We start from the raw sequence: 63,629 nt of genomic DNA on the forward strand, positions 1-63,629 counted from the left end.
TGATCGCCTCTGGTCGTCTCATCTCTGGTCTGGTCGTCTCGTCTCTGCTCATCGCCTCTGGTCGTCTCATCCCTGCTCATCGCCTCTGGTCGTCTCATCCCTGCTCATCGCCTCTGGTCGTCTCGTCTCTGCTCATCGCTGGTCTGGTCGTCTGGTCTCTGCTCATCGCCTCTGGTCGTCTCATCTCTGCTCATCGCTCGTCTGGTCTCTGCTCATCGTCTCTGGCCGCCTGGTCTCTGCTCAGGTCATCGTCTCTGGTCTCTGCTGATCATCTCTGGTCGTCCAGTCTCTGGTCATCGTCTCTGCTCGTCGTCCCTGAACGTCTCGTCTCTGGTCGTCTCGTCTCTGCTCATCGCTGGTCTGGTCGTCTGGTCTCTGCTCATCGCTGGTCTGGTCGTCTCTTCTCTGCTCATCGCCTCTGGTTGTCTCATCCCTGCTCATCGCCTCTGGTCGTCTCGTCTCTGCTCATCGTCTCTGGTCGTCTCGTCTCTGCTCATCGCTGGTCTGGTCGTCTCGTCTCTGCTCATCGCCTCTGGTCGTCTCATCCCTGCTCATCGTCCCTGGTAGTCTCTTCTCTGCTCATCGCCTCTGGTTGTCTCATCCCTGCTCATCACCTCTGGTCGTCTCGTCTCTGCTCATCGCCTCTGGTCGTCTCGTCTCTGCTCATCGTCTCTGGTCGTCTCGTCTCTGCTCATCGCTGGTCTGGTCGTCTCGTCTCTGCTCAGAGCTGGTCTGGTCGTCTGGTCTCTGCTCATCGCCTCTGGTCGTCTCATCGTCTCTGGTCGTCTCATCTCTGCTCGTCTCGTCTCTGCTCATCGTCTCTGGCCGCCTGGGGTCTGCTCGTCGTCTCGTCTCGGGTCATCGTCTCTGGTCTCTGCTGATCATCTCTGGTCGTCCAGTCTCTGGTCATCGTCTCTGCTCGTCGTCCCTGAACGTCTCGTCTCTGGTCGTCTCATCCCTGCTCATCGTTTCTGGTCTCTGGTCGTCTTGTCTCTGGTCGTCTGGTCTCTGCTCATCGCTGGTCTGGTCATCTGGTCGTCTCGTCCCTGCTCATCGTCTCTGGTCGTCTCGTCCCTGCTCATCGCCGCTGGTTTGGTCTCTGGTCGTCTGGTCTCTGCTCATCGTCTCTGGTCGTCTCGTCCCTGCTCATCGCCGCTGGTTTGGTCTCAGGTCATCGTCTCTGGTCTCTGCTGATCATCTCTGGTCATCTCGTCTCTGCTCATCATCACTGGTCGTCTCGTCGCTGGGCCGCTGTATGGTCACCGAGTTGGATACAGTACTATAACGTAACCCTAAGAGTGACATATAAATCCAAATTGACTCTTAGTTGCTCCTTTAGGCCTCCTTTGGAGGGGGGTTTGAGGGTGGAGGGGTATCTATAAGGTTGGATATTGAAGCGTCTCTTGCCAGATGCAATATTAAGGCTGAGTGTGACACTTTTTCTCTAGAAAATAAAATAAAGTGATACCTCAGTTATTACATTATCAAAGGATTTTTTTAATGCAAGGCCAATAACGTAATAACTAACCAATAATTCAATAAGTTATTACGTTATTGGCTCAACAACTTTATTACATTGGCAATTTATTACGTTATCGGTTTTATTACATTTAAATTATTACGTTATTGGCCGTTATGTTAGCGGTTGCTACAAGGGTTAACAGAAAATGATTGTAACTGTATCTCCTTTAAACAAAGCCGTCTCTTTGTCTCCTCCATTTTGCACATCTCTAATTCATTATTGAGCTCCTCTTTGATATCCAAGTGACGCATTTCAATTTCCAGCTCCTTTAAACGAAGCACTTCATCTGCATTTGGCTTGCCCACAGGTGAACTGACTTTTCCTGTCCCTGGATCACTAGGCAAGACTGCTGGATGAGCCAGGGCAGACCACAGCTCTGATTTAATCCGCTTTTTAGCAGCGGCTTTAGAGGCAGCAATATGAAAATGATGGGCGATCAGGAGCAGGTGTTCTTTAGTACAGCGGCGGAATATATCAAGGCTCGGTTTAATAAGAAAGCCATGTTTCCGTTAAGGCCATGATTGAAAATGCATGTGTATATATAAGAAATGCATAAATTGATCATTATTCTGAGGAAGGCTGCGTATATTTCAGTGAATTGTAGAGAAGACATTGGAATTTCTGGTCAAGTTACCAGTGAACATATGACATTCATCTTCATTATAGTAGTTCCATGAGTTAGACTCTATTAGATCTGCTAAAGAAACTGACACCAGTGTCATGTGAATCAATGCAGTCCATATAATTATAATTATTTGATCAGTTAAGATGTTGAAATCAGCTCCAGCGCATACCGGCTGGGGTGAGATCTCCCTGCCGCTGCGGGGCTGTATAATCAGCTTGTATTGGCGGAGAAAAGCGACGTCCCCTCTGTCTCTAGCAGCTTTCAACTGAGGCATTAGGTCTTTTCTTTTCTGACAGACGGCATGTGTATAGTCCTCATTTATGTACATTTTGGAGCCTTTAAGGTATTTGGCCCTCTGGAGAATCATTAATCTGTCCTTGGACCTCACAAACTTCACTACAGTCGGCCTGGGTCTGACACTCCCTGACGCAGGTTTCCCTGCACGGTGAGCCCGCTCCACCTCAAATTATCCCCTGCAGTTGTAGTGTCTCTAGATGACTCTCTTGACCTTTTTCCTCCGAATCAGCCCATGTTTCTCCTGGTGTCTCCACGATTCCATCTATGACCAAGCATTTCTTTACAGTGATCAGTCTGTTTAATGTTAGCCGTTTTGATGTAGTCGACCTCTTTCTGTGTGAAATGAATACTGGCTTTAATTTCATCCAATCGTGTGTTTGTTGAGTCCAAGATTATTTTGAAAAAGCCTTTAAAAGTCTCTTGCTATTGTTGCAAGAGTGCTAAAACCATCTCTCTCTGTTGATGCATTAGATCATTCACCTGTGCGAGCGTAAGACACTCCTCCTCAGACTTCACGTTTTGCTTCTGCTCAGGTGGCATGTTGTCACTGAAGGAGGCCTGGGTCTAGTCTGGTCTGGTCTGGTGGATGGATAGATAGATGGGCTGCTGCTCAGGCCGCATCAGGAACAGGGCACATCAAAATGTCATCTCCTGGTTTGAAACTCTGGTGTTTAGCAGTTTTATCGACCCATGGCTTAATTTGCACGACGTAGCCTAGAATGGAATTTGCTGATGTAACTAGACATATCCCGTGACTTCCTTAATCACATAATGTTTGTTGGTTTGACTTAAATGTGTGTAGGTACAGGTGTGTTTACTGTATGTATGTATATATATATATGTATGTATGTATGTATGTGTGTATATGTATGTATGTATGTGTATATATGTATGTATGTATGTGTATATATATATATGTATGTATGTATGTGTATATATATATATGTATGTATGTATGTATGTGTATATATATATGTATGTATGTATGTATGTATATATGTGTGTATGTATGTGTTTATATATATGTATGTATGTATATATGTGTGTATATATATATGTTTGTGTGTATATATATGTATGTATGTATATATATATATATATATATATAATGGCTGTTTTCTTCAGGGGGGTGCTCAGCAGGTTTTGAATCCCACTCAAGGTACCAGTGCTGATTATTATATATGTGTGTATATATATATATATATACATATATATATATATATACAGTATGTGTGTGAAGATGTGGCCTGAGGCCAGTTCCAAACGTAGAAGTTCAATTGTTTAATTTTCCTATACATGAAACAAAGTTACATGTTGTTATTCACATTTGTACAACAAGAGAGTAGAGAATCTTACAACTCAAAGGTTGTGGGTTCAATTCTGGGCTCGATTAGTCTACACGCCAACTAATCCCACATTCTATGTAAATCATATCTTATTTGCCCATATTTTACACCCTGGTCCTTTTAACAGTGTAAGAAACCTCTTAAAACGGACATATTTTACTGGTTGTGTTTCAATAAAGACTCCCATAGGGTTCCTTTTGCCTGGGCCCGGCCCCCTGTATTCTCTTATAACGCCCCTCCTGGACCAGTAAGCTGTTGATACGTTCACCGTGTCAGATTTTGAAAATGCGAATTTCCCATTGATTAACGTACATTTAGCTCCATTAAACAGGCTCTCGGGGTGATGCAGTCAACAGTAACTGATATAATGTGAAGGGTGATGTCATAAACAACAGGTAAAATTGTGTTTTGGAGGCAGTTGTGAGCTCGTTCAGCTGACGGAGAGACGCCACCTTAAACCCCAGTCAGTTTAAACAACACACGATGACGCCGAATGATACAGGAAGAGCCACACAAACAAGATGGATGTCTCCTTCAGCCAATGAGTACGCGGCTGTTGAGCGAAAGCACCGCCCTTGTGAAAAATGGACCAATCCGGGGCCGGGATCGGAGCTTCCGGCACCGACGCGAAGCATGTCCCATTGTACGTGCTGTTCTCCGAGAGTGCTGCGATTGTTGCAGTTGCAGGTTGTTTAAATGTACGTTTTCTTCCAAAGTTGCGTCGTCTCTTGTCTCCGGTTGGTGTCTTACAGCTTAGAGCCGTGTCAGAGTGTTGTCACGCGCGGAGTCTGACCGAGAAGTCGACGCTTGTTGCCGGGACAAACAGCCGCGGACTCCCCACAGGAATTTCGATCGTTCGCGGCGGCTGAAGCCACCTTGCGGTTCTGCTAGTACCGGAGCTAGCTAGCGGTAGCAGCGGCTTACTGTTTTGTTTTTTTAGCGGTAATCTAACGAAGGTGTGCGTCCAACCGGAGACTTTATTCATAAGTTATCGCTGTGTGAATAATCGTTGTTAAACTACTGAAGCTGTTGTTCCGCTGCTCGCGACGCAAACAACTTAGCCGGGCTAGCCTAGCAGCGAGCTAGCACCACTAACGGATCGTCTCTCACAAAGAGACAGCGGCTGAACCGGTGACTCAAGAGTCTGCGTTTTTTGGGGAACCGATCGTGCACAGTGAGCCCCGCGACAGGATGAACGGGTTCAGCACGGAGGAGGACAGCCACGACGGGCCGCCGGCTCCGCCGTTTTACGGACAGAGCTGCTGTCTCATCGATGACGGGGAGCGCTGCGGCCGCTCCGCTGGAAACGCCTCCTTCAGCAAGAGGATCCAGAAGAGCATTTCCCAGAAGAAACTGAAACTGGATATCGACAAGAGCGTAAGTGAAACAACACACATCAATGTTTATTTTCACGGTAACACTGAGCAGGAAGTTCTACGTCTTGTTTCGGGGAAAGTGTCTCTCCGGCTGTCAGCTAATGCTAGTTAGCGCTGTTTGGTGAACGTGGATCAACAGAGGGACGTGTTGAGATGTTTCCCCCCTCCGCTGGAGACGAACTCTAGCGGCTGCCAGTGTTGTTGTTGCTCGGTGCAGCTCAATCCGGTTTTAAATGTCAGTAACATTAGCAGTGCGCGCTGCTAGCTGCCCGCGCGGAACAGCAGGAGATCAAAGTCAGGAGTTTGTAAAATGGCTGTTTTCTTCAGGGGGGAACTTTGAGGAGATGGAGCCCGTTCCATTCGTTCCACTGGTGGGACAAGAACCGAGACAGTTACCGTACCCTATTCACCGTTTGTTTTTTGCCCATTTAACTTGTTTATGTTCCCTCGGGTGGGCTTGTTTACGGTGCACGTGACCAACACAAGCAGGTAGCAAGTGTTTTGACTGTTAGCATGGGACGATTTTAAAAGTTCACGTCACGATTATCCTGGCTCAAATAATTAAAAACTTTATTATTGCGTTGTTATTGCAATGACTGAAAACATGTGTTTTTATTATATATATGTGTATATTAGGGCTGCAACGATTATTCGACTAATTGAATGGTTTCTTTGCTCCACTTGACAAAGATATCAGTAAAACTGAATACTTTTTAGTATTTTCCAAATCTAAAAATGTATCTCAAATGCCTTCTTTTGTCCACAAAACACTATTATATTGTTTTAATGGTTATTTTTGTTATACTGGAGGACAGAGTTTGTTGTTGTAATTTCAGCCGCAAGAGAAGTTTCTCTTCAGTTTATAAACAGACGAGTCCACCCTGAGTGTGTGTTTGTTCTTATTTGTTGTGATGAATTGTCACGTGCCAGCAAAGGTCCAGTTACGATTTATAAAGATGCTTTATTGGTTCTTAAAAAAACTGAGTACATTACAGCAAAACAGTACTTTATTTTTGTAGGCTTCTCCTTCAACGCTCATTATTTTGTTTTCCAGGTGCGACACCTCTACATCTGCGACTTCCATAAGAACTTCATTCAGAGCGTCCGCAACAAGAGGAAGAGGAAGACCAGTGACGACGGTGGGGAATCCCCGGATCACGATGTGGAGGTGCCCGAGGTAACGTGTGCCTGTTTCTCCAGAGATCTTTGAAAAGCTAAGGCAGAAGAAGTGACACAAAGATGGAGGTCGGATGAAAACAAACGGAGCTTTTGACTGAGTCTCCGCTTGTGTTTTCAGGTCGACCTTTTCCAACTGCAGGTGAACACGCTGAGACGCTACAAGCGACACTACAAGCTACAGACCAGACCCGGTCTCAACAAGGCTCAGCTGGCAGAGGTACGAGCAACACTTTTTACTGCCTCGTGTTTTTGTGCTTTCTGTCTGTGTGTGAATGACAGTGAGACGGGTAAGGAGTAGAGGATGAGTTTAAACACTTGGGGTTAATGGACAGAGGCACAAGAGAGGTGAAGAAGTGAGCGCAGGCAGGGTGGAGACGAGTATCAGGACTGATGTGAGACAGAAGGAGAGCAGCAAAAGTGGAAAAGAAGCCGGAGAAGATGATATGATGTTGAAGATGCCGGGCAGGAGGAAAACAGGAAGACGACAGAGACAGAGAAGATTCAGGTATGTTGAGAGCATGAGGACACTTGGCGTAAGAGACAAGGACACAAGGGAAGAGGACAGAGACAGAGAAGATTCAGGTATGTTGAGAGCATGAGGACACTTGGCGTAAGAGACGAGGACACAAGGGAAGAGGACAAGATTGAAGCAAATGATCGCAACGCCCAAGAAACCACCAGCAGCAGCAGCACACTGTCTGTCTGTGAGTGGTTCAAGGAAGTCCACTGCAGCTGGGATGCTCAGGAATGGGCTCCCAGGATCCACAGAGACTCACATGCACACAAGGAAAAAGCAGTCACGGCCCTGCGGTCGTAACAGTTCACTCAGCGTAACCACCGGGTCAGTAGATAGTGTTTGTTGAGCCCCAGTTCTTTTTTTAATGAACAACTATGAAATGATTACAAGACGTTTGGACGGCTGTTGTGTGTGTGTGTGTGTGTGTGTGTGTGTGTGTGTAGCCTGCTCTGATGGACCGTGATGCGATGTGTTCCTCTCGTCCTAAACGTCTCCAGTGTGCAAAGACCTCCTCAAATGTAGTAAAATGTATTGAACTTTGTGGGAAAAGGCGGCGACTAAAACCGAGGCCAGTAATGAGTTTAACAGCATCGTTCTGCCCGACACTCTGTGCCCCCGTGTTACTCATTTGTCTGTGATAAACGTGGTGTCGCGGCACCCGGTCCACAGGAGTGATTGTTAGTGTGAGGAGGTGAAGCGGGCAGGTGGACTCGTTACAGCTGGCTCCTCACAAACACCTCCTCTCTGTAGCTCTGTGTGTGTGTGGGGGGGGGGGGGGGGGGGCGGATGTGAGTGAAGGGAATGAATGGAACCGGGGCTGTAAGTTGAATGTTTCCCCAGGCTGTGCGTCGGGTTCAGACTCTCCCTTTAATGAGCTCCTCACGTCATTAATAACGGCCCAGTCAACAGCTTCCACAGCCACAGCTGCGGCCGAGCGGTGACAGGATGTTTGTTTTCTTCTCCCCAATGTTACGTTATAAATCCACGCAGGCATCACTCAACAGGCCTCACGTCAGTCCAGACTTTATTACAGACGATAATCCACCCAAATAGAGGCTGCAACTTCTCGATTAATCTGTGGATTATTCGCTCGATGCATTTATTAAATTGTTTGGTCGATAAATTGTCAGAAAATATCTACCTGTGGTTTTTCAAAGCTCAAAATCATGTTGCTTCTTTGTTATGTTGTGTTGGTACAGAGGCTTCCCACAGGTCCTTGAAATCCTTGAAGTTGTGGGGAAAAATAGACCTGGGTCATTGAAAGACATGTCGTTGATCTTTAGCTAAAATGTCTCCCGTGTTTGTTACGACGCCACCTACTGTTTCACGCCCTGCGTTGCTTCGTCTACGCAGAACACGGAGTCCTAATCACCGCGGTCTCTCTCGACGCCGCTGACGTGAGATTCCGTGCAATTCTGAGAGCTAATGACGCCGTGATGTCTGAGGAAATGAAATATTCCAAAGACAAATCAATAAAAGTGGACGCCATCGCGGGCGAACACGCGCTCTTACAAGTTGCCCCTCCCACCATGTCGGCACATCAGCAGTCCTTGAATTTGAGGGAATTGGTCCTGGAAAGTCCTTGGTGTGTGAGCCTTGTGTCCCGAGCCGAATCGTTCTTTTACCGCTGCAGACAAGTGGAAATGGAATCTGCACCAAATGTTTATGCTGTAAGGTTATATTTTATGGTCTGATTTAAGTCTTAGCTTTTTTCTATATTTCTGATCTCTGTTTTAATGATATTACACTAACTGGGCTTTATTTGTGTCTTTTAACATCTGAACTTCTCCCGGTGCAGACGGTGAGTCGTCACTTCAGGAACATCCCGGTGAACGAGAAGGAGACGCTGACCTACTTTATTTACATGGTGAAGAGCAGCAAGAGCCGCTTGGACCAGAAAAGCGACGTGGGCAAACCGTTGGACTAAACTCCGCCCACAACAACAACAACGACGACCACGACGACATCTTCAGCCAATCAACGACCGCGGTGACAAACGGCAAGCGAGCGCCGCACCGCGGTGACCAGCTCCTCCCACAAAACCCTGTGACCGTCCCACTCCTCTGCTGAACTCTAACGCTGAACTTTTAATATTAATAATTCAAAAAAGAAAAAGGAGAGGATGACTCGGGGTGGGACGAGTTCACTTTTGCTCATTTTCACACAAACAAGCAAGTCCGCGCACGTACCGTCACAACGGGTCGACCCTCCTCCAAAGAAAGGTATTTCCTGTTTCCTCCTGACTGACTGTTGAGGAGCAGGACTTTGTCTCTGTCTCTCTCTCGCTCTCTGTCTGTCTGTCTGTCTGCGCAGGGTTTTTACGTCATCGTGCTGCAACATGTCCATATGTACAAAAGAAAAAAAACGCGTCCCATTTAGAGAAACTTGCAATGTACAATAGAGCTGCCTTAAGTGTTAAAAAAAATCAATTTGGGGATTTTTTTTTTGTCGTTGCCGAGTTGACTGTTACCACATTCACCGTCTGTCTGTCTGTCTGTCTGTCTGTCAGTCTGTCTGTCTGTCAGGGACGTTTGTGCCAAACGGAGGCGTGTTGCTCTTTCTTTCCTCGCAGAAAATGAATGACTTGTAAGATAGTGAATGATAGTGGCGCCACCTGCACTGACTCAGGGTCAGAAAAAGAAAAGTTAAAGGATAGTTTAGTTTCTTTGGGACGTGTGGTGATGTGTGAGAAATCTAAAAACTCTACATCAGCATAAGTCTATGACGTCTGAAGACTATGTTTGCAACTTCATTTCACCGTTTCGCTGCCTTTTGTGTCGCCAAACCAAAGTTAGTGTTGCTCTGTAAAGCGCTTGGTTTCCCCACACCAAACCCCATAGAGAAAACCACCGATTTTAAGATCACAGCACACAGGAGTTGAAGATTCACTTCTTCCCCCTTCAGTAATTTCAAATGCGATGTGTTGTGACTTCAGTGGTGGATTTCCTCTATTCGGTTTCACCAAAGTAGCACAAAGTGACCACACGAGGCAGCGGTAGACCAGCGGCTCCCGTGTCCCCGGGTTCTTAAATCACTGGTTTTCTCTATGGATTTTGGTGTGGGAGAGTGCGAGGTGGACACGTCGAGTTTCAGTGAGATAAAGACGTGAACGTGTTTTTTTTTATATCATAGACTTAAGCTGGTGTACGTTTCCTCAATCAAGAAATGCTTTTTATAGGTAAATGGGGTCAGAACACTTGAAATGAACTTAAAATATGAGTTTAAAATCAAAAAGCCGTCCTTTTCCAAACACTTGGTGTCAAAGCGTATAAACACACACGTAATTTAATAATTTCTCTGTGCATTGCAGGTTATTTTTGGTCTATATTGGGGAAAATAGACATGTAGTTCTCTTTAGTTGAGTCTTAATTCTACAGGTTGTATAAAGTTTGTTTAGGGATATTGTTTTATTTTCTTGTCGTTGTTTTTCCCCCTCACTTGAACTACATCGTGTGTGTGTGTGTGTGTGTGTGTGTGCTCATACTTCCATCTTTTGTGAGGTTTATATCTTTCAGATTTTCAAACTCCAAATTTTTAGCCTCGTAACCAAGGACTTGCGTTATAAATTCTACGTCTGCTATATTTTAAGAATCCGTTTGTCTGTTTTTCTCGCTGTTAGAAGGAAACTGAAGATTTAGTCACTGAATGACCAGACTCCATTCACGAAAACAGCGATTTTTTTTACCACACCATAGAGGAGCCGTTGATCCCCTTTTGCCTTCCTTAGTAAGTTCAAATACGTTAGTTTACGACTTCTGTGTTTCAAATCCTTCTTTTGGATTGACCTAAATCACACAAATTCACCTGTAAAGGCAGCAGGAGGGACCGCCTCTTTGTGGAGCTCTGAACGGTCCCTTTAAAACTGTTGCGTCCTCACAAAAATGAGAGTACGTGTACGAGAGAGTGTGTGTGTGTGTGTGTGTGTGTTTGAGAGTAATTATTAGAAGCATTTTAATATTTAAGAAGACGCGTTTGACTTTTTTACCTGATCCATTTATTTAAAAACACAAAAAATGTCCCAATTTGTAGTGGAATTTTGACGCGACGCAACATTTTATACGCGACAGAAAGATCGTAAATGTGCGACTTGACTCTAACCTGGCACCGAACGTTCAAAAATAACTATTTTCTTCACCTTTTTTGTATTTTTTTTCCCACCTCCAAATGTCCAAACAGAAGTTGTCATGGTGAGAAACGACCAGTAGGTGGCGACATGTTCATTTCAATCCTCTGTCTCTCCTTTTCCTTTTTTTAAACGGTGAATGTGTACACGCAGTTTTTTCCCCATCATCCTCTTCTGTCTCAACATATTTACATTTTTGTAAAAACTAAACTGAGTTTTTTGTTTTGTTTTTGTTTGATTTTTCTGTCGTAGTTTCAGTTTTTGCTCGTAGGTTTCTTAGAGTCTCGTAGAAGGAGAAAAAAAATCAACACCCAACTTTATTAACACATAGGCCGCGAAACATTAACCCAATTATTGTATTAGAAATTAAATTTAAAAAAAGAAGACACATATTTAAATATGACTGCTTACTGCTCCTCATGGTGATAATTATAATAAAAATAAAGATAAATGTATTGTACAGAAGAAGAAGAACCTGTCTCATCTTTTCTTTATTCACAGATTCCCGGGGACCAGTGTGTGGGGTTTAGTGCCGTCTAGAGGTTAATATCTGCATGACATTGCTTTTATTTTGGCAAATATTGGTGATTTTTGCTTTTTAACTTTTGATTTTCACAAAAAAATCTCCTTTTTATGGTAAAACAAAGGTTTAGATGATACTTTTTAATAATTATGATAAATATTGTATTTGATTCAGTTCCACTCACTGGATATTTTTTATTTTTTGAATAATTTGCATTAAAATGACTGTTTTTGTGTCAATCCTTCAGTTTCTGTGCTGCGTCAGTGGCAGCCTTTGGCCACAGGGTGTCACTGTTGACTCTTCTTCGTGAGCTGCTGCTGCTCAAACTAAACCTCATTCACTTTTTAATGATTTTTTTCCTATTTCTTTCACAGAAACACCATCAGAGGTCATTTAATCCACAAGCAAACAACATGATTTTCTTATTTTATAATTAAATCAGCACTCGGACTTGTTGTGGTGTTTAAATGTGGGAATTTTGAATTATGTACAAATATGACACAGGTTATCGGGTATTTTTTGCACATGAAACGGATGAAAAGATTGTGAATTCAATTACGATTCTTTTCAAGTATAAAATGACCAAAAATTAAAACAAATTAGTGTCATTACTATTAAAAAAATAAAATAAAAATAGAAACTAGGACACAGAAATGAAGATACAAGGTGAAAGCACAGCTGCAGTGTCTTTAAAATAATTCATTTATTTACCGAACTATATATAACTTCACATCTAATGTACATTTCCGGCAACATGTCGCTGCAAATTACAATAAAAACTCATTTATTCACTTATTTATTATTTATTTACTGTAGTGATGAAGTGAAGCTGAACACACACACACACACACACACACACACAGAGACACGCGCGCACGGACAGTGACGTCATTCCTGAGGTAGATTCAGTGCAGTATCACCAGTCATGACGTCATCACTGATCATCTGACTGTTAACACCGGAGTCATTCACGATGATAATGTTGTATATGTTTGTTTTTTAATAGGAAACAAAAAAGTCACGAGCCTGAAAACGTCATGGAACATAAAGTCAGTGACGTCAGAGGTTGATCAGTTATTGATCAGTTAAATGGTTAAATAAAAAAGAAAAGGTGATATCAGCCTTTATAGAAGTTGTTTAATGTTTTTTTTAATATGTTGCACAGATTATTTTCTTTATTACTGATCGATTATTTATCAATCAACTTGTTTTTCAAGTTTTTCTTTCATTTAAAAGTAAAATTCCTTGTTTTTAGTTTCATTCTCTTAACGTGTTGTTTTTTGTTTTTGTTTAAAAAAAAGATATTACGTTTTTTACTTACGAAATACGAAAATCTGCAGAAACAAATCTTTCTAATAATTGTGAATTTATTTGTTGATGTTAATTTATTTAAAATGTTGGCTTTTCATTATTATTATTATCATTATTATTATTATCATTATTATGACATAATTAAGACTTAACATACCTGAGCGCGTGATTTCTGCTTGGACACAAATCTGCCGCGCGAGGCGACCGAAATGTATTATAAACATAACATAATATAATATAATAAAGTACAATCAAGTATTTTACTTTACAGGCTGGAATTATGTGAAATTAAATGTAATAATTATATAACTATTGATTACAATGACAATGACTTCATGTTTAAAATGTATCGATAATCAATGGTTGGTAAAACACGTTCTTTTTTTTAGGTGTGTGTGTGTGTGTGTGTGTGTGTGTGTCCACTCACAGAAACCACACCCACCAGGAGGGGAAAAAAACAAAATAAAAAGGGAAACAACAACAACAACAACAAGAGAAAAAGAGTCCGCGCGCTCGTCCTCTCATTTTTTCTCTTCGTGTCGCGCGTCGCGTCAGTGCACGCGCGCACAGCGGTGCGTCCACGCGCTCAGTCAGTGGTTTGTGTTTGTTTGTTTTTGTTGGTTTATCTGATTCTGAAGTCCGTGAAGAAGCTTCGATGGTGATGATGATAATGATGATGACGTCACTGGTTGAGCTCCAGCGCCCAAACCTGCTGCGGCCAACCGGTGCGACCTTTGACCTTCTTCTCTGCTCCTAAAGAATCCGGCAGACCGTCGGTCTACACACACACACACACACACACACACACACAAATGTTACACAATGTAGCAAATGTTGAATAATAATTCATAATTTACTTTAAATGTATTTGAATCCGACTAAAAAGACTGAATTAAAAATAATCACGTGAGATTTACATGCGTGCACGGGGCTCTGACTCATTTTAGTGTAAAGAAAATGGAAATAAACAAAAACAATTAGTTTATCCAAAGACCTCTAGATAGGAATTCATCTGATAATTAAAGATGATTAGCTATCACTAAATCTTCATTTTTTTAATGCAAAAACTTCATTTATTCAAACACATTTTAGGTTGTTTTTTTTAGTTATACATTATTTTCAGTTAAAATACATAAAGAGAATATTCTGGATTGTTTATTATGATAAAAAACTATTTTATTTGACCACATAAGAAAAGAAAAATCAACATAAAAAAGATCAATCTTTACCTTATTGTAGTTATAAATGTTATCACCTATTTAATTATTAATAAACACTTTATTGTCCAGTTGAGACTCTAAATGTGTGTTTTTATTGAACCGCAATAAATAAATGAAATAAAGATAGAAATACTTAATGCATATATTTGAACATATGGAGACATGATGTCATATAATGAAAACAGTGTGTTCTTGCTCGTGTGTGTACATATATATATGTATGTATATATATATAAAAAATGATGTATGAGTTGTTTTCAGCAGCTGGAAATACTTTATGCATGAGCTGTTTTTGTTGTTTGCTGTGTGTGTGTGTGTGTGTGTGTGTGTGTGTGTGTGTGTAAGTAAAGATTTAAGGGCCTTAAATGTTCAGAGCTGACTCTAAAAACACAGATTTTTTTTCCAGTGAGGTTTGGCTTTGGTTTCGCTGTGTGATTACAGCGCAGCACATAAATTACAAAAATAAGAGCGCATGTCACGCACAAACCCGCATAATCTGGATTACACGTGTGCCTGTTGATACATTTCAATTAGGTTCTGTTCAGAATCGTTAGTAATATACGATTATTCTTCCTTCTGCTGCTTTTTATTCACATTATGGGGTTTCCTTTGTTTTGAGGATTGGAATTATATTTTTACTACATTAATCTGGAAAATGAGCCAATGCCATGTGTGTTTGTGTTTACTGTTCCTATTTATAAAAAGAAATGAAGTACATTTCAAAATTAAATTAAAAAAAATAATCAAAATAACCCAGACAAAAATGGTTTTAATTTAATTTGCAAATAGATAAATAGATTCGGATTACAGGATTACGGTTTTTGCGCACGAATCCCTCGCGGTTCATGGTTTAAATTTGGTTTGAATAAAAACAAATCTTCTTTCTAATAAATGAAGTTTTGAGATCCTCAAACCTCCACCAACATTAAAGGTACAAATATAAGGGATTACGGATTATTAAGGATTATTGGTTCAGGAAAATGTGTTTGAACAAAACACATAGCCTACTTTGTTTTCACTTAATGACAATAAACATTGAGACATCATCAAACTTCCGTAACGTTACAAATGTAAGGGATTGAGGATTATACGGGATTATTTGGTTTATGAAATCATGATTTTAAAAATTAGTATAAATAAAAACACGTTGTTTTCAGTAAATGAGAATAAAAGTTATGAAATCCTCATATTTCCACCTACTATAAAATGACAAATGTACGGGATTAAGGATTATACGGGAGTATGTGGTTTATGAAGTTTGAATAAAAACAAACTTTGTTTCTAATAAATGACAATACACATTTTGAAATTATCATATTTCCACCGACATCGTCAAAATGTAAGGGATTAAGATTATGTTGGTTTATTTGGTTCATTAGATCACATCTGAATAATACTTAATTACAATAGAAATGTTTAAATCGTCAAATTTACTACCTACGTTGGTCACAAATGTAAAGGGGCTACAGGATTTATTTATTTTTTTACTCACCAGCTCTCGCTTCCTTTTCATATCCCGGTTTTCAAATTTTTTAATCTCGGCCTTAAATCCCTCCGTCTCGCCGGAGTCTTTGGCCAGCACGTCCATCAGGTAGGCGATGTAACTCGTCGCCAGCCGTAAAGTTTTGATTTTGGACAGTTTGGTGTCCGCGGGGACGTTGGGGATGCACTCCCGCAGCTCCGCGAAGGCCGTGTTGATGCTCTCCGTCCTGCGGCGCTCCTTCTTCGGCCCTGACGCCCTGCGCTTCCCCATCCCCGCCTGGAGCCCCTCCACCAGCCGCGGGTCGTGCGCGGCGGCTCCGGGCGCGCCGAGCTCCGCGGCCGCGTACGGCGCCTGGACGTGGTGGAAATCCTGCGGCACGTCCCCGTGGTGGTTCACCACCCAGCTCTGGAAGTACGGCGCGTCCTGGTGACACCGCTGGTGCACGAACGGGAAGGGCTCGTGCATGAGGTGGTGATGGTGCTGGTAACCCCCGATCAGGTTCATGTTGAGCGGGGGAGCGGATGCGGTGTTGTCCGTGGGCACGGGTCTCTCTCTTCTGCTGCTGCTGCTGCAAAACCACGTCGCATCCAAGACTTAAACGAACCTGTTTATTCCCTTTAAAAAAAAAGAAACCAACTCAACCATCGTCGCTTTTCAGCTGAGGCCAAACAGGCCGCGAAAAGTTCATAATTCCTGAGAAACCGACGACGAAAGTCCGCTCCACTCGTGTTTCAGTCTCGCGCTGTCGCTTCCTCGGCGAAGAAGAGGCTGCTCTGATTTTGCCCAAGAAATTTGACCCCGGCGAAGGTGTGAGATCCTCAGGTTTATATGGTCTGCATGTGCGCAGCGGAGAGGACGCAGCCAATGGAGAGGCGAGCGGCCGCGGAGTGGGAGGAGAAAGTCTGGAGAGTTTTGGAATAACATGCGCGCCATGGTGCCGCAGTCTGAGGGGCAGGCGCACGAGCACCAAACATCTGTGTGCGTGCGTGAGTGTGTGTGTGTGTGTGTGTGTGGTAACACAGATGTACACATATGAAAAAAAGAAAAAAGAAAAGAAAAAGTGGTTTAACTGTGTCAGGTTTTTGAAGCACTTCTGGTTTTCGTCGTTTAGTTTCGGTGAGGTTTTACGCACGGTTTTACGCACACGGGATTTCGGCGTGTATTAGGACACCGTTGCCTGCTAAATGATGTGTGTTGTTGGGGTTAAATGCAGTGAATGAAATAATAATCGCATTTATTAAATCCAAGTGATGATGATGATAATAATGTTTTTTTTTTATTTATTTCCCAGCATTACGCAGCAGGATTAAATGTTTGGAGAGGCTCGTGTGTGTGTGGGGGGGGGGGGGGGGGGGCGACGAGTACGCGTGTGTGTGTGTGTTGTACATATCTTATGAAAAAAACAAATATTTCATTTATTTAACTACGTTTTATTGTTGTCGTTAGTTTTGGAGATGTTTTGCGCACGGGATTTACGCGCCGTGTTTTGGGGACATACATCTGGTAGACTATGTGCGCTGCTGTGACCCGGTGCATGAAATAATCAGGACATTGATTAAATCAAGGTAAATTATGTGAGAAATGTAAAATGTTGCCAAACATTAGCTGGAGATTTAAAAGCAGAAAAATTACAAAAATGCGCACAGATTAATTTTCCAACGAGAACAAATATTCCAAAGATTCTTGATGTTGACAAATGACAATACAGTCAAATGTATAATATATTATAATATTAGATTAGACTTAAATATCGCCTCGTATATTTTGTCACAGTAAAAAAAATTGAAAATATTGATTTCAGTCTTTGTTTCCTTTAAAAGAACGAAATAAAAAAAGAGCAGAACACATGATTCTGTGCACAGATTAGGAAATATTACATTATTTTTCAGTTTCCTGTCCAACTCTCATGATATTATCGTTTTAATATATATTTATTTAATTCTCATATTTTCTGAAACGCGTCATGTTTTTTTCTCTTTTTTGTTGAAGGGACCTAATCAGAGTGGTTTTATCCACCTCTCCTTCACCAGAAACAACAACAATAATAAACATCGTTTATATGTCATACATTTATACATAAACATCATTTTTGTTGGGTTGTGCTAAAACAGAAACTCCGTTAACTGCATTAATTCCGCGCGCACACTAAACCACATCATCTTATCTCCATCAGCCGAAAAAAAACATTATCCCATTACATGCGTGACCTTGACGCTATTTAGAAACCATTTACGACCGCGTCTTATCTAAATACAGCCATAAATCAGGAGGTGTCACTTTACGGCAGCAGCAGCAGCAGAGTTCCATGTCCATGTTATTCCATAAAAAGCTGCTGCTCTGTTCACTGTTGTTTACACGCTGCGACACTTTTCACACTATCATTTTTCTTTAAGTCTCGTTATTTAACAAAAGAATATATCACTGTATTTTCATATAAACTGATATTCCTTCACATGAAATCAGTACTTTTTGTCTAATATTCTTCAGAATCTGGGTATATTTTTTATTTTTTACCAGGCGATAGTAATAAAGGCGTTTTTGCTGCTTTAAAAAACGAAGATTAAATCAAATGAAGGGAATTAAAATGTAATGTAATAATATTACATCAAAGTAATTCAATTAAATGTGTAACAGAAATAAATAAATAAATACATCTGTATTTTTCAACTTTATTTAAATCATTTTAACTTCTGTTATATATATAGACATATAAATATATATATGTCTATATATTTATATATAGATATATATACATATACACATATACATATATACACATATATATACATACATATCTCTCTGCTGATGTCATATTTCAAGTGTTTATTAAATATGTAACGCACAATTTTCACTTTATTACACATTCGTTTTTAAAAATGTATTTTACCTTTGAATCTGCTTTAAATGTTAAAGTAAAAAAGAAAAGAAAAGAAAAAGGTGACTGACTCATAAAATGCATGGTTGTAGTTTAAATTAGCCAAAGAGGTTTAACATGACCTGGTGCAGCTCCAACACTTAAAACTGCTGCTTTCACTTTAAACGCGTCATTAATTTAACAACCTCAAGAGAGAGAGAGAAAGAGACAGAGAGTGACAGAGAGAGAGAGAGAGAGAACGACTTTAATATTCTGCACAAACAATGTTTTTTAAATATAATTTTTTTTTTATGAAATATTTGTGCACTTTTCAAAATAAAGCGCCTCACAGGATATGCACTTTTTGACAAAAACACAGAAAAGTCAGATGAAATGAAGGAAATATAACTTTTAAAGTGACACCAAACTCTATTTATGAGAATGATCATGATTTATTAACACTCTATCTAGAGCTAATCAGATTGTTGTGATATTTGTGTGTCATCTGAAATAATAAAGATTTGGCACCTGAACATCACATGGCTCAGACTGGGGTTTTTTGTATATAGATTTTTTGAACAAGGGAAATCAGATTTTTGAATCCGTCACTAAAACAGCCTCACGCACCTTTCTTCCTTCTTAAACGCTGCAGTACATATGCCAGGTCTGTATGTGGCGCTGTAATGCTGCCACAGAAATACACGTAACACTGAGCAGAGGATGTAAAGCATTAGTATAAAACAAACAAAACATGACATGATATCATCGTTTTCCTGAGGTCGGTTGTTTACGCGAAATAAACCTGTGACCTGTTTTCCATTTTAGAGCTCTCAAAACATGTGGAGAAAGAGCTGATACGATACAAAACTTTAATGTTTCAGTTTTTGAGATGATGAGCTCTATGATGGTGATGAGTTCTACAATGACGAGCTCTACGATGATGACGAGCTCTACAATGACAAGCTCTACGATGATGATGAGCTCTGCAATGACAACGAGATGTACAATGACAAGATCTACAATAATGACAAGCTCTTTGATGATTACAAGCTCTACGACAATATAAGCTCTTCAATGTCGAGCTCTTTGATGAGCTCCACAATGGTAACGAGCTCTACAATATTGACGAGCTCTACAATGAGCTGTATGATGATGATGAGCTCTACAATAATGGCAAACTCTACGATGACAAGCTCTTTGATGATTACAAGCTCTACGACAATATAAGCTCAACGATGACAAGCTCTATCATAATGAGGTCTACAATAAGGACGAGATCTACGATGAGCTGTATGATGATGATGAGCTCTACAATAATGACAAGCTCTACGATGACGAGCTCTTTGATGATTGCAAGCTCTACGACAATATAAGCTCAACGATGGATGACAAGCTCTAAACTGATGACGAGCTCTTCGATGACGAGCTCTACGATGACGAGCTCTATCATAACAAGCTCTACAATAATGACAAGCTCTATGATGACAAGCTCTAAACTGATGACGAGCTCTTCGATGACGTGCTCTACAATGATGATAATATGAAAGCCACTGTCGTTTACTGACATGTTACATTCTGCAGTCTCACCAACAGATGTCACTAATTCTTACACTCTGGACCTTTAATTTAATTGAAGTTTTCATCTTTGTTCTTCAGCGTTTATTTAATCTCACAAAGACAGAAACGTCTCTGCCGCTTCAAACCCCAGCTTTATTTGTTTACAGGACGCTGCAGCAGGTGATTGACTTTGCCTGTGTATTTCAAAACGTTATGTTGCTGCTGCTGCTTCAGACCGAAGACACTTCTTCCTCCTCCTCCTCCTCCTCTTCATCGTCATCTCAGTTCTGTTTGCCACTCACACGTTACCTTCGCTGTCAGCGTGAAAAACACCATGCGGCCTCCAGAAAGAAAACCTGACACTGTTGATTAAGACGTCCACTACGCAGAGATGAAATACAATACGCGTCATTCTCCTCCTCCACCTCCCTCCATCTCCTTACTCCATTTCTCCCTCTGTCACTTTCTCCTCCACTTCGTTCCTTCAATTTCCTCAGACCTTTAACCAAAACCTTCCCTCTTTTTGATCTCTTTCCCTTTTCCCAGGTTTTTTTTTTGTCTTCCCCGCTCACTTGCTATCGCTGGAGGTGCTGAAAGACCTGGGCAGCCATAATAGTCTCTTCATATTTTGCTTTCAACCCCAATAAACTCCAGTCATCTCTCACTCTCTTCTCCTTACCTCCTCCTCCTCCTATTCCTCCTGTTCCTGCTTTGCCAGGGGAAACATCCAAAATAGGTCATACGGAGCCATCTTGGCCGTGTTATGAATTCTCCTCATAATTGTTTGTGTCATCATGTAGATTTTTCAATAGATGTGCCGCTTCCCTTCTCTTCAGAGTGCATGCCCTCTACTCCACGTTTCCAAACAAATATTCAAAGCCGCGGGGCCGTGAGCTCACTCACTCGCCCCCCCCAAGTGTTTATCATACGGAGAAAAACGTACACGTACGAGTGGATGTATACCCTCATCACGCACCGGCTAATTAAAGCCCCATCACTTAGACTGAAACGTGCTAGCTCCTCCTCCTCATTCTGGGAAATGTGGACGAAATGTGTTCGCGTCGATGCTAAACATGACGTGAACCTTCGCCGTACGTTGTGATGTCGCCCAAGAGAATCTCAACTCCCGCTTGATGACGATGATGATGAGCTCTATGATCATCACTAGTTATACAAAGATGTGCTGAAGATCTCTGCGATGAGCTCTACAATAATGAAAAGCTCTATGGTGACGAGCTCTACGATGGTGACAAGCTCTGCGATGATGACAAACTCTATGATAATAATGAGCTCTGCGATGGTGACGAGCTCTACGATGATGACGGACTCTATGTTGGTGACAAGCTCTATGATAATGATGAGCTCTACGATAATGATGAGCTCTACGATAATCATGAGCTCTGCGATGGTGACGAGCTCTACGATGATGACGGACTCTATGTTGGTGACGAGCTCTACAATAATGACAAGCTCTATGATGGTGACGAGTTCTATGATGATGAGTTCTACAATGGTGACAAGCTCTACGATGGTGATGAGCTCTACGATAATGACGAGCTCTACGATAGCGATGACATCTACGGTGGTGGATGATCATGAGCTCTATGATCAGACGTGCTGAAGAGCTCTACGATGAACTCTACAATGATGCCACTCACTCTGCCCCTGAGTGTTTATCATACGGAGAATACATAGATGTACACGTGTGTGTAGTTTGTAAAATAACTTTCTTTAAATTCACTTCATTCACGATCAACATAGACTGGTTAGAATTGTTTACAAAGCAAATTTCAACATTTCATGATTTAAGAAGAAAATACTTTCGAAAAATTTTATTTATCACATGCAAAAAAAGTTTTCTTAAAATTGTATTTTTTCTTATAGTGCAAAGATTTTTTTCATATCTTTTTTCGGCAAAACAAATAAGAAAAAATCCCAGAAACAAAGCTTATTTTCCTTCTACTTTTAAATCACAATTTTGCAGTTGATGAGTAAAGTTGTGGTAAAAACGTTTAATTTGAGTTGATGTTTGCCTTGTTTTAGATTCAGCGATTAAACTTACACCAATTCCCTTAACTCTAAAACACTAAAATAGTTTAAGTTTAAGTGTGTATGTTTCTCTCTTAGTGTTACTTTATTACTAAAAGAGTGTAGGATTTAATCTGAATTCATCCATTAATCCCTGCAGATTTGACTGTGTACAGTTTGGGATGATTTTAATCTAAAGAATTGTCAGAAACAGACTCTCAGAGCGTTTATTGTGTTTTTAAGCACATCATTGACTTTTACTGCAGCCTCGTTTCTCTTTCTTCTTTCTTTTGATTCTCCTCTGCGTCCACGTCTTCTGTCTTATTGTCCTCTCTCCTCTCATCTGTCCGTTGATAAGCGACGGTCGTCGACGTCTGCTCTCTGGGCCTTTTCTTTTTTTTCCTCTCCTCGCTCCTCAGATGTGCGTCTCAGAGCTCCAGAAAGCGTCCTGGAACTCCGGCCGTTCCTCAGCCCATAAAGATAAGAGCGAGGCGGCTGGAATGTGGAGAGGCGAGGTGACAGTGACAAGGCCCCAAAACAAAGAAAACACATAAACTCCAACACTTTCTCTCAGCGTCTCCCTTTTTTTTCTTTTGTTTATTTGACAAATCATCTGGACACAGTTTAACAGTTTAACAGTACAAATCAGACACTGTTTATATGTGTATATACATATATATATATATATATATACATGTAATCCTGCTCTTCCCTAAGAAGGAAATCTCCCTTTTGTATAGTTATATAGATCAACAGCAGTCAGATAAAAACTAAAAATCAGAGATTTAAACACGATAAAGATGCAAAAAGTGGATGTCAGATTGTATAAAATTAGATTTTTGGAGCAAAAGTACAACATTTATCACTGAGACCCAGGGGAAGGGGAATAATGATCATAAAAACCCAACTTTTTATTCAGTAAAATGACATAATATGTTTTTCATAACCCCTGGATGAGCCTTACATATGTATATATATAAATATATATATACATGTATATATATATATGTATATATATATATATATATATATATATATGTATATATATATATATATATATATATATACACAAATCCTCCTGTGGCCTGTGAAAACCCTAAATTATATATTCATTATTTTTATAAAAAGGCCAAAAATAACATTTGACATTAAACTTTCTTGATTTCTACAATGTCAAGTAATAGTCTTAAAGCCACATTTATTGTTGAAAGTTCTGAGTGTTGAAAACTGCGAAGCCTTGAGTTTTTGCATTAAAACTTTAAAAATAAAGGTCCGGCTGTGTTGCCATAGAGACGCAACCAAGTCAACACATTCTAAAATATTCTGATGATAGAATTCTATAATAATAATGATAATAGAAGCTCTTTTCTTCTCATAAGCGGCATACTTTAGTTTAAATGAACCCAATTCATTTTTTTCGTGTCACTAAATTATATTTTTGATGAAATCAAAATCACCTCAGAATTAGTGAATTTGTGTCCATATTACATGTCATTTAGCATATAACTTGATAACATTCGTTTAAATGAACTGAAATAATTAGTCTTAACTAATTTTTTTTAACTAATAACAGTATTTTATTTACATTTCCTTTATTTAGTCTCTATACATGAATAAATAACAACAAAATGTATTATTTTATGATTATAAACTTTTAATTTTAAAATTATATTTCTATTATTATTATTATTATTATTATTTCATTTTCAGTTTTAATAATAAGTTTGAAATCATTTTAAATATTTAGGTATGTTTTTGTAAACTGTTACAGCAGATTTGAACAGTTTTTAGTTTTTTCTTTAAGGATCCTGAAAATGTAAATATTAACTTTGACAGAAACAATATATGGATTGTAGAAAGCATCTGAACAAAGAAATAGCTTTTCTTACTTGTCCATGTTGACCCTCTACTTTATACTTAAGCATGGACCATACCTCCCACTTACACACACACACACACACACACACACACACACACACTGCGGGCAGGACCACCGGCAGGTTCGGCCTCTAATGATTTCACAGCAGCAGATTTAACAGAGGGTGGCTGCTCAGTGTCAGACACTCGCCCCAGAGGCTTTAGAGAGGCTGACAGTCAAAACATGGGCATAAAGGTTTGACCCTGAGAAACAGTTCCACTTCTCTAAAAGCATTTTTAACACTTTTAATACCAAACAGAGGCCGCGTTACCATTACGGCTCAGATTTGTAAACAGAATTTATCGCCAGGGAGGCAACAGCATCTTGACTTATCTTATCTTATCTTATCTTATCTTATCTTATCTTATCTTATCTTATCTTATCTTACCTTATCTTATCTTTGAATAATGCTCTATGAATTAAGATTATTAAATTTCTAAAAGTATGTAAGTTCAAGTTTTATAATGATAAATTATATAACTATAGTATTAAGTATTAATTCTAAAGTATATGTATAATTGTGTTTGGGAAAAACTGAGATTTGTGTCATATTGTAACTCCAGCGCTCTCCCGAACCAAAGTCCATAGAGAAAATCATCGATTTTAACATCACAGCACACAGGAGACGTCGATCCACTGTTGCCTCCATCAGAAAATTCAAATGTGTTATTTTGTAAAATTCGGCTTTTCAAATCTTTCGTTCAGATTTCCCTCAGTGACACAAAGTGACCACACGAGGCAGCAGTAAACCAGCAGCTCCTGTGTCCCTGTGAGCTTAAATCACTGATTTTCTCTATGAGGTTTGGTGTGGGAGAGCGAGTGGTTGACAAACTTCAGTTTCCTTTTTTAAGTTTTAAGTTTGGATGTGTCTTATTTATGCCTGATTTTTAATAAAACGGTGTCAGTGTGGAAGCTGCTGTGTATAGAGACACAGTGTCGTGGTACTGAGGCCATTGTGTTTGGTAACATAGTTGCCCCTCGGGTCTTTAATGGCAGAGGCAGCTAGTTAAAGTCGCCGCTTGTCCATTCATACTCCGCTCTCCTGCTCATTAAAACCCCCGAATGGCCCACAGATGTGGACGTCAGCCATTATCGTCCTTCTTTTTTTTTTTTTTTGTACCTGGAGGGAGGTGAAGTTAGGAAGCGCGGTGAAACGCTGCACGGTCGACGCCGCAGCCAGACCCACGGCGTCTGTGATCCTGTGACGCTGTTCGTCCACTGACAGAGATTCAAAGACGAGCTTAGGGTCTTTTTTTTTTTAACGATACACACTCGAGTGAATTTGATAAATCTGGTTCTAATAACTTGAATAATAACGCTGTGATAACACGTAAACAAAGGGTCTCAAATTTAAAAACTGATCTGGCCAAAGAACATCTAGTTCCAGTAGGGGGCAGTCAAGTGGGGGGGAAATGATGAATTATATCATGATATTCCATCATGATCTTGCAATAAAATTATGTGATGATAGATATTTCACAAAATCTCAAAATAAAAGTGTCTGTGTTCATTTGACATGATTTATAGCTCAAAATAACTCCAAAGAGGTTAGTGTGTAGTGGTTACCTCTCTTGTCTTTGCAGTAAGAAGACCCAGGTTCACGACCCGGTCGGAATAAAGGGCCTTTCTGCGTGAAGTTTGCATGTTGTCCCCGAGGACCAGGACTGACAATTAAACCGTGTTCTAAAATGTTCTATTATGTTTTAAAATAATGTTCCTTTCACTTTATTTGTGTTTTTCTTGTATATTTATTTCTATATATATATATACTCTTATTTTTACCACAGACGGACAAGGAACCATATGTGGTACTTTCACGTGCGCTGGCTCTTTAAGAGAGTGGACAGAGCTGACATGTTGCATCACTTCCTGTTTCCTGGTTTTTGGTGAGTAGTGTTTGCTACAACTGCACAACAAAACAAATTCACTGGAAATACGTTTGTTGTTTTGTTAAATTGATCCCGTGCAGCTGTCACTCTCCGTCAGTGACACTGTCGCTAACTCACAGTTTTACTGTCTGCCTTAGCTTAGCAGTTAGCTTAGCTGCTACCTCCTCTTCCTCTCACGCCCATAATTTCCACTAAAGCCAAAAAGCTAGTTGTGCTTACTTTATCTTATATTATGTCATCTGTAATGTGAGTTAAATCTAACTAATAAATCTAACTAAAATCAGCGATTTTAACATCACAGCACACAGCACTTGTCGAGCCTCCATCACTAAGTTCAAACTTGTTATTTAGTTAAATTCGGGGTTTGAAATCCTTCGTTCAGATTGACCTTAGTGACACAAAGTGACCACACACCCGTGAGCTTAAAACACTGATTTTCTCTCCGAACTTTGGTGTGGGAGAGTGAGTGCTTATCTTATCTTACATGTAATGCTAGTTAAATCTAATAATCGTTTTTATGTGTTTTTGCCTTGGGTCAGTGCTCAACATTAAATGCACAGTATGTGATTTCAACAGCTATAGGGCTCTCTCTCTCTCTCTCTCTCTCTCTCTCTCTCTCTCAAAACAAAAAAACCCAACAGCAAACAAACAAAAAACTACTTTGATGATGTCATGAGCTTCTGCTAACTCTTCTGATTAAGTGACTGATCCTTTATTTTTTTCTTTTTTTTAATTTTTAATCCTCCTTAATCCTCATTTTTTATATTTATTTCTAGCAACTTTTCCTCCACTCCTGAGGTATTTCAACAGGTAAAAGGGGGTTGCGTGTGTGCTCCCACGGACCAAATCAGTTTCTGGCAGAGATTTACTTTTTGGCACGACACCAGCTCAACTCTTTCCTATCTGTAAAGGCCCTAAAATAGTCTTGGCAGCTCTGTGGCCCAGCTGACATCAGGCCTCATGATAGTGTCAGATCAGCCTGTGGAATGCCACGGCAAGCTCTGCGACTCAGATTTGGATGCTTATCGCGGGCAGCGCCGGCTCCGATTGGATGCTTATCATAACCGTATCTCGTTGTCGGCTCATGCGGTGACCTTTAACGGTATCAGCGTGGGACGCCATGGCGGGGCGAGGCGACCGCCCACTGGACTTTCGCTGATATTTATTTTGGTTCACACCTTTGGGCTCCGTCGCCGGGCCTGTGAGGCCGACGCGGCGTTATCAGTGAGGTTGTGCAGCTGCGTCGCGTCATGGATGCTGAGGCAGGAGGCAAAAAAATGAAAAAATAAACGCTGATGTCATGTTTCGTCGTCATGTATCAGTTACAGCGACGTAGAGAAAGTCTGCTGGCTGCTGATTGTATGATAAATGTGAGTGGAACGGCACAGGGCAGAACAACCACTGGCAACAGGAGCGATCTTAATCGCCTGTATTGAAGAACTCTTAAGTGAAGGATAAACCAGTTAAAACGCAGCAGAGTGAGTGCTGCGGCTCTGAGGCCGGGACATAAATCTGACCACGAGCACTTTGTGGCTCTTCAGGTCAGTTCTCCTGTGGGAAAAGAGAGATGAGAGACTTGGGGTCAATCTGGGCTAAGCCTCGCTGGTGCCAGTGGACCTCCTGGTCCCCCCCCCCCCCCCAGACCCAGGTCAAACACGGTCTGAAGACTCTGGGTTTGGTTGAGGCTGTGTGTGCAGCAGCAGCAGCACTCGAGGTCACGACACCAGGTGAGGTTTTGTACTGAAAGAGAGAAGGTGAAGACGTCGCTGTTGCTTTCAAATGTTTGTGATTTCACAATAAGACTCCATCTCCGTTTCAACACCCGTAGCCTGTCTCATCGCTGTTGTTTTGTAAAGTTGCTCCAGCTGTTCTGTGTAAATTGCATCATCGCCACGTGAGCCACGAAGAAAACCGCATCACAGAAGCTAAAGCATATTTATTCACGTAGAACAGGAACATTTCTCCTTAATTACACAGGTCTAGCACGACTCGGATCGGCTCAACTCTGTGATAGTACCTGGTACCTTTAAGGTTTTTCACCTTAAAAGTACCGGATACATTTCCTGAATGCAGTTTCCTGCATCCAGCTAATTGGAGCTGCATGGTGAAGGGAACAGCAGCAGCTGTTGTCAGAGTATATATCTTGGAATTATCCTAGATTCCAATATAACCTTTAAAAACAGGTCAAAATGGTGGCCAATACCATTTACTTTAAACTTAAGACACATGAGACAATATTACAAGTTGGTCTCAAGCAAGTTACAATATTACAAGTTGGTCTCAAATGCGGTTCTAAATTAGCTGTGAGGCTTTAGCGTAGCTGAACGTGCAGCGACACAACTACTCTCGTTTGTGATTTCCTGGATTCCAGTTCCCAGCTCATTGCTGCTACAATGATTGATAACGCGGACACAAACAAATGTGAATTTGACTTCATTACCGATGTCACGACCGCGTCAGATGAGTCGGAGTTAAACGCTGCAAACGGCGGATCAGATTTAGCCGACTGTGGTGCTCCTCGCCGAGCTGCGTCTTGTAAAACTGAGTGCAGAGGTTTGGAGTTTGAGGCGCGATCCCGAAGCTCCCTGCACCATTTTCCCATTTCCCGGCTTTTCCATGTCGTCTTCGCTCTGCGGCCTCGCTCCTGAGGAAAAACAGACGCCTCCTCTGTTGCCGGCCTCCCCCTCCCCCCCCCCCCCCCGTCTCTCGGCTTTCTTCTCTCCTTGCCCCCTGGGCTTTTTGGTTTTTATGGCAGGCCTTCTAACACATGACCTCTGCCAGGCATTAGGCTGCGTGTACACATCCATACACAACAAAATAAAGTGAGAGCAGCCATGTGATGAAGTATGAACCGAGCTCATGGCGTTAACAGTCACTCGGGAACGTTGTGTGAGGCGAGGCCCGGCGCTGCAGAAGTCTCCTCGGCCGCCAGGTTCCAGGGGCGATAACGGCGTCTCTGATTTATTCGCTGCAAAACACATTTGTACTTTAATCCGATCACACGGCAGCCTCGGAGAGTAAGAAATCATCCTCGCCTCGTTCAGGCTTCTTCTTCCCCCCCCCGCTCTGCCCTGTCTGGACCTGTCGCTCCTGCGCTTCGTCCGAGTCGCTGCTGCGCTGATGCAGGACGACAAGCTGTAATTTGGTGTACACATTTACCTCATTTGCATGAGAAGCATTTGTGCTGCGAGCCGCCGAGGTGAACGAATTACCGCGGCGGTTATTCTCAGTCTAAATAACGGAGGCGAAATTACGAGCGATGCTGGGAAGTCGGGGAGTCGCTCATTACAACAGAGGAGCTTTTTTTTTTTTTCTTTTTTAATGGCACCCGATGTCTCCCGATGTCTCTTTTATCCAAGACTCGCAGGTGAGTGAGAGTTTTCTCGACGCTGAAGAAAATATAAAATCACTTTACTGAAGAAAAAGGGAAACATTTTCAAAAAGAAAGTCTATTTTAAATTGTTCTACCAACCAATATTGGAATTTAAAAAATGTGCTTTAAAAAAGTCTGTGGCAGATATTTTACTCAGAACTTTCAAAGTAGAAAACACTAAATCATGAGGTCCTGAAAGGGCTCCCCCTTGTGTCACTTAATAAATCATTAGGACTGTATGTTGGTGAGCTAAAAAGTATTTTTCAGTTAAATGAGACTTGCCGATCTCAACTACGGTGAGAACTTTTTATGTTTTTATCTCTTTTTCCACAAATCTAAACTGCTTCTGCGATTACGTTTCTTAAAGAACGCATTTGCTGCCAAATTACATCTCATTCTTCTTCGTCAATAGTTCATATGTGTTTGAGGCAAAGTTCTCTTTAGAAGGAGGAGGAAGCAGAAGGTAGCAGTGGTGGCGAGTTCCTTTCCTCAAACTAGCACACTACGGTTTAGTTTGTTAAACTGACTAATATGAGGTACAACGTATGAAATATGTACATTTCAGAGTCAGAAAAAAATGCTTTGTTAGAGATTTAGTTTCCAGTGAACTTTCATTGAACTTCAAGAGCAAACGACACCAAATTTTTACAGTGTTAAGAAGAAAATCTGATGTATTTGTGACACAGGACGACAGTTTGTGAGTTTTTCACTGTCTCATGAGGACATTCAGATGCACAAAGTCCTGGGCAGGTGAATTTCAAGGTAAAACATTGGAGAATTTCTTTTTTTTTTGTTCACCGTTAGAGACCAAACAGATTTGTTGCAGATTTTCACAGGCGATGAGACGTCCACCATGGACCGGACCAGATTTAGCTCCCAGGTGAATTTCAAGACCATACGTCGGAGAATCTACTGCAAACGTTTCATACACTAGAAACACATGATCGGGAAGTTTCTGTCATGTGTTTCTAGTGTGTTTTCACAAAGTTGTACGGCATTTTGAGGACACGTCTACCAGACCCAACCAGATTCAGCCTCAGGCTAACTTCAATCCACTGTCTGAAGGTTAATTTTGAGACCAGATGTCGGAAGATTTTTTGGGATTTCTGTTTTTACGGACCACAGGTCAAGACCAAACAGATTTGTCACAAAGTTTTACAGTGTTCTGAGGACACGTCTACTGGACCGGACCAAATTTAGCTTTTGAAGCTAACTTCCATCCATATTTCATCGGGCAGATGAACTTGAGGACAAATCAGCAGAGAATTTTACATTTTGACAAATTTTTATGGAAAGCTAGACATTTACGACACAGTTTTTACGAAGTCGGCATAACAGCCGACTACATTAAAGGCCCAAACAGATTTGTTGCAAAGTTTTATGGCGTTATGAGGACACGTCTACTTCTGGCTAACTTCCACCCATTGTCTCTCTGCAGGTCAAATTTGGGACCAGATGTCAGAAGACCTGTTGAGGACCACAGTTTAAGGCCAAACAGATTTGTTTTACAGCGTTCTGAGGACACGTCTACTGGACCAGGTCCCAAACCAGGTTTGGGACTTTGTGGTATGTTTTAACGAAGACAGCATAACAGATTTCTTTCAGACATCTTTTATCAAACACTACCCAGGTGCCTTTTGTGCTTTGTGGTTATCGTCATTCTTCCGTCGTCTGTAGACACGTAAAGTAACGTCACTCTGCTTCAGATCAAAGAAGCAAGAACCTTTTAAGGTGAGAAAGGTCAACTTTTGTGTCCTTAGCGTACAAATAAAACATCCACAGACTCACATTTAACTGTTTCTTTTTCCATGTTTGTGTTTATATTGCAGTTGTCCTACACATCTTCAAAGTCTCTCTGATACACTGAGCCAGAAATCTCCGCTTCTGGAGCGTTTTACCTTCACCAAAACTTCTCTTTTATTCCCCCGGAGGCTCTTTTTTTACACGGGGACTTGTTTCTATATCATTCAGAGGCTGATTTATATAAAACTCCAACCCTAAAAACACAGTAGAAATTGATCCCTTTATGGCTGTTGACAGCATTATCTGATTTATTGAGTGGTTTGAAAAAAAAAGTAACCTAGAGAGAATTTAGAACCTGGCTCAGATTTCCTGTAAATCACGTTCAAACACATGATGCAATCATCTTTAAAGACTGTTTTCATATGATTTTATGGTAAAATCTGCAATAAAAACCACGTAATCCTGAGTCAGGAGGTTGGGGTCATGTGACATGCACGGAAATTGTGACTTTTCTTGAGATATTGAACGAAAATGAGAATGCACTGCAATAAATCTAAAGACCTGGTTATAGCAAATCCAATTTTTGATTAACTGTATAAAAAGAAAAAGACGTTTCGTGTTGTCTTGTCTCACATGAGGAAAATAATCGAAAACACCAAAATATATGACACGCAAAAACAAGACAATGTCAGGTTTGTGACATGCTGAGATCCCGCCCCAGTCGTCTTCATCATGTGAAGCAGGTCCAGAACAGAAGGGAAGCGAAAATGGAAACTGATTTTCTTTTAATTACAAAAAGAGCAGAACAAATTTGAATCCTAAATCATTAATGCCTGTTTCTATAACCACATTTCCTCGCTTCACTTCCTCCAGACTGGAAGACCTCGACGTCGTCACCGTGACTACAAACACTCGCAAGCACGACTCGCTTTGTTTGTTTGTGCCGCTGTCGTCCCGCAGCTGAGGGGGGAGCGGTGCCACAGCGGATCACCGCCCATAGGTTTGATGTGGACTGGAGTTGTTTGGTGGCTTCAATGACGCAACGTGCGAGGTGCAGCAGCCAAACACTCCCCCGCCCCCTCAATTTCTTTTCCACCACAAACTCAGTGTTGAGTCACGACAGACGACAGGACGCTGAGGAGAGCAACGTCCTCCACTTTGGAACGTCCTGGATTTGAGAAACGGTGAAGTTCCTCCATTTTGACCATTTTGTGCCAAAATAAATGTTCTGTTGTCTGGAACACGAAAAACACCTCATATATACTGTTTATATTGATGTCGCGTATCCTCCCATTTATCCAACACTGGATGTGGCCACCCTGTGGCTCGAGGTCAATTTAGAGTGTCCATTGAACAAGGAGCAATGGGGATTGGGTACCCGGCAACTCTTCAGTCGCATAATAATAATAAATGATATGTATTGAGAGAGTCCCAAAGTCTGGGTCATTCTCCCCCAACCTTTACTTTAGAGTTATATATTTATTACTGTATATGTATATGCTTAAAACAACATGACGTTTTAATGACTTTATCAAAGATTTTACAGATAAGTGCTTAAATTTGTAATTTGGGTTGCGATACTTTGCTTTGTTTTCTTTAAATTAAGTGTTTCCCAATACATAGAAAGTATTGGCAAACACTTTAACATACAGTAGAGCAACACAACAATATACTATTATATTACTTATTTCAGCTTCCTTCTTTCTAGGGGGCGCCACTGCAGATGATCCACATATTAAGATTCCCCTCCTGACGCAAAAACCTCCCATTTATCTGAGCTGTGGCTGGAGGTCAATTTAACACAGTAAGTTTTTGCCAATAATTGAATATCTGGCCAAAACGTCATGTCTTCATCAGGTAAAAACCTATATATTTATTTCTTCTAATCTAAACTATCCAACCTTGACATGACTAAGTAGTACTTAGTTATTTAACCAGTCTTTAAACGTCTTCAGTCAGAGACAAAAACTCAGGTTTGCTGCCTGAAGCCAACAGGGAGTCAAATGTGTGTGAGATTTGTCATCGGCAGAAACATTGATTTTGATGCACTGTTGATGTTTTTGCAGTGCCAGATTTTTTTTTTTTTTTTTTTAAACTTTACTAATTTGATCCTAGAGGCAGAAAATGTCACCTTCCCAAAAACTGCTGTAAAAATATTATGTATAAATATTTTCTCCACTTTAAATGAGTCAGTCTTTTATAGCTGCTTCAGCCTGAAATATCCATATCAAATATAAATATCTTTAAAATTTTAATCCTTTAAAGCGCCAGTATGTTTACACAACTCCACAGTTTTTTTTATTAGAAAAATTGATTGATTGATTTTGATGCATTTTTATTTTTATTTTGCAGTGTCAGATTTAAAAAAACAAACAAAAAAAAACAACTTACTAATTTGTTCCTAACGGCAGAAAATATAACTTCCCAAAAACTGGTGTAAAAACATTATATATTAATATTTTTTTCACTTTAAATAGTCAATATTTTAAAGCTACTTCAACCTGGAATATACATATCAAATAATAATAATATTTAAAAAAATATAAAAATATATTTTTCTTGCAGTGTCAGATTTAAAGAAAAAAAAACCTTACTCATTTGTTCCTAGTGGCAGAAAATGTCAAACATATCAAATACTAATAATTTACAGAATATTGGTCACTGACCACTGATTTAGAGACTCCGATTAACAATGAGCAATACAGGTTGGGTATGTTGCTCAGGGGAACCCCAGCCCTTGAACCTGGCAGGGATATGAACCGTCTAGTTAGACTTAAAACAATGTATGAAGAGTGAGCGAGAGAGAGAGAGAGTCACATGATAAATGCTCCAGTCCTGACATGTTTGAACCTGAAACGTGCACATGCCTGGTTTCACTTTAAAAATATAAACTAAACTTTGCCCTTGTCAGTTTGTCTAATTTCAGCCTTTTTTTTTTCTTTCTCTCTCTCCCTTTTCTCTTTTTTCTAAATGTAACTATTTGTGTCTGGAGGCTTCTCTAATCAAAATAAATCCTACCGTAAGACACTCGTGAGCGTAAGTAGACACTTGTTGGGAGGACGGTTTTCCATGACGATCACTTCTGCTGATTTATTGTGATTGTTTTTCATCATTTCATTTGAAGCGAAACAGTCACACACAACCACGCACGCACTCATAGGTCACAATCAGAATATTACAAAATAATGGGTTTTTTAATTTTTTTTTTTACATACTGTACATAAAAAAAAAATGAACAAGAAAATTAGGCTGAAAAAGGCTCAGGGTGAATAAAAGTCAAGTCGGTTTTTATTTAAAAGCAAACAACGTGCAAAAAATATAATAAAGATTGGAATTTAAAAAGAACTGTATTAAAATAAAAGTGGAAATATATGCAAAGTTTAAAGGTACAGGCTTATTGTGCAATTATGAAAAATAGCAATATACTGTATATTTATAAATATATATACTGTATGTATACACTGAAAATATATATGTATGTGTATATATATATATATATGTATACACATATATTCAATTAAATCAAATTTCGACTAAGGATTAAAAATAAGACTTATTAAATACTTATTTAGAGCATAAATAATCCCTGACATGAATAAAGTGTGAGAATCTTGTTGGAAGTGGTGTTTTTTTCTGTTGTTGTGAAAACCGTGTCTGAAGAATCCACTTTAAGTGGAGAGGAATCAAACCTCCGGGTGGTGGTGGGGTGGGGGGGGAAGATAAATAACTCGCCTCCTGAACTTTCTGGGACTGCTCTGCTTCAAAAACTCACAAACGCATGCACGTGATTTCAGGGGAGGACCTCGTATTCTCGTGCGAGTTTTTTTCAGGTTTTCACGCTGAGCCCGCTGACGTCTCCGCGTTTGTTTCGGATTCTGTTTTGGCGTCTAATCCGTTAACATGTCGAGAGCAAGCGTTGGAGACTCCTTACATGTCAAAGACGCTCCGGGGTTTGTGCAGCGCTGTTTGCTTTAGGATTAAGGTTAAGTCATTGTTTCTTAAACATCGAAACAGTGATCTGTGCTCCGTGTCTGCTCCTGACTCAGCCTCTGCCTCTGTTTGAGATAAATATCTACATTTGAAATCAGTCGCTTTGTTCTTTTCCAGAACCAGAACCCACTTCAGCGTCTTTGAAGGATTCTGGAAAGATAGCGGACGTGAGTGGACGGAAACGTTGACCATGCACCAAAGCGCTCATTTTATGGTTATAATCCCAATTATCCCATAAAAAACAAGAAGCTTTGTTACAAATTTTGAATGTTTTAATCCTGAGGAAGCACAGACGAGACGATCCGGTCGCAGACCGAGGACCACACACCAAACCATTTTAAGGGAGGAGATTCCAGGGATCTGGGAATCTCACAGAAACTCGCGTGATTTAACGTGACTTCAGAATGTAAACGGACCAAATATCACACACGTTTAAAGCTTAGAGTTTGAAATCGGGAAGACTGATGACGTTAAAATCGCGTCTGTTAATCCCTCACACCCAGATAATCTCTTCATTCATTAGTCAATTTGAAATGAAACTAAATTAAGACTAAATGGATTTCATGATGCTTTGGTTCCTTTAACATGGTCTAGTTCACCTCTTGTCACTTCTCCGCCCAAATAAATCTTAATCAGCAGCCGCAAAAAACAAAACAATTTGACCCTTTACAATAAAGATAATATCATGTATGTAAGTTTTTTTTACACATATACGATAATTAAAGAATGACCGTTTGTCGTATTTATGAAATTTAAGAGCTACATTTATACTTTAGTGTAGAAAAGAAATGACTTTGGAATGAAATAAAAAACATTTTATGTAGTTTCTGTAAGTCCATGGATCCAAAAATGGACAGGACTCCACGTGTGTGTACTTCTTCGACACTGGATGTGACGCACAAAATATCACAACACTTTATCTCGTCAAAGAAGTGTGGGAAAACATGGAGATGAAATGAAAAAGAACTCATTGTTTTTTTCTTTTTTTTCTTCAAAGCTACAAGGAGCCACTGCAGAGGGGTCGGAGAGCCGCATGAAGCTCGGGAGCCGCAGGTTGCAGACCCCTGGTCCATGTGAGTTGTGCCCATATGATGACGATGCATAAAAATATGAAAATGCATTCTAATCACAAGAGGGCGAGTCATGGAAGTCAGTAAAGTTCATTTCATCACAGAAATAAAGAAATAAAGCTGGTCCCATCGTCTCGGGGCCACGGCTGGAAAATACTCGATCCCCTCTCGTTTTGAAGCGGACACTGTTTACATTCAGGGAACGAGGTCCCGCCCCCTACGCGTGGGTCTAAAAAGTGCGTAATTAGCGCCGCGGTGTCACTGGAGGGCGCGTGACAAAGAAGAGAATGAAGATGTTTCCCTGTTCTCGTCATACGAGTATAATACAAGTATTCCTTTAATGCTCTAATAGTGAGAACTAACGGTGTGATGTGAAAATCAGTGATCCTGTGAACCGGGCATCCGTCTTTGCTGACCCTCCCTCCCCACCACCACCACCTCGCCAGCCCCCCTCGTGAGAGTTTAATGTTATATATGGTTTATTTGTGGGGAGGATTACTGCGTTCAGGAGCCCGTAATCCATTCTTGGTTTCAAACACGCACGCCTCCCTAACTCCTCAAATCTACAACCTGTCGTCAAAAGGCCCAAACTGAACCTGCGGGCTTCCCTCCTCTCTCTCCCCCCCGCCCCCCCCCCCAGCCCCCACCAGGCTGCGTTGTTTTACGGCGTGATCTGTCTTGTACGTCTCAGGCCAAATCCTATTTTTACAGCTTGCTTATACATTCCTGCTGCAAATGGTTTACATACCGAGGCGGGGAGCCGTCCTAAATCAGCTGGCAACTCCGTGCAGCTGGGACAAGGTGGAAACCTTGTCATCAGCCCGCTCCGAGCGCCGATTAATAAACCCCCAAATTAAGATGATAGCGCCTCGGGGCTGACCCCGGGGTCCGGCAGGATTACATCACATGCACGGAAATTCAATTTCAACTCTTGTCGCTCTCAGTCACCGTCGGGAGCCGCGGTGTTGACCCACCTCGTGTGGTTAGACCCCTCCACCCCCCCCCCCCCCCCGTCAGTCAGTGCCCATTCATGAAATTGCCGGGTTCCCAAATGGCGCTGAGTGAAAGTGGAGAGGCCGTGTAACGAGCGGAGGAGTTAGAGGGTGATGACTCGGCCATTCAGGGGCCGCAGCACAATCCGTGCCAGTGTTTGAGCAGCGAGGCGCTCGGGTGCAGCCACACAAATCCTCCTGTTACCGTCCGCGCTTTTTAAAACCTTGTTTCGTTCATGTTAGCAGCTCATAAATGGCCGCCCACCGTCTCGGCAAAAGAACAAGCCTCAGTTTTATGTGACGCAGTCTGCTGCTGCAGGTCCCTCATCACAGCCCTTTTTATAGGCCCAGCTTTGATAAGAGGTGACACTGAGCGCGGGGGTTTGTTGTTGAACCAAACACCTGGACTTTACTGCCAGAGAAACCAGATCAAACAGCAACTAATATTAAATCCTGCAATTAAAAGTGTGATTTTCCCCTTTTTTTTTTTTATGTATATTGTGCAAGTGTCGTTTAATGAAACGGGGTCAACCAGTCACAAAGTCAGGGGCCCAAGAGGATCAGGCTGGACATGAGCGTTAGAGCAGATGAGCTGAAGTTTGGTGAAATAATACAAAAATAAAACCTGAATGAAAAGTCAGAATTCTGAGTAAAAAACGTCAGTATATTGAGATTAAAGAAAATGTCAGAATTCTGACTTTTTTTCTGAGAATTCTAAAAAATTGAACACCTGCTGTTTTATTTTTTGTGGCCCTAATTTGTCGCTACGTCTCATCGCGTCCATCGCACTGCGGGATCGTTTTGTACATTTTCACTTAAAATCTCTGATTTAAAATCCCAGACATTTCCTTTGCTAGATGTTGCAGATTAACACTTAATGTTTTACAGTTTTCGGACGTCGCGCTCACGACGCTCTCTGTCCAGTCAGTGTCTGCGGTCTGTCGACGGCACATCGCGCGGAACCTCGTCAGAGCAGCTTTTCCATTATTTATCATCGTTTGAACGCACAAATCATCCGCGTACAGTAAGACAATAAGACATTGTAAATCCCGTAACACGGTTTATGTTGCTGTGAACATATTATCTGTGTTTTCATCCTCCCCTCTCACTCCTGAAACTCCCTTCAGCAAACTTCCCTTCGATGATGTAAGGCAACAAAAAAGAAAAAGCCCCCACCTCGCCTCGCCTCGCCTCGCCTCGCTTCCCGAGAAATTGCTTTTTTCTTGCATGTGGTAGAAGAAGGAAAAAAAAAAAAAGTTCTTAAAAGTCTTATGAGTGAAAAGGATGTTACCTCATTAAAGAAGAGGCCATAAATCTGTCTCCCTCCTCAGCAGCACCACTCCACATCTGGCCGCTCGCTCCAGCCGCTCATTGTTGCTGGTTCTCTCTGAGCCCTGGACACGATTTATGGTCCATTCCGCTCGTGTCACATGTTGTTTGGTGCTGCTGCTCTGTCAGCGATCTCACGCTGGTGCCGTCTCCTCTGATGTTCGGCATTTTTGTGAGTATAAAAATCGGGGGCGGAATGTGTTTACGGTGCAGCCGCGGAGGCGTTGGCGGCTGAATGTGGACAAAACGATGCTAAACGCACTGATGCTAAATATAACTCGTAACACAACTGTTTGTGTGAAAAATGTGCGACGAAAAGTGATGATTCTGCCGATGAAATGACACTATCTAACTCACCTTTTGACAACTTTTCAGCTCATTCACGTGGGGAGCAAATCCCCAAAATGGACGACCAAGTTTCCTCAAAGGTCGACTTCCTGTTGAGTTTAGGCCATCGTTATGGTCGACCTTTTTAGTTCGTCTTGTCTATAACATCTCCCCACCAAGTTTCGGGAATTTCGGTTGAACAAAATTTTGCCTCTGTTTTCACCTTAGGGGGCGCTATAGAGCCCTTGGGCAACACACGGTTCCAGGAACTATGCCAATATCGCATTTTCACCAGACCATGCCGAGTTTTTTGGCACGTTAACGCCCTCAAAAATGACCGCAAATCCACGAATATTAACAGTAATATTCACAGGTTTTGGTTGAAAGCTGAGAAGTTGCACGTCACAGTCAACGCGTTGTGGTTATTACGGTAATTTCAGGAAGCCGGCGAATCAGCGTCTTTGTCACCAGAGAGGAGAGCGTTAGAAAAACGCCTGAACATAAGTTTCCAATTTTTTTGGGCTGTTTTTGTACAAAAACTTAAACAAATGTTATTTTAAATATGTTTTATATTGTTCACATTTCAAATTTAACACAGAAAATCTGGTGTTCGTTTACAACTACAATGTTTTTTCATACACTATTTTAACATGCAGTAAATATGGGCAAAAGTAACAAAAGTTACAGGACATTTTCTATCCCTGTTATGGTTAAAATAAGCAGACGGACATTATGAGACTTGGTGTTAAAGGGTTAAAGAAACCATACACATCACTGCCTGGTTTAACAGAATTTACATAAGTGACACTCCCACAATCCTGCCGAAAAGTTGCTATTTGCTTTTTTAATTCATCTGCTTTCTGAAAAAATGCTTAATTTCGGTTTTGAGTTTACGACAGATGGTACAGAAGATTCAAACTTAAATACTGGACTGGACGAATTTGGACAAGTCTGCAGCCTCTGAAGGAGACATTTTCTGATGTGTTAGAACATACCGCGACGTGAAATGGCTTTAATTCCATTTAAATTCATTCAAATTACAAATACTAAACATTTCTGACTTACACTAAAGCTACAGTAAGTTTTGGTGATTTTATTGTTGATGTTTTTGTCACTGCTTGGTACTTGTTTGCCGCGTCCTTCCTCTGAAAACTATCAGCTCTGACTCAGGGAGCGTTTGTGTGTGCACAGCAGCAGAGCAGGGGGGCGGGCGGAGACGAGAAGTGTCCCACAATCGGGTTTTTGGGCAGCAGAATTCACGCGTCTTTGTGTTTTTGTTCGCGGTCGCTGCTGCTGCAACGTCGCACAGGGATAGAGTCGCGTCGGACTTAAGTCAGTGTTGCGTAAACTTGTTTGAATCTTGTTTTCATGTAAATGTCACGTGCCATTTAGTGTCTTTTTTTTCCAAAATTCCAAACGCAGTAAGATTCTGATATACTGATGTATATAAATGACTTTAACATGTATAGTTTTTTTTATAGTTAAAACTTGAAGTACTAAATCTGTTGTGACCTAAACAAATAAAAAATCCCGACTAGAAATCAACCAAATATTCTCAAAGTTTATTTAAATTGACTTGTTTTCAGAAAATGAATCTACCAAAGAGGGATAAAGCAAAATGAGCTTGTACATCCAGACTTAACGTGTCTTAAAAAGAGGCGTTATTACAAGCAACTAAATGTAAGAAAGACTTACTTAAAATGTACCTTTTAAGTAAGTCTTATTTTCCGTCTGTATTTAACAAGTTGTAATTAGTAAGATTAGTGCAATTTCTCAGAAATTGGGCTTATTTTAGTTTCTTGAAAATCTGTTTGTTGTTTTTTTGCAGTGTATGCCATGTTACACAGTGTTTTACCTAATCATGTGTGTGTGTGTGTGTGTGTGTGTGTGTGTGTGTGTGTGTTTCCCTCACCACTTCATAACCAAATGGGGACGAGCCTTCTGTGCAGACTTTTGCATCCACTCCCTTCTCCCACGGTCTCTCACAGCCAATACATCAGTGTAAAAGCAAACCTGTGACGTCGGGGTCATGATATACTGTGACTCGACTTTAAGTGTGTGTGCGTGTGTGTGTGTGTGTGTGTGTGTGTACAGGTTTGGAATCTGTGTGTACGTGTAGACAGAAGCACTGAGGGCTGTGGGCTGACGCGCAGCGCCAGACGCTTCCAATTATGTCCGTGTAACTCTCGGGCCTGCGAGGTTTTCACACTCGGGTTGTTTTTGGGAGGACGATCGTGCGTCTGTTCTGCTTTAAATGAATGCACAGAATCATCACATATGTATATATATATATATATATATATATACATACATATCATCACAACTACAACAAATATGTATATATATACATATATATATATATATATATATATATACATATTTGTTGTAGTTGTGATGATTTTGTATTTAGTGTGGCTCAAAGCAGGAGCTCAAAGAATGGTAATACAATATGGTGATGATAGGGTCTATAGTGAATATAGTGAAGTTAATGAGTGAGATAATACCCCTTTATTATCAGGTAATACCATGTTGTTCCTTTTGATTCATTCATTTACGGCGAAAATAACATGTTAAAATAAAAATGAACACCTTTAATCCTTAGAACACAGAGCATGTAGGCTTCTTTTTTTCCCCATTACTATGTAAAAATGTATACACAGAGGCTATAATGTGCAAAATTAAGCACATTTGTGAAATTTGGAAATACGTCACAGATCAACGTTCGCTTTTCTCGTTTTTCTGAACATTAATTAAAGAAAAACGGTCTATTTTGTGACAATTATTGCTACTTTATATCACTACAAAAAATGCCATGTGAAATGAATTTTGCATTTTACCAAAACAATTCAAGTATGGAATTAGATTTGTAAATAATATATCGATGTAATCATTCTAAAAGATTGTATTTTATTGTTTGAGTTGCTCTCCCTGGTTTGTTCTTTGCGCCATGGTTTTTTGTTTGCGATTGTGACCGCGGGCGTCGCTGTCCGGAACTCGCTCCCCGTCGAGTATCTGTAGATATTTGCAATTAAAGGTTCCAGACAGACAACAACTCCAAGACGGGAAAAACAAAACAAGAGAGAATAAAATGAAGTGGTGAATTCAGCTCTCTCAATTCAAATATTTAGTTTCTTCAACATTTAATCCACAAATGAATCCATAACCACACGTTGAGCCGTGATGTCAAGAGTATTTCAGTGCCGACACGATGCAGATGACGTTCAGGAATTTCTGAAAGAGACGAGTCTGTTTCTGTGTCTATGCATTTATATTATTTTTTTCTTCAGAGAGGGGTCAGAGATGACACAACCACGACCATGAATCAACTCAAATTTCATTCTCTTTCCTCGTCAGAGAACAGGCCCAAATGTTGCTCTTTTTCTACCTAAATTGTCCGTCATTAAAGCTGTCGTCAATTTCACGACATCTCACAGTCAAATCACATCACATTTAATCCAGCTGTGACTGCAGTTTGGTTTCTTCATCATCTTCTGATTTCAATTTTGTAATGAAACGACGCGAGATTGTCTTTTAACATCAAAGTGTTTGTGGTGCCGGCAGCGATCAGAGGTTCGGACATGATTTTAGGTTATTAATTGGTTCAGGAAAAGGAAAGGATGTGTTGTTTTTTTTTCTGGCATTTGTTCTTGTTTGGACTGAGATGACACCGCGGAGAGAGAGACAGAGAGAGAGAGAGACAGGAAACGCTGGGAGAGATAAAGCGAGGTCACATGGCTCGTTTCCCAGAAGCAGAAATGTCGTGAAAGACGTTTTTAACCAGTAAAAGTAAAAGTGGCGACCACAACGACGGTGCGTTCAGGTGCCGGAAATAAAGTTGTGCGTTTGTACGCGATGACTCAAATACGAGTGAAATAAAATCCAGATTGTGTCAGATTGCTTTTGCAACTCGCCAACTATTCAGTGGCAGATGTTTCTTTCACAACGCTGGACTTAAAAAAAACAAAAAACAACAAAAATCCATCATGAAGAGTCTTGTGTCTGCTTTTATGTTTGATCAGTTTGTGCTAAGAGGGATTTGAGGCGTCTGCACAGCGTCAGCGCGGAAAAGAGAAGCGTGACCTCCAGTAGGACTGCTTCTTCTTCTTCTTCTTCTTCTTCTTCTTCTTCTTCTTCTTCTTCTTCTTTGTCACGTGGAGCAAAGAAAGACGAACACATTCACATTTAAGAAGCTGAAACAGCAGAAAACCTCAATTAATCCATTATCAAAGTCTTTGAGGATTCATTTAGTCATCGATTAATAATCGATTAATTGAGTAATTGCTTCAGCCCTCGTGGCATCCGTCTTGTATTTCTAACGGGGTTTGTGAGGTTTCGAGTTCAGGTTTCTGTGTGAGGAAGTCATAAATTCCAAGTTACAAATGAAACGCAGCATTACTGTAAGAACACCCATCCATCCATAATCTGTATTATCTGTATCACACCAGTGACTAAGACCATGAATAAGATGTTAAATATCAGGTTAGATGGTCAGAGAGTGTCGTCACTGAAGAGTCATGAGCGCGACGCCCGACACAAGAATCAAAGCGAACAATGCCCAACTGTAGATCAGTTAAAAAGACATGAATGTTATTCTCCAACATTTAGCAAAGGAAATGTCTAAAATGTCAATATTTTGGAGGAGGAGTCTGGTGTACTGATGTGCACTGATGAGACACCGTTCAGTACTAAACCATTCTGTGAACAAATCTTTTTTGTCGTTGCTATGGCGACTTCCGGAAACGGAAAACAACGTGAGCTGAGTCGTGCGAGAACTGTCGCGTCACCTCCCGATGGTCATTCTAGAGAATGCAGGTTTCAGACACTTCCACATTGGCTTCCCTTTAGGATCGTTTCAATGTGTAAACACGCTTGATACTCTGGTTTAAATACCCCCCCCCTCCCGTAATCCAGTCTTCCCGCGTTAATCGCGGCACCTCCAGAAAACAGGCCTCGCTCGTCCTGTCGCGCGCCGCGGCTCCGCGATGGCTGCGACGCTTCGCCGCCGCTTCAAAGCCGCTGCTCGTCTGGCTCACGCCAAAAGCAGTTAGCGTGGCGCAGAGCAGACCGCCGCCACACAAAGGAAGCTTTTGCTTTAATGTTATCAGGGACCGATCCACGGTCTGTAATGACGCTGTGTTTCCCCGCCTGTCTGACAATAACCTCATGGGCCCTAATACAACTATCCTCCATTAGGGAGCAACTTTTATTACGTTTGCAGCCTCAGAGAAGCTCATTCATCTGCAGCTGAGATGGATGTTTCCCTCTGGCAGTGACGCTGCGGGTGGAGGAGGAGACGCTATCTCTGCACACGATCACAAATGGCACAAAACAGAGATGATAGTTCATTCATTGGGTTAAAAATAAGGCACAGATTCACTTTAGTCCTTCGACCGCAGGCTCACAGATTCATGTCTGTTTTTGTCTCTTATTCCTGATGTTGAAGCTGTTGTAAATCTAAATAGTGTGCAATTTAAGGCTCAGCTATTGTTTTATGATTTTGGTTCATTTCACATTTTAATTGCGGTTTTACCAAAAATGAACTCTTTAAAAGAATGATTTTGACTTCAATGTAAATTATTGTAATATCTATATTTTAGATGGCAGCCGAAGCACAAAGGGTTTATATGTACAGTATATTTGACTTTTCTTATGTATTTGGCCTTTATTTAATGTGACTGACTTTTAAAAGAAGCCGAACAAAATGACATGAACTCACAAAGAAAAGGGAAATAAACCTCCAGAGAAACAACCACGTGCCTCTAAACTCAATTCGTACATTAAATTTGTGAATAGCTGTGATTTTGTGGCACGCAATATTATTTATTATATTATTATATTCTATTACATTTGTTTATATTACTATTACATCATTATCAAGGCAGGTTTAGTATAATATATATATATATATATATATATATATATATATATATATGTGTATATATCATACATACAAATCTTTTAAATAAAATTGTAAAAGTTAAGAATTAAAAAATCTATAGTTTTCTATTATACTGAACTACACTGTACAATTATTTAAAAAAAAACAAAACAAATGGAAACATTGGCGTTGTGATTTATTTTGACATGTTTACAGAGAACCTTTCCAAAAGACAAAGAAAAAGATTGTTTACATTTGGTTCCATTTCCTGTGTGGATATGATAAACGTGTTCACTTTAACAAGGTACAAAAATAGACACGTGAAATAACTGGCAAACTGTTTTTGATTGTGTAGACTGAGTCCACGAGCGGGACATCGACGAAGACTGTCCTCGTCTTCAGTCTCTGAGACAGAATGTCCTGCTGAGACTGTGCAGCGTTTCCTCGGACATGCGAAGAAACACTGACACTTTTACTCAGCAGCAGCAGTTATGGTGACAGTAACGGCAGCGTCTGTTCTCAACCATAAACTCTTTATCAGCAGTGTGTGCGTGCGCGTGTGTGTGTGCACGTGTGCGTGCACGTGTGTGTGCGTGTGTGTGTGTGCGTGCGTGCGTGCGTGCAGACATTCCTCCTCTGTGTTTCTGTTTGTTTATTTCAAACCAGGCTGTAAAACATGATGTGGAGTCTGACTGCAGCTGAGGCTTTGATGAGCAACCAGCACTTCTTCACCTCCACCTCTGATCATCCACATATGGAAAAGAACAGAATAGAATAGAAAAGAAGAGAAGAGAAGAGAATAGAATAGAATAGAAGAGAAAGCCTTTATTGTCCAGATATACAACATAAACAAGTGTGCTGCAGCTGATATAAAACAAAACGATTACTGCTGTACATTAATGGTGCACGCAGTATTCAACAGGCCCTCGCAACTGCCGCTCTGCCAGCAGGTGGCGCTCTGCCTCTGAATCAGTTTTAATATGCCAATGTTTTCTGGCCAAGGTCTCTTATATCACATGTGAAGTTTTGCGCAGATCGGTCGATGTACGGCAAAGTGACGTGCCACTTCCTGTTCCTTGGTGAATGGTCGAAATTGGCCAAAGTTATGATGGTTGCCGTGACCACGCCCCTTTTGAATCTGCGAGACCTTTTGAGAGCTTTTTATCTTTCATTCGTCAATACAAATTGACTCTTTTTTTTTTTAGCCATATCACCCTAACATTTACCCCAATAATGCGATCTTTAAAAAAAGGTTATTCCAGGAATTCCTGGAATCAGAATTCACTGTCACTTTAAATCCACGGGGATCGACCAATATATATTGCACAATGTGATGCTCATAATGTCCCTGGCATGCTTTATTACGGGTTTATAAACAGGTGTCGAGGATATTTTTCACTGAATGTTCACAAGAGCCTAGAGAGAAACAAAATCTGGGTAAATCTAGTCTGAGTCCGTGATTTAAAAATTAACCATGAAATCCGGTACTCGTGTTTGTTCCCATGGCTCCGCCTTCACACGCTTCATCACAGTGATTCACCTCATCTGCCGGAGGAGAGACCATTTATTCACTTTTCATACCAAGTACCACCGGAGAAAATCGCCAGCGTTACAATACCGTGGTGTACATAGACCAAGCAAAGTCACACGAGGCAGATTTACTCATTTAATAAATAAACTCAATCTGGAGCCGCTAAACCCATTTGACCCATTAAAGCAAGATAATATACAAAATAATGACAGTTTGTTGTTAGCATTGCTATTTACAGCCAACGTTTAATAAAGTGGAGAAAAAAAACTTCTATGTACAATAGTACTTCTATTGTTTGTGGGAATGAATGAAATTAAAAGTGTCCCACTTTGAAATAAATAAAGCAATATTTGGATTGTGTGCAGCTCATGCTTGAGAAAACCTAAATTCAGTAAATATGTGGACACGTATTTATTTCTCACCTTGATCTCTGAATAAGGGGCGTCCACGTGCACCAGAGGAAGCTCGCGCACCACAGTTTGAGAACCACTGCTCTCGTTTCCCTCGGTCGTGTGACGTCAGCTGTGATGTAAAGGTGTTAAACCTAAAATCATTATGAGATACGTTTTATAACATATACATTTACACTCTCTCTCTCTCTCTCTGTTAGCGAGTCACCGTTTTAACAGGAGATCGAGTTTTTGCTTTTACCCCCCCCCCCCCCCCCCACACACACACACACACACACACACCGCCCCTCCTTGTTATTTCATCTAATAAAAATAAAGACTCTGTCTTTTAAAGTCCAAAGCTGATCTTCATCCTCTCCTCTCCTCTCCTCTCCTCAGTGTAGCCAGACTCTCCCTGATAAGGATGATGGATGGGGCAGAACTCTGGCTCCAGCCGAGCCCCGGCAGCTTCCTGGGAGCTGAGAGATACTGAGGAGGAGGAGGAGGAGGAGGAGGAGGAGGTGGAGGAGGTGGGTGATGGAAGGGGTTGCTCACTTGTGCCGTACAGTAGGACGGCCCACCTTAAATAAATAATACCGCCAAGGGTCGCCGTGGAGACCATGTTGTTATTGTTCATGTGTGTAAAGAAACAATAGAAATCACCTGATTTGAAGGAATTAGATAGAATTACATTAAGGGTTGTTTTTGTTTTTTCTATCTATCTATCTATCTATCTATCTATCTATCTATCTATCTATCCATCTAAACACAAGATGAATTGGGTAAAACAATAGAATTGAAATGGTCCTAAAATAGAATAGAATGTGATCGTTCTCCTGAAAACGTCTTTCTTCGCTACATGAATCGCACGTCTGTTTTAAAATGTGTCCGATGTTCCGCGACCTGTGACCTGTGACCTGTGACCTTCAGGAGCACCCGCAGGTCAAATAAAGAAACATACATATGTATATAGAATAAACACAGAGCATCTGTGTGCGACTGTAAGCGCTCGCCGCGATTACGTTAATGATTTGTTTTGGTTTGAGGACGACAGCGGGACGGTGGACAGAGGGCGCTGTTGAAATTAAAGGTCTAATCCGTGTTTACATCCGCGCCAAAGGCAGCCATTTGTTTTCATTAGCAAATCGGGAGACTGATAATGTTTCCCACACAAACTTTCCACCAGTGTTTCCACACGCTCCATCACTGTGTGTGTGTGTGTGTGTGTGTCCTCTGCTCTGTCACACTCAGAGACGCAGCCAAAGGACAACTTTTATTTCCCAGAATCCCCCCCCCCCCCCGCAAGGTGCGCACGCTCTCCGCGACAATGATTTAGGTGGTGTTTATCGCAGCTCGCTTAAACATTTACTTTTCAGCACAAGGTGCAGCTTCGGGAAGAGAGATGTGTCTCCGCGGGGTTTCGACCTCTGGAGGATTTAACGCCGCCTTCTGCGCCTGCTGACATTTACAAGAGCGAGTGATGGGACACAAAGAATCATGGGAGACGCGGCGGAGCTTGGCCCCCGGTGTCAGGATGATCCGCGTGCATGCGTGTCACGGAAGTGCGACGGCTTGATCGTGTCTGCGAGGCGTCCACATCTCTCATCGCGGCACATTGTTTTGATCCAGTTCCTGTCTTTAATGAGTCGTAATCCTTTACTGTAAAACGGCTGGACGCACATCCAACGCTCCCCTGACGCGGGCTGACTTATGACAGTTTATGCTGCGCCATGAAGAGTAAATAAACGAACATTTCTCCACACGGCCTGAACCTTCACCTTTTTATGCTTGTCTTTGGAGATTCTTCACTCCTCTCCCTCCCTCCCTCCCTCCCTCTCTCCTCTCCACCTCCTGTGTCAGACCTTGACAACGTGCAACACCGTGAGTTTTTATCAGATGCTGCAGAGTCTACGGTCCTTTTACCAAAGTGACCACACGGGGCAGCAGTCGACCAGCCACTCCTGTGTCAGCAACACTCGAAAAATGCAGAGTGTGAGTGTTTGTGTGTTCTTGTATGTTTTACCTCTTTAGGACATTTTTTCTGTCCTAAACACTGACCTTGTCAGGACCAGTGGTCCTTGCAGAGACCAAAACTTGGTCCTAATGAGGCAGAACCTTCATTTCTGAGGGACGAGTTAAGTTTAGAGCAAAGATTTGAATTGTGGTTACAGGTTAAGGTTAGGGTTAGGCGTTAACTAGTTGTGGTAAAGGCTCGGGATAACACTTTGTGAGGGTGTAATGTGTAAAACGATGTTTGGTGACCTGTGACCTTCAGGAAGCACCAACAGCTTCCTTCTCGTTTTCTCGTCGTGCGACTTTAAATATAGAATTATGCAATAAAAGCCATTTGCACGCAGCCCCTGCTCTGCTGAAGAACAACCGGAGGCAGAATGATGACAACAACAACAAAGCTCACGCACTGCAGCTTTAAAGGAGACGCCGTTTTCCTGCATCTGTTAAAAAAAACCAGTCTGAGTGAAGACGAGCTGAGCTGGTGGAGACGCTGAATGGGACAAGGGTTGGATGAGGTGATGTGAGACGGAGAGATGACAAGAGGACGGCGGGGGGGAGGACAGCGGGAGGACAGGGGCTCAAGGAGGAGAGGAGATGAGGTAAGAGACTCGTGGGAATGATTTGAGAGAGAGACGGATGGAGGAAGAGGAGGAAGACGGATGAGGGAAGAGGGACGGAGGGGGGAGAAAGTACACGGAGCTTACGCGAGTCCCTGCAGGTCAGGTGACCAGGTGGATTCACAAAACCATCCTTCATCCGCTTCCTGCAGCAGCACCTGCGGCTCCTGCCGCCTCAGGAATGATGACTGTCTGTCTGTCTGCCTGCCTGTCTGTCTGTCTGTCTGTCTGCCCAGAGTCGTCACCAAAGAGGTCAAACTAATATTTTAACCAATAATGACATTTTTTAAAGTGATTTCTTTGGTTAAAAAGAAAAAAAAACTCACCAAATCTTTAGACAAAGATTAATGTTTAAAGTTGAAGTTATATATATATATATATATATATATATATATATATATATATATATATATATATATATATATATATATATATATATATATGCAGCAGTGGATCGACGACTGTCGTGTGTCGCGACGTCTGGTTTTCTCTCTGGACTTCAGTAAGGCAGGAGAGCGAGGCTTTAAAATGTGACACAAAACGTTAAAAAAAGTTACAAAAGTGACAGGTTGGTTTTCTGTTTTATTTTGTAGTTCTTCCTGGTGTGTGTACTTTGCTTAGTTTGACTTCCTGTCTGTGATTGTCTGCCCCGCCCTGATGTCATTCACCTGTGGATAATGACTTTGACTTGTTCATGTTTTTGCCTCTTTTGTTGCATTTTATTTTGATCAAAACACTCTTTTTGTGACACATTTTATGGTAATGTAATGTTTTAATATCTCACACAACCAAAACAAAAACACTGAACCACACCTTTTATAATTGTTGATTTTAACAAAGTGTCTGTACATGAAGTGAACCTGATTTGTTTAGTTTTGGCGTCATTTTACATGATTTATTCATCTTAACATGAGTTTTGTGGCTCTTTCTGACTGTTTTACATCTCTTTGCACACATTTGACGTGTCTTTGTGCACATTTTGCATCAATTTTGTGGCATCTCTTGTGTTTTCTTCCCCTTTTCTTCTTCATCTTAATATGAGTTTTGTGGCTCTTTGTGACCGTTTTACATGACTTTACCAATATTTAGCATATACTTTATTACACTCTTTGCAGCTTTGTAGATATTGTGCATCTCTGGGTTCGTATCTTGTTGCCAATATTTAACCATTTGACATGTCTTTACACACATTTTGCATGAATTGTATGGCTTTATGTGACGTTTCTTACATTAATTTGCGTGTTTTTCACTAATATTCAGCCCATTGTTGCACGTTTTCATCATTTTAAAATGAGTTTTGTGACTTTTTGTGCCTGTTTTACATGAGTTTGCAAATATGTTTGCACACATTTGTAGATATTTGACATTTGACATGTCTTTGTGCATATTTAGCATCAGTTTTTGCGTTCATTTTGTGGCAGCATCATATCTCCTCACTAACATCGAGCCTGTTGTTTACACATATTTTGCAGGTGGCCACTCGAGGTTTTACTGACACAGCTTTTCTCCAGTCCAATTTTTACCCATTTTCTTTCGTCACGTGTTTTTAATTTTATAAAAATGACTTTAAATGTATTATTTATAGTATTTTGAAGATAAGTGCAGCAGTCATGGACGTGAGTCACATCTGACCCCGACTTTTGTCTCCAGACGACTTTTGTTTATTAATGAGGAGAAATTCAACAAATAAGATAGAAAGTGTTTTCAAGAGTGAAAATTACAGACTGAGCGTAAACACAGCTGCGCGGAGCCACTCGAAACACGACCGGGGAAAATGCTCCCACGATGCATCAGCACCGCGGATGAGACGTCTGCGCTGATACCGCGCGGCCGTGTTTATGAGAAGCGATTAGAGAAATAAAGGAGTGAAACAAAGTTGGGAAACAAAGAGGGAGATAAAGTGAGCGAGTGGCCAAACCAAACTGCTCTCACGTCGCCAACAAAAAGACCAAACATCTCCACCAAAACCGTTCATCATCCAGTTGAGCAACACGTGTCAGAAATGTAGATTATTATTATGGAGGAAAATAAAAGTGTTTGTTCTGCGATGGAGCCGTAAACACTTCACAATATTAACGTATTTATGATGCTCAATGTTAGCTCAGCAAAACATCTCTGCAGAATGAACTCATCATCACTTGATATTAAGACGCGCGACGCGAGTAAGTAACAGCAGCAGCAGCAGCAGCAGCAGCAGTAACAGAAGCAGTAACAGTAACAACAGCAGCAGTAACAGAAGCAGTAACAGTAACAGCAGCAGCAGTAACAGTGACAGCAGCAGCAGAAGTAACAGAAGCAGAAACAGTAACAGCAGCAGCAGAAGTAACAGAAGCAGAAACAGTAACAGCAGCAGCAGTATCATCAGCAGCAGTGACAGCAGCAGCAGCAGTAGTATCATCAGCAGCAGCAGTGACAGCAGCAGCAGCAGCAGTAGTATCATCAGCAGCAGTGACAGCAGCAGCAGTAGTATCATCAGCAGCAGCAGTATCATCAGCAGCAGTGACAGCAGCAGCAGCAGCAGTAGTATCATCAGCAGCAGTGACAGCAGCAGCAGCAGTGACAGCAGCAGTAGTATCAGTGACAGCAGCAGTATCATCAGCAGCACTGACAGCAGCAGCAGCAGCAGTAGTATCATCAGCAGCAGCAGTATCATCAGCAGCAGTGACAGCAGCAGCAGCAGCAGTAGTATCATCAGCAGCAGTGACAGCAGCAGTAGTATCAGTGACAGCAGCAGTATCATCAGCAGCAGTGACAGCAGCAGCAGCAGTGACAGCAGCAGTAGTATCAGTGACAGCAGCAGTATCATCAGCAGCACTGACAGCAGCAGCAGCAGCAGTCACTTGTTTCTGTTTATTTCAGTTTCCTCTGGTTGGAAACTCATCAAAGTCTCAGACGTTTGAAACAAATTGTTTTTTCTTTTCTTTCTTTTTTTTCCATTTTTCTTTCATTCTTTCTCTTTTTTCTTACATCCTTCTCTCTTCACTATCTCCGTAACTCGGGGGGAACATGGAAGCAGAGTGACCCCGGATGATTTATCAATCCCCCCCCCCCCCATCTCTCTCTCTCCAGTTGAAGTGAACGATGCTGGTATGTGGAGAAACTCTGGAGAGTCCAAAACCCCCACAACCCCGACCCCCACCACCGCACCTCACAAGCTATTAGGCCTCCCCCTGTGGAGGGAGGGGGGGGGGGGGGGGGTGGAGGAGATAAGGGAAAATTGAAAATGAAGAGGGAAGGGAGGGAGAGAGAGAGACATCTCCATATCCACAGACAGACCTCTTGTTCTCCTCCACTATCTCTCTCTCTCTCCTTTGAGCTTGATTAGCCGCCAAAGCTTAAGAGGCTTGTTATCAACGGTGGAGACGATGGAAGTTCATCGGCCTCAGGACGTGACTGATGGAGACGGGGGACGCAGTGTGTGTGTGTGTGTGTGTGTGTGTGGAGGAAGTGGCATATATCTCTTTGACTGATGTGGAGTCTCGGTAGAATGTGGTCAGCTCATTCGTATCCGGGGGGCGGGGGGGGGGACTCCAAAATGTCTGCCCACCGCCTCAAGAATCTCTGGAGCCGTCCGCATGTGAAGTGTCTTCTCCGCTCTTGAACTGGGACGGATCCTGAACCGGGACGGATCCTGAACCGGGACGGATCCTGAACCGGGACGGATCCTGATCCCAGACTTCCCTCGTCCAGCTCTTCCGGGGCGGAATCCCGAAGCGTTCCCAGACCAACCGAGAGACTGAATCTGTCCTGCGAGTCCTGGGTCTTCCCCGAGGGCCTCCTCCTCCCAGTGGGACGTGCTCGGAACACCTCACCATGGAGGCGTCCAGGAGGCCCGAGCCATCTCATCTGGCTCGTCTCGATGCGTACGAGTTGCGGCTCGACTCTGAGCCTGTCCCGGATGACCGAGCTTCTCACCCTATCTCTAAGGGCGAGACCGGACACCCTTCTTTCAGTCGTACCCCCCCCCCCCCCACAGCTCGTGACCACAGGTGAGGATATGAAAATCTTCACCATGACAGACCGATGAAGAGCCTGTGTAAATATTGGGATGAATGAAAGCTATGGGGACAGTAGCGCAGAGGCTGGGGCTTCAGGGCCCAGTCGGCCTCTTCCAGGTGTCCATCCTTGACTTCAGGTCAACTCGGACCTCCAACACCTTCATTGGCAGCAGACGTCCGTCAAGCTCGTAATCACAGGTCTGAACTCTTAATTCAAATTGTACTGACTCGATTTTTCCTGTTTCATCCCGACCAGGTGCCCGAGCGCCTCGTCTCTGAACCTGTCCCGGGTGACCGAGCTTCTCGCTGTCTCTAAGGGCGAGCCCAGGAACCCTGCGGAGGAACCCTGTGGACCCATTTCGGTCTTATTACATGTTGACTTACATTTTGAGTCTGCTTGTTGTTTCACAGGTTTTCTAGACTCTTTGTGACCTGGGTTCGTTGACATCACTTTGCAAATATTTTCTTTTTCCTTATTTTGCATCTCTTTTTTGCAGTTGATTCACATGTTTTTGCATCTTAATCTTTGACGGTTTCACATCTCATTGCCTGTATCCCAGGTTATTAAACATTTTGCATCCTTATATTACTTTTAATTAAACGTACTTTTATCCCACATGTCGCTGTGAGTCTGTTTGATATGTCAAAGGTCATATTTCGGCACAGCGTGCTGAATGTTTTGCCTTTTTAACACCTTTTCTGGTTCTTAATTATCTTGTTTTGCATGGTTTTTGGAGCTGATTCACGTCTTGTTGATAATATTGAACATGTTTGTTGCACGTTTTGCATGTTAATATGAGTTTTGTGGCTGTTTCACATGACTTTGTGAATACCCTGCAGACAGTGAGCACTTCTGTACGCTTCTTTCTTATAATTAGCATGTTTTTGTGCATGTTAAAGTGTGTTTTGTTGCTCTTCGTTTCACCCTTTTGTGACAATATCGCACGTTATTGCACATAATATGACTTTGTGTATTTTTTTCTTGCACATTTTCAGTCTTTGTAGAATTTTACATTCTCTGGTTGCTGTTTTTTCCTCATTTTTAGCTTGATTATTGCACGTTTTGCAGCTTCATGTTACGTCTGTGGCTCCTGTGACCAATATACATGGATTTTCACAGGCTTTGCACCTTTTTGTTATTTGGTATCTCTGCTGTTTTGTATATTTTACAAGTTTTGTGGCTCTTTGTGATCTTGTTTGCATCTTTTCTGGAGCTGATTAACATCTCGCTGATAATATCAAGCAGGTTGTTTGCACGCTTTGCATGTTTATATGAGTTTTGTGGCTGTTTTATATGACTTTGCAAATACTTTGCACACAATTTGCACTTTTGTAGAAGGTTCACTTCTCTTCTTTCTCTTTTTCACATCTCATAGCTAATATTTAGCGTGTTTTTCTGCATGTTTTGCATCTTTAATACATGTTTTGAGGCTCTTCATTTAACCCTTTTGCGACCATATCGCACGTTATTGCACGAAAGATTTTGTGGCTGTTTTTTACACTTTTTGTTGGGCTTTTTTTTGTTTACCACATTTAGTATTTGTCAAAGTTTAGATCTTTTGTGACCATTTAAGTCACTTTGTGAATATTTTCTTTCTTTTTTTTACATTTTTGTTGCCAATACTTAGTTTGGTTGTTGCACGTTTTGCATCTTTATATTAATTCTTCTGTTTTTTCACACACTTGCACCTTTTTGTTATTTGACATCGCTGTTGTTTCCTCTTTGTGACTTTTTTACATGACTCTTTGCACATTTAGCACATATATATTTGCAGCTCTTTCTAGCTGCGTCTGTTTAGCACATATTTGGCGCGTCTTAGTTTGCACACGTCGTGCGTCTTTGTGCACATGAGAGGGAAAAATCTCATTAAGGTCGTGGAGCGTCACCCGCGTTCATGCTTTTGATACCGCGGTGCTTCAGAGAAACAAGGAAAACTTGACGGACAGACTTTTTCACAAACTGATTTCAATGTCAGTCGTCCTCGTCGACCGCTCGTCTCCGTCTGTGTCTTAGCCGGCGCTGGTTAAGGCCTCGGCGGGCGACAGAGCCGTGTAAACATTCCCAGCTCTCAGAATCTTTCTGTCTGCCTGGAGTGATGCATCTGTCCGGCCCGTTTGTTTACCGGCCAAAGAATGTTAAGAATATATAGGCTTCGGTCTGTCTGTCTGTGTGTGTGTGTGTGTGTGTGTGTGTGTGTGTGTGTATAATTGCTGGCCCATGTGACTGCATGCACTTAAAATAGTGAGTGTGAGAGGTTGGGGGGTTTGTGGGGGGACGCATGGGCGAGGTGGGGTCACGAGTTTTGTTTCCTTTTGTATCGTCTTAATGTTTGTAATGATCCAGTGGGTTGTGGATCTGGTGAATATTGCACGCTGTTTAGTCTACCAATCACCACGGTGACAAAGAGTCTAGGGCTTTTTTGGGAAAAGGTTGGGCGGGGAGGGGGGCGTTGGGGGTCGAGGTGAAGGTGGGGGTGGGGTCTGGTTGGTTTTCGGGGTTGTTACTGGTGGCAACTGGGATTTCTCTAATTGTGACACGGGACGGCGGCGTCTCCACCCACAGGAAATGACTCATTTCAAATTAAGAGGAAAACACAACACTTTGTAATGTGTGTGTGTGTGTGTGTGTGTGTCTGATGCAGTGTTGTAATGTAACAAAGTACAAATACTTTGTTACATTACAAAGAATTCAAATGTACTTTTTCTTTGTTACTTATATTTCTAGCGACTTGCACTTGTTTTTAAAAAAAAAATAGATTAGAAGATTAAAATAATATAAGTTAAAAAAAATTGTTGCTCTTACAATAAACTGCCTGTCTAAGTTAATAAAGTAAAAAAAATTGATTATTAACACTTTAAAAAAGCATTAAAAGGAAATAACACTTGCCAAATAGTTTAAGGGAAGACATTTAAGGGAAAGTAAAAGGGATTTTTCTGGCATAAACACTGACCTTGTCAGGACCAGTAGTCCTCGTGGAAACCAAAAACCTGGTCCCAATGAAGCAGAACCTCATTTTTGAGGAACTGGTTAAGTTTGAATTGTGATTATGTTTAAAGGTTAGGGTTAGTCATTGACAAAAAAATGGTATAAACCATACAGAGTGGGGACACTTTGACTGGTCCTCACGTCTTTAAATGTTTTTGTTGGGGGGTTAAGACCTGGTTCTAGGGTCAGGCATTTAGTTGTGATGGTTGAGGTGCGGGTCAAGGACGAGGGAATGCCTTGTGTCACTGAGGACCAAAAAAACCTATATACCTAAGGAAGTGAGGACATTTTGGCTGGTCCTCACACCACTAAAAATGGCTTTTTCAGGATTAAGACCTGGTTTTAGGGTTAGGGTTAGAATTAGGCTTCAGGTAGGTTAAGGGTAAGGGTAAAGGTTAAGGTTAGGCACTTAGTTGTGATGGTTATGTCTCAGATGTGTCCTCACTCAGATGTAAAAACAAGTTTGTGTGTTCACTCTCAACCCTAAAGACATTGTGTGTGTTGAAATCCCAGGAGATCGGCAGTTCTTCAGAACTTTAAAGTCACTTTCCTTCAGCTTTTATCAGTTTGTGGAAAATCCTGCTGGTAAACAACTCAAGGAATTTCTCTATTCTAATATTTTAGCTCATTTTCAGTTCAGTTCAGACATAAAAACACAACAACAGCAGCTCTAAAGAGGAAATAGTTGACGTGTAAATGACATGTGATGTGTACTGGCTGACATTCATGGTGTCCCTCAGGGGTCCATCCTGGGACCCCTCGTCTTTATTCGTTTACACCACAATGCAAAGATTAATCTCTACACTGACGATACAGCCAATCCGTTACATTCAATTTTAGCTTTTAATAGTTTACTTTTCCTCAAACAAGCTACAAAATTGTCTGAAACTGAAGGATTGTGTGAAGCAGTGGTTCCCAAAGTCTGGGTCGGGATCCACAGATGAGTTGCTGCTGGTTGGATATGTGTTGAGAAGCAGGTGTACCTAATAAAGTGGCCAATGAGTGTCTCTGTGTAACATAAAGCTTGCTCCTAAGGAATCACTTAAACTGCTGCTTCTGGAAGTGACGACAGTTGATGCGATCAACCAACTTTTCTGTGCGTGATCATTGGGTCCAGATGTGGTTTAATCCGTACACGGCGGCTCCTGCTTCACTGTTTTCAGGAAGTTCATCAGAAAATCCCGACATTTAATACACAAATACAGACACATGCTGGATTTTAGCTTTTTACGGTCATGTTAGGTTGAAATGATTGCAAATTGGATTATTTCCCACATCTAATAATCTTCAGGACGGCTGCTTGTGTGTTTTTTTCAGTTGAAATCATAATAAAAAGAATACAGAAACTGACTTTTCTCCCGCTTTCAATAAAAAATGTGTGTAAAGTTGCAACCGAGGGAGAGAAAGAGACGACATCCACACAAGAGTTATAGATCTTATTCACCCTTTCAATGAACCTTGAGATGCACTTAGGGGATGTTTGCAGCAGCCGTATATCACAGCTAACAACAGTGCAGATCCACTTCAGTGCAGTCTGGCCCTCACTGCTGCCCCCATGTGGAGGAAGCTGCTCATAAACAACATAAAGATTCAGTTTTTAATCAATTACTCTGTAAAATGCCAGATTATTGTTTAAATTGTCATTTTATTTAGGAATAGTTAATAAACAATTCACTGTAAAATTATAAGAAAGCAAATTTCCATTGATTAAAATAATGTAAGTTAAAAAAAAATGGTTCTCAATAAACTGCCTATCATAAGTTAAAAAATAGATTATTAAAAAAAGCAAAAAAAAGGAAACACTTGCCAAATAGTGAGCCCACATGTATCTGCACTGTGATGCCTCACATCAAATACTGGCAACGTCATGCGATATTTCACAAACATCAAACCATCATCATGAGCGCCCCCTGTGCTGAGAACTCACATTTTAGGAATATGTTTGATGTTTTTATCTATATTTTCCAACAGGAAACTGAAGTTTGTAAACCTGCTCACTTTCCCACACCAAACCCCATAGAGAAAATTAACGATTTTGACATCCCATTACACAGGAGCTGTTGATCCACTGCTGCCTCCATCAGTGAGTTCACACGTGTTATTTTGTAAAATTCTGTGTTTAAAATGCATCGTTCAGATTGACCTCAGTGACACAAAGTGACCACACGAGGCAGCAGTAGACCAGCAGCTCCTGTGTCGCCGCGAGCTAAAATCGCTGATTTTCTCTATGGACTTTGGTGTGGGAGAGTGACACAAGGAAAAGAGATTTATCAGAAGTCTCACTGAATATAATCTATTTTAGCCTAAATCTACGGTGTCTTAAGAACACGTTCACGTCTTTATCTCACTGTTAGACAGATTTTTCCAACAGGAAACTGACGTTTATAAACCACTCACTCTCCCACACCAAACCCCATAGAGAAAATCAGCAATTTTAGCTCGCGGGGACACACAAGCTGCTTGTCTACTGCTGCCTCGTGTGGTCACTGTGTGTCACTGAGCTCAATCTGAACGAAGCATTTCAAACACAGAAGTCACTAAATAACAATTTGAATTTACGGTTCGAGGCAGCCGTGGATCAACAACTCCTATGTGCTGTGAAGTAAAATCGGTGATTTTCTCTATGAGGTTTGGTGTGGGAGAGTGAGCAGGTTTACAAACTTCAGTTTCCTGTCAAAAAACAGTGAGATAATGTCTTATTTAATATTGTGTGTTGCTGCAATTGTAAATTCACCAATTTTTGAGTTTTCTTCGTTACAAAGAAACGAGGAAAATATTGACATTGAAGCAGCAGGAAAATCTTCCTTCCTCTTACTTGTTTGAAGTATTTGTGAGACCAATACAACTTGTTTAATGCCGATTATTCATGATTTATAATGTGAGTGTAGTGCGTGTAGTGAGTGTTGTGAGTCTGCCGAGCGTTCAAGTCCCTCCCTCGTATCTGAATGACAAGGTTCAGCAATCAAAGAATTTGTTGACCCTCCCTCCTCTTCAGTGAACTCTGTGCTGCTGCTGTCTCATCTGTCTCATCTGTCTCATCTGTCTCATCTATCTGGACGTGTCACACAGAAAAACACCCGCCCGTTTCCATCCTTTAAATATATATATAATCTATATGATCTCATAATCTCATATGAGATATTTTGGCAAAATGATGTCTTACTAGATCATAATCTCATAATTATGGGATTTTTGTTGGAATCATGACTTACTTGTTCATAATCTTACAATTATTATGAGATATTTTTTCAGAATTATGACTTACTAACTCAAAAGCATGATTTACTATCTCATAATCTCATAATTATGAGATGTATTTCCTGCTTTATTCAATATTAATACAGTTTGAATTTTGCCTCTAAAATGGAAAGGGTATGGGCTTTATAATTAAAAAAAAAAGAAAAAAAAAGTGTAATGACTTCAATTTTCTTTGGATCGAAGTGCAATAAAATAAGCACTTCAGCACCGGCCACGTTTATAATTTGAGATTTTAAAAAGTGTCATCCTGGTTTCCTGGTTTTTGTGTTGCTGCATCACGTTGAAGGGTTCGGGTTCAAGAAATACCTCTTATTGTTTTTGTGTTTTCTTCCGTCAACCTGCCGCGGATTTACATATAAATTAGTCAAAAGCTGAAACCAGGCATGTATATGTATATATAAATATATAAATATGGACATGTTTATGTTCATTCATGTGCAATGTCCCCGCTAAATGCATGTGACAATGCTCAGGGCCGCTCGCGTGGATGGTGGCTCCCCCTAGAGGTTGATTCTGAGCTCTGTGAGGCACAGAATGCCACCTCTGCTGTATTAATTTCAGGTTTGCACACGTCACTCACAACACAATGTGCACATCACTGCCCTGAAGTGCAGACACTCTGATTTCTTTAATGGACACTGAGATCGCGGAGTGATTAGATCGTTCTTGGCCTCGATGCCCCTTTGCCCCCTGATCTCCACCTCCCCTGCAAACACACACACACACACACACACACTCGCCGCACCAACCTCGACCGATCCGTCTCCTCCTATCAGCTGCTCCCTGCTGTCGTTGTTTTCAGAAGGTCAGAGCTGTTTGTTTGCCCGGAGGCTCCGTCTTCTGATAGCGCGTGTCGGACGACGCCTCCCCGCCTCCCACCTCATCTTAACCTGAGGCCGTTATCAGCCGACTCCCCCCGGCAACTCCAACCTTGTCTTTTTCTAAAGGAACACTTCCCCAGGAAATCATGGAGAGACTCGAGCAGATAGACACACTTTCTGTCACGTCAAAGTGGACGGAGGGGAGGGGAGGGGCGGGGCGGGGCGGGGAGGACAAGCAGCCCATCGGGTCGGATGAAGTCGCTCCGTCAAGTTCAAATCCATCTTATGACCTTTGTTTGTGTCCCATATTTAACAGCTTCACAGTTATTGTGGTGGTTAAATGTCTTGTTGTTGAAAATCAGCGATTTTTTTTCCCAAGATTCACCAGCGCCGCACGTTTGTGGCGTCGGCTTCTCAGTTACCGTGATTCCTAAACGCTTCGGTAGCTTCCAGATATCGGAAGTGAAAGTTATCTTGGAGGAAAAAAGGAAGCAGAAGAACTCACTGAACATTTTTGTTGCAGCCGTAAAAAAAACAAATAAATCCACCGCTCTGTGATCGGTGGCAGTGTCATTTCAGAGCTGCCCCCAAACTATGGAACGATTTCCCACTGACATTAAATCTGCCCCCACTGTCGAGCATTTATTGTTCTGTACCTTGTTATTATACCTTTTACCTCTTTTACACTTTGGTTTTTAGGCGTAAAAAGAAAAACTGAATTCAAGAAAATGAAATGTTTGTGAAGTGATATTTTTCCACATGTATCGAACCTCGATGCCCTGACGGCACACGCAAATCAACACACTGTCCAACAGTAGCACACCAGCAAGTCAGATGTTGGTCCCTGGACTGTGCAAACGGCTCCACAGCGCCCCCTAGGAAATTCTAAGTCAACGGCCCCCGGCAGCTGCTTTCACTGACACACATGTGTCGATCAGGATCAGATCTACAAAGAACTCTCTCTCTCGAGCACGTGACGAGATGGATGCAAGGACCCTCAGTATTTACTATCACCTGATGGACCAGATGATGCTGGAGTGAAAATGACCCCCCCACCCCCCCGACCCCAACACTGGATCAAACCCAGCAGGGGTGGAAATGAGGAAACATGGAGGAAATGAGGAAAGAAGAAGAAGAAAGAATGGGAGGGTCAGAAAATGTGGGGGTGGAGGGTGTTGTAGGTGGGATCAGCTCTGTACACATACGTGTGTGTGTGTGTTTGAGGGTGGGTGGGTCGGTGGGGGGGGGGCAGGTGCCTGGGAGTGCGTGGGGTTAAAGTCACAGATTTTAAATCAGTGCTTTGGCCTTTTTAACTGGCGCAACAGAAGCCCCAGTGTGAGCGAGCGGAACAAAGAGGGCAGCCGTGGCCTCGGCCAATTAACATTCCTGCGGGCCTTTATGAGCCGCCTGGCCCCGCCCCTTCACTCACACCTCATAAAAGTCACAGACATCAATTCTTGCAAACCATAACTGTCATTATAATCCTATTAAAAAAAACAAAAAACACTTTGCAACGTACAGTGAGGCCCAGAGGCCAGGTTACACCGGCAGACGGGGAAGCATCAGCTCCGCCCACAAACGCCAAACAGACCAAACTCATGGCGACGTTTATTGGGAGTAATTTGACCCAAAAAAAACAACAACAACGCGGCGATAAGCGACTCCAGCGAGGTTCACTCTTTCAAATGTCTTGGTTTTCAGCCACTAGGGGGCAGAAAAACGCACGAAGATCAGCTTTAAATCCAAATTAACAGTCATTTATTATTGAATGTTTTTGAGTTTAAATGAATGCACATGTAGTGGTGATTTCTGACCAGGTCTCAAATAAAGTTCAGAGCCGATTGGTCAAATATAAAAATATATAAACTTCAGATTCTGAGTACAAGACTTGTATTTATCAGATTGTGAGTTCAAATGTCATCGGGGTTTTTTAAGCTCAAGATTCAATGTAAACAGTCAAAGGTCATTCAAAACGTTTGGAACTGTAGGAGCAGGTAGCTCAGGGGTTAAGAAAGCTGTTGTGAACCTCTGATGTCATGGGTTCAATTCCTATAAGCAACAAACAAGCTCTTTATAGTTCAACAGAAGTTAAGATTGAAAGCAGACGAAAAGACTACAACTGTCCAAATATAAAATGTCAAAATGTCCTAGTATAGTGTGTTGACAGTGTCATCTCGTGGAAAAAGCAAGTTTTTTCCCTAAATAAGTCCAAAAACACTGCCATCTGGTGGAGAGTAGTAACAATTATCACTTCCAAGGCAAACGCCCAGACAAACAAACATCCATCCATCCATGATATAATAAAATGCATTTTGCTTTAATGGAAGTGAGAAAAATTGCAGTTTGAATGGATTTCAATGTGACATTTTTTGCACTTAACGTCATGAGTGTAACAATTATTTGGACACAACAAAACTGTCTAAATATAAACTGTCAAACATGTCCAAAGAAAAGCCCTAATATAGTATTTCGTCAGAAACTGGACAAATGTGAACTGACATAGGGCGATAGGCGGGGGACACCCTGAACGTTCGAATATAATATGTCGACAGAAAATGTCCAAAAATAAACTGTTAAATTGTCCTCTTATGTCAACAACTGTCCAAATATACACTGTCAAAAAAGTAAAATAAAATCCCAGTATAGTATGTCGAGACAAACTGTCTAAGCATAAACTTTCAAAAATGTCTGAGTAATACTAGGACACTTTTGACAGTTTATATTTGGACAGTTTTTGAAGACATACTATACTAGGCTAGTATAATACGTCGACAAAAATTGTAAACTGTCAAAAGTGTCCATGTAATACTTGAACACAACAAGGAAAAACATCAATTTATTGTCATAACATTTATTGTTGATTATTTTAAGATAAAGGGATCATTTAGGCAGCTTTTATAAGATGAGGGGGAAAGGACGTCCAGCAGGTGGCAGCATTTACTACAGGTGGTGGGTTTTTTTTCTCTGTTTTAGCAAAAATGTTTTTTAATAACAACAATTTCAGCTGCCATTTTACTTTTATTTTTCCAGCGAGGACATGAACGTTGATTAATTACAGGTGGAGCTGCTCCTGCACAAACACACACTGATTTAAAAGCCTTTGTGTACTTTCCGTGACTTGGTACATTCCACTCCTCCCCTCTGAGTCGATCTATTTGGAATGTTCCACTTCCTTTGTCGGAGGCGGAGTTTCATCTACGCACAGACAGAAACGAGAGGAGGACGAGAAGCATCGCGGACAAACATGTGGACAAACGTGTGGACAGTCGTGTGGTAAATGCTGCTCACTTCGATTCTCTGTTGACGCTCTGTTCACACCCGACCTGAGCGATCTGAACACAGATTACACCTGCTACCGCTAACGTGACGTCACTGCTCCGCAGCAAACACACTTGTTGACAGTGTTTTCAATGCGATAGTATGTCGTAAAAACTGTCCAAATATGAACTTTCCTAGTTTAGTATGTCATCAAAAACGTTAACATATAAATTGTCCACATATGTCAAAGAATGCCCTCAACAAAAACTGTCAATATATCATTAAAAC

General features: G+C 41.4%; 2 protein-coding genes and 2 long non-coding RNA genes across 4 annotated transcripts; 3 read left to right on the forward strand and 1 right to left on the reverse strand.

Moving 5' to 3' along the window:
* Positions 1 to 4,390: 4,390 nt before the first annotated feature.
* On the forward strand, positions 4,391 to 11,459 carry sap30l (sap30-like). The gene is made up of 4 exons (XM_058627413.1): positions 4,391 to 5,167; positions 6,221 to 6,343; positions 6,464 to 6,562; positions 8,661 to 11,459. Exons 1-4 carry the CDS (start codon positions 4,982 to 4,984, stop codon positions 8,787 to 8,789), a joined length of 537 nt encoding a protein of 178 aa, XP_058483396.1. The 5' UTR covers positions 4,391 to 4,981; the 3' UTR covers positions 8,790 to 11,459.
* A 1,755-nt stretch (positions 11,460 to 13,214) lies between these two features.
* On the reverse strand, positions 13,215 to 16,317 carry LOC131458361 (heart- and neural crest derivatives-expressed protein 1-like). Its single transcript, XM_058627412.1, has 2 exons — positions 15,532 to 16,317; positions 13,215 to 13,597 (listed from the first exon to the last, which is right to left on the reverse strand). The coding sequence occupies exons 1-2, from the start codon at positions 16,024 to 16,026 to the stop codon at positions 13,502 to 13,504; spliced, it is 591 nt and encodes a 196-aa protein (XP_058483395.1). The 5' UTR covers positions 16,027 to 16,317; the 3' UTR covers positions 13,215 to 13,501.
* A 13,509-nt stretch (positions 16,318 to 29,826) lies between these two features.
* LOC131458808 (uncharacterized) lies at positions 29,827 to 32,088 on the forward strand. The gene is made up of 4 exons (XR_009240126.1): positions 29,827 to 29,903; positions 29,978 to 30,021; positions 30,580 to 30,707; positions 31,758 to 32,088. It is a non-coding gene; the product is annotated as an uncharacterized LOC131458808 (long non-coding RNA).
* A 100-nt stretch (positions 32,089 to 32,188) lies between these two features.
* LOC131458735 (uncharacterized) lies at positions 32,189 to 46,888 on the forward strand. Its single transcript, XR_009240119.1, has 3 exons — positions 32,189 to 32,688; positions 35,872 to 35,947; positions 46,790 to 46,888. It is a non-coding gene; the product is annotated as an uncharacterized LOC131458735 (long non-coding RNA).
* The last annotated feature ends 16,741 nt before the right edge of the window (positions 46,889 to 63,629 follow it).

This window comes from Solea solea, chromosome 4 (assembly GCF_958295425.1).
Source record: "Solea solea chromosome 4, fSolSol10.1, whole genome shotgun sequence".
In the NCBI taxonomy this organism is placed as follows: Eukaryota; Metazoa; Chordata; class Actinopteri; order Pleuronectiformes; family Soleidae; genus Solea; species Solea solea.

Bases quoted from the DNA above. Each gene is read 5' to 3' on its own strand.
- sap30l (XM_058627413.1), top strand. From the start codon at position 4,982: ATGAACGGGTTCAGCACGGAGGAGGACAGCCACGACGGGCCGCCGGCT. The intron at 5,168-6,220 runs GTAAGTGAAACA...TTTGTTTTCCAG, and splicing joins AACTGGATATCGACAAGAGC to GTGCGACACCTCTACATCTG. The intron at 6,344-6,463 runs GTAACGTGTGCC...TTGTGTTTTCAG, and splicing joins ACGATGTGGAGGTGCCCGAG to GTCGACCTTTTCCAACTGCA.
- LOC131458361 (XM_058627412.1), bottom strand. From the start codon at position 16,026: ATGAACCTGATCGGGGGTTACCAGCACCATCACCACCTCATGCACGAG. The intron at 13,598-15,531 runs GTGAGTAAAAAA...GTGTGTGTGTAG, and splicing joins TGAAAAGGAAGCGAGAGCTG to ACCGACGGTCTGCCGGATTC.